Source organism: Vipera ursinii, assembly GCF_947247035.1.
Source record: "Vipera ursinii genome assembly, chromosome: 3".
In the NCBI taxonomy this organism is placed as follows: domain Eukaryota; kingdom Metazoa; phylum Chordata; class Lepidosauria; order Squamata; family Viperidae; genus Vipera; species Vipera ursinii.
This window is the reverse complement of record NC_139516.1, coordinates 86,643,713-86,715,801: the sequence shown is the minus strand read 5'-3', so window position 1 is coordinate 86,715,801 and position 72,089 is coordinate 86,643,713. Positions and strand designations below refer to the sequence as shown.

At 39.4% G+C, this 72,089-nt stretch overlaps 1 protein-coding gene across 1 annotated transcript; it reads left to right on the top strand.

The window, feature by feature from the left end:
* The first annotated feature begins 20,051 nt into the window (after positions 1-20,051).
* ABCD3 (ATP binding cassette subfamily D member 3) lies at positions 20,052-69,284 on the top strand. The gene is made up of 23 exons (XM_083359331.1): positions 20,052-20,223; positions 31,591-31,624; positions 33,270-33,368; positions 37,476-37,564; positions 40,179-40,248; positions 41,839-41,936; positions 44,714-44,837; positions 45,191-45,247; positions 46,180-46,322; positions 47,578-47,647; positions 49,510-49,579; positions 51,106-51,203; positions 51,340-51,431; positions 52,356-52,444; positions 52,533-52,605; positions 53,908-53,971; positions 55,642-55,719; positions 55,807-55,872; positions 55,957-56,046; positions 58,738-58,857; positions 61,029-61,133; positions 62,564-62,620; positions 67,246-69,284. The coding sequence occupies exons 1-23, from the start codon at positions 20,090-20,092 to the stop codon at positions 67,321-67,323; spliced, it is 1,998 nt and encodes a 665-aa protein (XP_083215457.1). The 5' UTR covers positions 20,052-20,089; the 3' UTR covers positions 67,324-69,284.
* Positions 69,285-72,089: the final 2,805 nt, after the last annotated feature.

Below are 72,089 nucleotides of genomic sequence, written 5' to 3'. Positions count from 1 at the left end.
TGGAATATGTTTAAAGGAAAATCAGTTATGATTAAGGCAGATTTTCCAGTGTGAATACCAAATAGTGTATTTTATATTCACATAAAATGGATTTGTGCCTTGGTTTTTATGATGTTGGGTTAGCTACCCAGAGTTGCTTCACAGTGAGATGGACAGCATATAAATCAAATAAGCAGACAAATAGACAAACAAATAAAAATCTTGCCTTATTAAGTTACTTATTTCTCTTGATTATTTCTTCTTGTTGCTGGCTACAGCATTCTGTGGTGTTATTTCCTGGGGTGGGGGTGTTTTTGTACACGTTGTTCAAAAGTGTTTTTTTTTTCTCATAAAAGAACTTCAGGTTTTCTTCTAATAAATTTTGATGATGGGCTGTGTGCCCTCACTTCTAGTGACTTCATGGATATATAACTGTACCACAATGAACTTTCCCCAATCTGGTCTTTCAAGTTTTTCACTGCCACTGTAATTGAGTCCATACATCTTGCTATTCATTAGTTGTCCTCGTTTTTCCTTCCCTTCCACCTTTCCCAATTTCATAGATTTCTCTAGAGAGCTACGTCTTTGCATAATGTGTCCAAAATACAGTATGTTGAGCCAGATAATTTGTGCCTTGGTTGGTATTGTAGATATTGAGTTAGACATTTGCAACATTAACATTCACTGTGGCTCAACGGATCATGTGATAATGCTTGACATGTGCATAATGCTTTTGCTTTGAAGTTATTATCTGCAATGCCAATTTGAGTCTTCCCTATCTGCAGCTCACTGTCTTCCAGTGAGCCAAAACCCGGGGCAAAATGTGAATAAAATAAAAACAAAGAACAAGATGAGAATAAAAACAAAGAACAAGATGAGAAGCCTTTAAAAGAGAGAGAGAGAACAAAACCAGAATTTTAGTCAGAAGTTTTCCTTATGACAGAGAAAATGAAAGCTTCTTTTATCATTCAGTCGCTGAAACCCTACCCATACTTAAAAGAACAGCCTAAGTAGAAATGTCTATTTCAGTTTTTCCACAGTGTCAATATTGCAAGATGAATCTATTGAAGAATATATAAATATGCTGATTTATCATTCTAATTTCGTTCAAGTTAAATAAGGACTAATGTATTTATTTTTTATTATTTTTATTTATTATATTTTTATACCGCCCTTCTCCCGAAGGACTCAGGGCGGTGTACAGGGCAATAAATACAAAAACAGGATACAAAAGTTAAAAGCGATTAAATAAATGCCCAAGGTTAAAACAATAATTAAGACGTATTAAAACCCCAACCCTAACCCATCAGACCAGGTCAGACTGCTCAAATAGATACGTTTTAAGATCACGCTGGAAGGACCGAAGGTCGGGGGCTGTCCAGAGCTCAACCGGCAAGCGGTTCCATAGGTCTGTAAAAAGACATTGCCATTTCACACAGATTTGGAATCTTTTGTTGTTGTTGTTGTTAAGGCATAGTATGGTCGAATTTGGTACACAATGCAGTTTGATGAGAAAATTTTATCTCAATACTCATTGTTTGTTTGGTACTCAATGCACAAGCTAAAACTTGTCAGTGTGTGTGTTGGCTGCGTTTTTTCCTCATGGGAAAAAACTGTTTGGTACTCATTGTTTTTGGTATTCGTTACGCCTCCCAGAACCAATTAACGGTAAGTACCAAAGTACCACTGTATTTATGAGGTAGAAAAAATTAATTCACGTCAAGTGAAAACACAGTGAAACACTGGGTGTTCTAATCACCCCACTATATAGCATGAAGGTCTGAGCCTCACACTTCTCAATCAATTTTCTGTTGCCCACAATATTACATAAGGTAAAGGTAAAGGTTCCGCCGCACATGTGTGCTAGTCGTTTCCGACTCTAGGGGCTGGTGCTCATCTCCGTTTCAAAGCTGAAGAGCCAGCGCTTGTCCGAGGACGTTTCCGTGGTCTTGTGGCCGACATGACTAGACGCCAAAGGGGCACGGAACGCTGTTACCTTCCCACCGTGGTGGTCCCTATTTTTCTACTTGCATTTTTACGTGCTTTCGAACTGCTAGGTTGGCAGAAGCTGGGATGAGTAACAGGCACTCACTCTGTTACGCAGCACTCGGGATTCGACCCGCCAAATTGCCGACCTTCTGATCGACAAGCTCAGCGTCCTAACCCACTGAGCCACCACGTCCCAATATTACATAGAGGAATGAAAAAGGCCTCCAGGACACAGGACTACCCCAAAACATGGCAAAATTATTGCTGCCCATTTTGCGGCTGTACAAATTATTAACACAGAGTGTATTGGCTTGCCTGAAGCCCAGGATAGAAAATATCTCGCTCCCTTGTATATACAACAGCAGAATGACTGTTGGAAGGGGACAGCAGTTTGCTGATCTCAGCCAGGCATAGCAAATTCTCCTTGGGGCTATAGGTAAGCACCAGAGTAACTGGAAGAGATGTACAGTAACATACATGACAGGAAGATTCCCAGGTTCACTGTGACTGCCAAGGCCAATGGCTTCAGACTGAGAAAGAAATATTGCTCCAAAGTCAGGCTGGGCAGGCTGAGGAACAGTTACAGTAATACTTCTAACCTCACATCAATGCATTGTCATGGCCAAACATGCTTTTCTACACCTTCCACCGACACCACCAATCCAACTGGCAGCATTCAAGACCTACTACTCCAGGCATCTGACCACACTGCCGTTGTTCCTTCACCCGTGCAGGTTATCTCAGGTGGACGGGAGGCCATAAATTGCAGAAGTGGCAGGATCCATGAGAACAGTGCAGGGGAACAACCTGGCCTTAGCTCTGTTAGGAGTAGGCGGTAGGAGTTACCTTCTCATGGAGTTCCAATGTTTCCACATTAGAGTGTGGTTCCAGCAGCTACTATTAGCTGCTCTCTATCAAGGAGTCCTCTTCCATATGACTTGCTCCGATGTCAACAACAACTGATAAAGGGAAATTTCCTGACATGGTAATTCCAGCAAATATTTAAGAATAATTCTCTATTAAATTCATGGCACAATTCAGGGAATATTTAAGTGCCAAGCACAGGCAGAAAAATCACTGTAGTATCAGCAATCTCAACAGATATTAATATGCTAGTGAAACAATGTCTGCTTTGTGTCCAGGGGGACATATCTTATCATGAATCACTGATACTATCAACTTGTTGAGGAATCCGGGCAAAAGATGGTGTTTAGACCCCTGGTTCTGAAGCCCATTCAGAAGCCTCAACCACTGCTGCTTAACAGAAGGATATATATATATATATATATATATATATATATATATATATATATATATGGATCCTTGGTTTTTCGGGTTTTTCCCCGCGTAGAATTAAAGGTGTAGGCGCAACGTTTCGACGGAATCCCATCCGTCATCATCAGGCTTCTGCTTCCTTCTTCTGGGAGAAGCATGTGGCTCTTGCTCTTTGTTCCTCTTTTTTAAACTGCCAGAGGGGGTGTGTTCTGTGGAGGTGTGCTCTGATTGGGTAGGGGACCAAGTGTGTTCTGATTGGGTGGGAGTGTGTTTTGAATGGTGGGTGTGTTCTGATTGGGTGGGGGTGTGTTCTGAGTGGATGGGCTGGTCTCAGCTGCCAGCTCCAGAACTGAGCTGGTGAGTTGTGCTGCTTTTGTTCGGCTTCGTGTTTGTGGTGGTGCCATGTTTTTATAGTGGGTGTCAGTTTGCTTATTGTGTGGTTTGGAGGGGTTTAAAGTGGCTGATGTTGCAGCTGTAGTTAGGTTTCTGTTTTGTGGTTGTGTGTCTTTATCGTTGTGGGTTCGGATTTGCTTTTTGAATGGTTGTGTGGTGGTGATGTCATGTGATGTTATCATGAGTTTGGGTCTGGTATCATTCTTGGTGGTTGGGCTTCGTCTGTCAATCAAGGCGGGTTTCCAAATGGCTGGTAGACGAGAGGTATCATCTCGTTTATTCATGCTGTGGGGGCGTTTTTCTATCTCAATGGCTTCTCTGATTATTCTGTTGTTAAAATGTTCAATTTTGGCGATAGTTTTGGTTTTTTTAAAATCAATTTCATGTCCCGTGGCTTCAAAGTGTTGGACCAGGGATGAAGTTTGTTCTCCCTTTCTGAGTGAGTTTTTGTGCTCTTCAATGCGTGCACTTATTCTTCTGTTGGTCTGTCCGATGTATGTGGTGGGGCAGGTGGTGCATGGGATTTCGTATACTCCTTGGTTTTCTAACCCAATTATGTCCTTGGGGTTTCTTAGGATGGTGGATATTTTTCTGTCTGTGTAGAATGCTGTTTTGATGTTGTGTTTTTGGAGGACCTTGCTGATTCTGTCTGTGGTCCCTTTTAAGTATGGGAGGAGGGCTTTGCCATTTTCTTGTTCTCTGTCTTGGGTTTTTGTGGGTGTCTCTCTTTGGATTAAGTTGGTAATCGTGTTTCTTTGGAATCCATTGGCTGTTAGTACATTAGTGAGAGTGTGTAGTTCGGTTTTTAGGTGTTGTTCGTCAGCTAGGTGTTTTGTTCTGGAGATGAGTGTCTTGGCTACGGAGTTGATCTGTGCTGGGTGGTGGTGTGAGAGTGCGTTCAGATAGCGGTTTGTGTGTGTTTTTTACCACCTGCCCCACCACATACATCGGACAGACCAACAGAAGAATAAGTGCACGCATTGAAGAGCACAAAAACTCACTCAGAAAGGGAGAACAAACTTCATCCCTGGTCCAACACTTTGAAGCCACGGGACATGAAATTGATTTTAAAAAAACCAAAACTATCGCCAAAATTGAACATTTTAACAACAGAATAATCAGAGAAGCCATTGAGATAGAAAAACGCCCCCACAGCATGAATAAACGAGATGATACCTCTCGTCTACCAGCCATTTGGAAACCCGCCTTGATTGACAGACGAAGCCCAACCACCAAGAATGATACCAGACCCAAACTCATGATAACATCACATGACATCACCACCACACAACCATTCAAAAAGCAAATCCGAACCCACAACGATAAAGACACACAACCACAAAACAGAAACCTAACTACAGCTGCAACATCAGCCACTTTAAACCCCTCCAAACCACACAATAAGCAAACTGACACCCACTATAAAAACATGGCACCACCACAAACACGAAGCCGAACAAAAGCAGCACAACTCACCAGCTCAGTTCTGGAGCTGGCAGCTGAGACCAGCCCATCCACTCAGAACACACCCCCACCCAATCAGAACACACCCACCATTCAAAACACACTCCCACCCAATCAGAACACACTTGGTCCCCTACCCAATCAGAGCACACCTCCACAGAACACACCCCCTCTGGCAGTTTAAAAAAGAGGAACAAAGAGCAAGAGCCACATGCTTCTCCCAGAAGAAGGAAGCAGAAGCCTGATGATGACGGATGGGATTCCGTCGAAACGTTGCGCCTACACCTTTAATTCTACGCGGGGAAAAACCCGAAAAACCAAGGATCCACATACAGGCACCCGCGAAAACCTCAGAAAACATATATATATATATATATATATATATATATATATATATATATATATATATATATATATATATATATGAGACTTAATGTTGTGAAAGGTACTTTTGTACAGTAGATAATCCTGTTTCTTTATCAACTGTAATGCAATTCTCTCTGAATTTGGGATCTTCCACAGATATATACGCATACTCAAACTTCAATCAATGTTGGATCTTATAATCTTGTGTTCCCTGCTCTTTGCTTGTCTGGGTGCAAGGTACCAGTTAGTCATTGTAAGTTGCATGTTTGGGTATTTACATTCGGATGCTTGGCAACTGATTCATATTTATGACGGTCACAGTGTCCCAGGGTCATGTGAAGTGACCAAAACCTGCTGCAACTACCCAGCAGAGGGGGGGGGAATAAAAACCAAACACCACCACCACCACCACACCCCCACTGCCAATCCTCAACAGAAATACAACAATGAAAACCTCGGACAGGAGGAAGAGCGCCACCAGGCGGGCTGGCAGGTGTCTTGCTTGGCTGTGGCTTGGGGGGCACTTTTTCAGTGCCATTGTAACTTCAAACAGTCACCAAGCGAACTGTTGTAAGTCGAGGACTACCTGTACTTCATCACTTTTTTCTTTTTTTTTTTTTTGCTCATCAAGTTTTTGACACCTTGCTAGGCGACTGGTGGTACTCGGATATTGCCATATCCTAAAAGTGGTACAATGGGTGAAAAGGTTGAAAAGCCCTGACCTAGAAAAACCATGATAGCACACAGAGAAAAGAAACAGTACACATATTACAATATTTAATGGTGACACTGTTCTAAACAGCAAATTAAATGTTGCCCATACTGATCTTTATCAATTAGTATTTTCTTTGTGTTGATAAACAGCCAATTCAAAGGCTGAAATTGAATATATATATATATATTCAATCCAAGATTTTAAATCCAGAGTAACTATTAACTTAAAGCGAAGACATATTCTTGGATATCCTCCAAGCCTCATGAATCCAGAGTTGTCCATATACTGCTAAGTTCCACATTTTCAGAACATTGTATCTTTAAAATTAATTCTCTGCAAAATCCTCTGCAACCAAACAATGGTTTGAATATATGCCATAATCAGATTATTCTAGTCCTGATCACGTGTATCAAAATGTCCTCAAGAATTAGGCTCAGAGGCACAGAAAACTTGTAATTAGAAAAGATGTGATTCTGAAGAACTTTAAATATATTATTTATGTTTCATAGAAATTAATCTGAACAACCAAAAATGCAGCTGGCTTTACCAAATATTGTCATTCCTCTTTAATGTTAAAAGAAGAGATTTTTCAATGTTGATGTTTCCACTCTCAGGTTATAAGCTGATGCCTTAACCTCGTCTTTTGCTTACTTGGAAAAAAAATTATCTGGTTCACATATTCCTTACTAATTTTGGGGGTCAAAGTGGAGGACCCCAGAAATGGGCAAAAGCTAGACAGAGCTGTACTGAAGATCTCAGAATGATCTTCAGAAAACAAGAATTTCCAACTCTAATTTGATTAGTAAACCACAACAAAATTATTTTTGCTATATGATTTTGAGATAAATTTGTCTGTAAAAGAACTCGATGTTGAAACCAAATTCCTTCATATGCCCAGCATAATCCCAGCCTCCTTTTCTTTAATTATAAGATTTTTTGTTTCCAGCTGGTTTCCAGTGAAGACTGAACAAAATCAGATCTGCTTGTTCCTGAAACCAAGCCCAATTCGGGCTTGGGAAGGGAGAGTCTTTAGAGGTGGTTATGCTGTGGGAAAAAGTTGAAAGTCATCCCACACTAATTGGAGATGTTGCAAGGTTGAATGCCCTGAATCCTATGCATAATAATTTCCATCAGTGAAAATTGAGTAACTGGGTGCTTGCCTTTCCATTAAGGATGGAGGCCCAGATTCTTTACAGCGATGGGAAATCTATGTGATGTTGCTCATGTTGCATTAAACTTTTGTGTATTGAGTGTATTTTTATAAAATGGTTACAGGATTAAAGAATATGGCACAGAATTATTATTTTTTTACATAGATTTCATGGGACTCCTTATTTGCAGAGACTTTGCCCTCCAGGGACACAGAAACTTTCATCCATGTCCTCAGACAGTTATCCTTTCTATGATGCACCAAGACTTGTTCTGATAGTCCCAAACAATTCAAAATAGCAATAGCACTTAGACTTATATACCGCTTCACAGTGCTTTATAGCCCTCTCTAAGCAGTTTACAGATTCAGCATTTTGCCCCCAACCATCTGTGTCCTCGTTTTACTGACCTTGGAAGGATGGATGGCTGAGTTCACTTTGAGCCGGTGAGAATCGAACCGCTGGCAGTTGGCAGAATTAGCCTGCAATACTGCATTCTAACCACTGCACCTCCACTGCTCTTAATAAGAAGGCCATACAGATAAAATTTATGTTCATTATTTTTAAAGGGATGCTAACTCCACAATCATATATCAGGTGACCAAATATCTTCCCCAACGTATACAACTGCAGAAAACTTTTGATTAATTTGTCTAATTCTTCTATTGTTTTTTCTCTTTCCCAATAATGTATTGTGGCATTAACCTACAGCAAGCTGGTCAAAGACCGTAATAAAGATATTTGATTTGATTTGATGTTTATGTACGTATGTATATGTGCGTATTTGTGTTTGTATTTGTGTGTGTGTGTGTGTGTGTGTACATAATAACAATAACAATAATAATGTTGGAAGGGACCTTGGAGTTCATTGAGTCCAACCCTCTGCTCAGGCAGGAAACCCTGTACCATTTCAGACAAATGGCTGTCCAGTCTCTCCTTAAAACATCCAGTGTTGGAGCATTCACAGCTTCTGGAGGGAGGTTGTTCCACTGATTAATTGTTCTGTCAGGAAATTTCTCCTTAGTTCTAGGTTGCTTCTCTCTATGGTTAGTTTTCATCTGTTGCTTCTTGTCCTGTCTTCAGGTGCTTTGGAGAACAGCTTGAGTCCCTCTTCTTTGTGGCAACCCCTGAGATATTGAAACACTGCTATCATGTCATTGTAAAGCGGTATTAACACTTCACGTGATCTTGATTCTACCCTCTATTAATGCAGCCTAGCACTGTGTTGGCTTTTTTGGTCGCTGCAGCTCATTGCTGCCTCATATTTAACTGATTGTCCATTAGGACTCCAAGATCCCTCTCAGTTACTGCTATTGAGCAAGTTACCACCTTGCAAGTTACCTGTGCATTTGTTTTTTCTTGTCTAAGTGTACTTTTTTCACCATTGAATTTCATTTTGTTAGGTAGCGCCCAATGTTCAAGTCTGTGAAGATCCTCCTGTACCTTAAGCCTATCTTCTGGAGTTTTGGCTATTCCTGCCAGCTTGGTGTCATCTGCAAATCTGATAAGTTCCCCTCTTTCCTCTCATCCTAATCATTGATGAAGATGTTGAAAAGCACCGGGCCCAGAACAGAGCCCTGGGGCACCCCACTACACAATTCCCTCCATGTAGTTGTACTTCCATTGAGGACCATACACTGAGTACGGCTGGTCAAGAACCCACCTGGTGGTGATGCTATCTTATCTATCTATCTTATCAAGTAGTAGGTTATGGTCTACTAATTTTGTCACCTGCTCAAAGAATGCAATAAGATTTGTCTGGCATGATCTCTTTTTGACAAACCCATGTTGGCTTTTGGTAATGACTTTGTTTGCCTTTAGATGTTCGCTGATTTTATTGCTTTGTGTGTGTTTGTGTGTGTGTGTGTGTGTGTGTAATATATACACACACATACTGTACATACAATTGAAGTTTTATAATACATTCTGAAATAAGAATGCAAATATATATGTAGTCTTCTAAGATCACCATTTGTAGGATGCCAATCTTCTCCATGTCCACTTTCTCCTCCATTTGTATAGGAAATTACAGTAAATTTAAGAATTGTGCTTACAATCCTTTAGAGCTATGCTATCTGCCTCCAGTGAGAGTATAGGAGTGGGATTCACGCTGAGAAAGCTCTAAGAATTTGTTTTCATTTCTTTTTTTATTTCCCCAGTCTGACTGGATGGTAGATTTGAGAGGAGTAAGCATTGTAGGATTGGAAGGTAGATTCATGATTGAAATCACTAAACTTTACAGGCAGAAATGTCAACTTATTGTATTTATTTTCAAGGCTGTTTTGCTCAACTGTTTAGCGTTAACTTTGCTCTCATTTTCTGTCTCTATCCTTTGGTAGATTAATAGAGTTACCTTTTTTATATATAAATATAGGTCTCCTGTAACCTGGCTGTCCATGTCCTTTATGGGAAACATTTATAAGCTTAGCCCTGGAAATAAGATGTTTCCTATTCAGCCCCATCTGGATTCTAGACAAAGGGACTGGGGATCTGACCACTCAAGAACAGGTGATGGCAGCATTATTACCTGCCCAGGTGGAATTATTTTATTTGGGGTAACAGCTACATACCCAGGCACCTCAGATCTAAAATAGGAGAGTGGATTTCTGAGGAAGGGATCTAAAATATTTATTTCAGAATCCAGAATACCAGTATAGTTTAAATAAATTATTTTGAAGAATATCTGAACATATGGGATCACCAAGCAGGTCGCTGATATAGATGTTCAGGTGATAGGCCTTCTTTAATATTAGATTATGGTGAGCATTCACTAAAGCAACCTTTCTTAAATGGTCCACAATAGGAAGATTGTTGTTGTTGTTGTTGTTAGCTGCGAAGTCGTGTCCGACCCATCGCGTCCCTATGGACAACATTCCTCCAGGCCTTTCTGTCCTCTACCATCTTCTGGAGTCCATTTAAGCTCACGCCTACTGCTTCAGTGACTCCATCCAGCCACCTCATTCTCTGTCGTCCCCTTCTTCTATTGCCCTCGATCTTTCCCAGCATTAGGCTCTTCTCCAGTGAGTCCTTCCTTCTCATTAGGTGGCCAAAGTATTTGAGTTTTAGCTTCAGGATCTGGCCTTCTAAAGAGCAGTCAGGATTGATCTCCTCTAGGACTGACCGGTTTGATCGCCTTGCAGTCCAAGGGACTCGCAGGAGTCTTCTCCAGCACCATAGTTCAAAGGCCTCAATTCTTTGGCGCTCAGCCTTTCTTATGGTCCAGCTTTCACTGCCATACATTGCAACTGGGAAGACCATAGCCTTGACTATACGCACTTTTGTTGACAGGGTGATCCTCTGTATATATGGCATAACTATCAAAAGTAAGAAATGAAAAATCCAGTTCCATCTTCATTGGAATATATTTATTCTTTTGTGCTTGTGAAGAAATTTAAACCCTGTTGACAAATAGTGAAACAGATGGAAGTTTTATAATCTATTATAGTCTTAAAGGGCACCTATATTCTTACAGGAACCACAGAAGGCTAGTTCTTATTCTATAGCTAATTCATTATCAAGCAAGAGAATAAAGGTAAATTGATGAGTGAAACTGTGTAGGAGACTGTGTATGCATTTATTTTGTAGTTTTCTATAGACTGTTGTTACTGTTGAAGGATACTTTTATAGTGAAACTGAGTTTCGTTAAAAGTCTTATTAGGGCTGCAATCCTATGTAGAACGTACATAGTACAGTACATTCAGTGAGAGCCGGTTTGATCTACTGGTTAAGATACCAAGTGGTTAAGGTGATTAAGTAATCTAGTGATTAAGTCATCAGCTTTGAAAACTGTGAATTTTAGTCCCCCCCCTCTCCCCGCTTCCTACTAGCATGACAACTGGCTGGGTGACCTGAGCAGTCACTTCACTCTCAGGACATAATGTCAAGTTTTGGTAAAAAGCCAGTTCTTCAATTACTATGGCAACCAAATGAATCAATATTTTGCTGATTAAAAAAAAAGCACACCTTGCACTTACAGGAAAACCTAGGAAGAAAAAAAACCTTGCACACTATGTTTAAAAAAGTGACACAGCTTACTTCTAAGTAGGCATATATAGATTTCACTTAATATGCTGTGTATATCATTTTTCAATAATTTCCACCACCACCCAGCAAATCATTAGATTATCTATCAACAGAATGATAGATATTGCAAAAACCCTAATATCTCACATTGTCATCTTGCTTTTTTTATTATTATTAAATTACACAAACCACTTAATGCAAAGAGAAAAAAAAACATTTCACCATCCGGGCTCTGATTCTGTGCAACTTGCAAATGAAACAGTAACAATAAAAGAGTAACTAAAATACAACTGTCCCCAAATCTAAACTATTGGTTACAACTTCCTTCTTCCTTGGATACTGAATTCTACTGAGTATTCTACGCTTCTTAGCCCATTACATGATGTCCTCAATTAATTTCTCTTCAACCAACACTTTGGTGGCCAAGTGACTCCTAATTTGAAACAAAGCCTGTATCTCCTGATAGTTTTTGCTTAGTATATTGCAAATTCAAGTTGTTATTGGATGTCATGAGCTTTCTTTTCCTTGGGAATAGTGCCAAAACACGTTTTTCTATCTGTGCAGCTCTAAAACCAGTTGTCTAACCAGATTACCTTACTGATTTTGACTTTTACAAACTTCTATATGTATTCCAGAATGTAAGTTACTAAAATATTCTACCACATTTGTTCTTTATATTATGCCATTCTCGTATGTGATTATCCCTTTGTCCTTTCTGTGATTTACAACTTTCTGTGATTTACAACTCAACCGCCAAACATCTACAGTTGTGTTCACATTTTCATATTGACTTGACTTCGACTTCTAATGTTTATTCCATCTTCTTTCCCGAGCTTTTGCCTTTTAAAAGTCTCAGCTCCATATAGTAGCTTATTCTCAATTCAAATAGCTAGTTTCAGCTCCCATAGCAGCTGAAATTACCTAAAGATTAAGAGGTACAAAAATGAATAAGGCATTCACATCTTTAGATATGAACTAATGAACAAAGAATGTAGAGAGGAAATAAATTAGTATTCAGAGAAATACTAATGGAGAATCCTAAATGAAAAGATAAAGAAAAGCAAATGTATTGAAATATCTTAATTTGAATCTGTGGTTTTCCTATGCAACACTACTGACCTTCTAAAGCAGGGGTGTCAAACTCACAATGTCACGTGATGTGTCGCAATGTATCGTGACTTTTTTTTGCCATTGCCAGCAATGGGGTGGACACGGTTTTGCCATGATGCATCCAGCCCGTGGGCTGGCAGTTTGACATCCCTGTTCTAAAGCAATACTATATGCTAATTAAGACCATAAAACTAATTATAGCAGAATCCTATGATGCAAAACACACCAAGATTAGTAGGAGCTTAAGCAATAAATGTAACTCACCAAGTTTTGAAATCTTGGAGCAAACATGTAGATTTCTTGCTAAACAAGAGTAACTACTTAATTCAATTACTAATTTTTCTAAACTAAAAAAATCTGTATGACAAATGAAATTCTTCCTATGCCCCAAACCTGTCTGATATACAAGCAGGATTTTGTAAAGGAAGAGGAACGTGTGATCAAATTGCCAATCTGTGTTGGATGATGGCAAAAGCAAAGGAATACCAAAAAGACCTCTACATGCGCTTCATTAACTACACAAAAGTCTTCGACTGTGTTGACCATGACAAGCTCTGAAAAATGCCTCAAAGAACTGGGAAATATCATCATAACATAACAGGCTCAAGATGGTTCAGAATTGGGTTCAGAAAAGGCACTCAGCAAGGTAGCATCCTGTCATCTATACAAGTCAACATGTACACAGAAATAGTTATGAGAAATGCAAATCTGGAGGGCTCTAGCACCGGGGTTAAAATCAGCAGTAGGAATATCAACAACCTCAGATATACAGATGATACAACTTTGCTCATGGAAAGCAAGGAAGATTTGCCATGGCTAATCCTGAGAGTGTCAGACACGGTGGCTCAGTGGGTTAGGACGCTGAGCTTGTCGATCAGAAGATCGACAGTTTGGCGGGTCGAATCCCGAGTGCCACGTAACAGAGTGAGCGCCTGTTACTCGTTCCAGCTTCTGCCAACCTAGCAGTTCGAAAGCACGTAAAAATGCAAGTAGAAAAATAGGGACCACTGCGGTGGGAAGGTAACAGCGTTCCGTGCACCTTTGGCGTCCAGTCATGCCGGCTACATGACCACAGAGACGTCCTCGGACAAGCGCTGGCTCTTTGGCTTTGAAACAGAGATGAGCACCGGCCCCTAGAGTTGGAAACGACTAGCACGCATGTGTGGGGGAACCTTTACCTTCACCTAATCCTGAGAGTTAAAGATGAACGTGAAAAATATGGACGGCACCTTAGCATCAAGAAGACAAAGATAATGATGACTGCAGAGAGCACACAAGTCAGAGTGCAGATCGACAATGAGACCTTTGAAACAGTAAAAGAATTCATCTTTCTGAGCTCTAAAATTGACCAAAGTGATGACTGCAGCCCTGAAATCAGAAGGCGGTATAGCACGTGGAAGAACTACAATGTCCAGAATGAATAACATCTGGAAGAGCAAATATATCAGGCTACCAACCAAATGCAGATTAGTCAACGCAATAATTTTTCCAATTGCTAACTTATGATTGCAAAACCTGGACTTTGAAAAAGGCAGATAGGTGAAGGGTGGATTCCTTTGAATTATGGTGCTAGAAATGACTATTACACATTCTATGAACTGCAAAAATCACAAAGAAGTCCTACCTAGACTGAATCTCATCAAAAAAATATTGCTCGAAGTCAAGATCTCCAAACAAAGGCTACATCATACTTTGGTCATATCATGTGAACTGACTCACTGGAAAAGTCAATCACTAGAAAGGATGACACCGGGATGACCATGGTAGATCTGAAGGAGGCAATGCGAGGTAGCGGGCATGAAGAGTGCTGATTCATTCATATGAGTTATTTGTCCAACTAGATGGTGGGCACCAACCAAAGCCAATTTCAAAATTGAAGTCAGGCCTATTTATTATTTGGACCAGAATCCACCAGAAATTCCAAGTAATGTAAACTAAACTAGGAAGTCAAAAAACCATGGAATAAAACAAGGCAAATCACTCCCATATTATAATCACTCCCAAGAAAACTAATCATTGATAGAACTGAAAGCTGTTACAACTTATAAGGTTCTTCTTAAATTCCATCTCATTAAAGGTAAAGGTAAAGGTTCCCCCGCACATGCGTGCTAGTCGTTTCCAACTCTAGGGGCCGGTGCTCATCTCCATTTCAAAGCCGAAGAGCCAGCGCTTGTCCGAGGATGTCTCCATGGTCATGTGGCCAGCATGACTAGATGCCAAAGGCGCACAGAACTCTGTTACCTTCCCACCGTAGTGGTCCCTATTTTTCTACTTGCATTTTTACATGCTTTCAAACTGCTAGGTTGGCAGAAGCTGGGACGAGTAACAGGCGCTCACTCTCATTACAGTTACAAATTATAGATGGAGGCCTTTAACATATTTTTTCTACCTTTACCCCTGACATATTTTGTTTAACATCCAGCTTTTAAAAGATTTTGAGAATCCGGAATGCTTGCTTACAACTTTGTGAAATTTTGGTCCTACATATTAAAAGTTCTAGCCTAATGTACTTTTGAATTGTTGGGGTTTTTTTGGGGGGAGGGGGAATTTTATTAATTAATTAAATTTATATGCCACCCATCTCACTGCTGAAGCCACTCTGGGCAGTTTTGTTTCAGATTATGGGTTCACTTGGCCACCAAAATGAAAGATGAAGAAGAACATATTGAGGACATCATGTAATGGGTGAAATAGTCCCTAACAGGGCAATAATTTTGAGTCACTTAGTTGAGAGGGACATTAATAAATAATGAAACAATTTTTAATCCAATGGGCTTTCTACAAAACGTATCCAAAATGCAAAACCCATGACTCCTGAGGGAATGAAATTTGGGAAAGTAAGTTGTGGCTTCTTCAATGCTACTGGCTGCTGCTTTATTTCTGAGCTGCCGTGGTCATGTGATCTTTATTTTCAATATTCTGTGATATTTTCCCAGCCAGTCTTGCGACCCCTCCCTCTGTTTCCCACCCAGCAGCAGTCATTTACCTGCTTGCTGGGAAAAGGAAGGGAAGGAGATTTCCAATGTTCTCTTCAGCTCCCTGCTCCACATGGAAATTCAATGGGGAAGACAGCAGGAAAGCAAAAATCACTCCTGATCCCATTGCTTTTTTGCCTATCCTTGGTCATGTTTCTCTGTTTAGGCAAAGAAATACTTTTGAAGCTTGTGTGTCTGTCTGTCAACTCAAAGCAGCAAACAAACTTATTACCCCTGCTTCCTACTTTCTTCACACCAAGAAGCCTATGAAGTAAGAGCTGAGAGAATGACTGGCCAAGAATGACAACAGCAAACTGTCTGTCTTAGTATAGGCAGTCTTCAACTTATAACTGTTTGCTTACTAACACTTCAAACTAACAATGTCCTCAGAAAGCGGGTATTATGGCCTGCAAAGCACTTTCTACAGTTGCGAAATGTTGCATCCCTGCCCGGTCATGTGATCACAATCTGAGTGCTTGGCAACCTGTTTGCATGTATGACTGGTTTCCAAGCCCCCACAATCATGTAAATGCCATTTGCAATTTTTTCCTGCCAGCTTGCCCAAAAACTCAATGGGAAAGCTGGTAGGAAAACCCCAAAGGTGCTTTTTCAAGAGGCAACTGGACTTTCTTGTTCTCATCCAAGAAGCTTCTTCAGCTCTGATTGGATGGTGGGAAATGGAAGGATTTATATTCCTTGCAGACAGCTGGTCATTTGCATTCTTTTAGAGAGTTGTTGAGGCCACTTGGAGGTTGCGGTTTAAACTGTGGTTTAAACCCAAGAATACACTAAGGCAGAAGCTTGTCCACCCCAAGGATAGAACAGCCGAACACAAACTAAGCAACGTGGTATATGCAGTACAATGCAGTGAGCCATGTGCAGATCTGTACATTGGGGAAACAAAACCACCACTTCATAAACGCATGGCACAACATAGGAGAACAAACCCATCAGGACAAGATTCAGCAGTCCATATGCATTTAAAACAGAGGGAAAGGAGAAGCATTTTAAACATGCGTGTGCGTGCACACATGTGCTTATGGAGCTGTGAGCATGTGCATGACACAGAGTGGCACTAGCGCCCAGGTGATACTCGCTAGCCCTAACCATTCTTGTGCAGACTATTTTTGTGTCCTGCATCGCGGTGTCGTCTTGTTTTTGCGCCCCATAGCACAGTCGTGGCCCGTTTTTCCCCTGCGGCCATGGTGCTAGCGCAAGTTTAAGTTTAAGTTTATTATATTTGTATACCGCCCTTCTCCCGAAGGACTCAGGGCGGTGAACAGGGCATATATAAAAATACAAATTACAAAAATTAAAAGAGAATCAAACACGAGCCCAAACTAAAAACAATAGAAAAATGTAAAAAATCCCCAATAAAAAACCCCAACGCATCCCCCATCAGGCCAGGCCGGCCTGTTCAAACAGGTAGGTCTTCAGGTCGCGTCGGAAGGAGCGAAGGTCAGGTGCCATCCGGAGCTCAACCGGCAGCTGATTCCATAAAGCCGGGGCGCCCACAGAGAAAGCCCCCCCCCTGGGGGCCACCAGCCGACATTCTCTGACCGGTGGCACCCTGAGGAGGCCCTTTCTGTGGGAATGCACAGGGCAGAGGGAAGTTGACGCCAGCAGCAGGTGGTCCCTGAGGTACTCCGGACTCATGCCATGTAGGGCTTTAAAAACCATTACCAAAACCTTGAACCTCACCCGGAAGACAACTGGCAGCCAATGCAGCTCGCGGAGCAAAGGTGTAACATGGGAGTACCGGGAGACTCCCAAGACAACTCTCGCGGCTGTATTCTGTACCAGCTGGAGCCTCCGAGTGGTCTTCAAGGGAAGCCCCATGTAGAGAGTGTTGCAGTAGTCCAGACGAGAGGTCACGAGTGCATGAGTGACTCTACACAGGGCATCCCGGTCTAGATAGGGCCGCAACTGGCGCACCAGGCGAACCTGGGCGAAAGCCCCCCTAGTCACAGCCACTATATGATCTTCCAAGTGGGGTGTGTGCGTGCACACATGCACGCACTGGCCAGCCTGTCCCATAGGTTGGGTGCCCCTGGTCTAAAAGACAAAGGCCACTTTTTTGAAGACAGCGAAGTCCACATTTTGGACAGATTTTGGTTTGAAAGAGGGGTCAAAGAGGTCAACTATGTCAAAACTGAACAACCTTCTCTCAACAGAGGGATACAACATCATTTATCAACAACACAGTCTTTCAGCTGTTCCAAGAAGGCTCCACACCCATTTGCACTAGTCAGGTGGCCTTGAGGACACAGATAAACCTCCAAGTAGCCTCAGCGACTCTCTAAAAGAATGCAAATGACCAGCTGTCTGCAAGGAATATAAATCCTTCCATTTCCCACAATCCAATCAGAGCTGAAGAAGCTTCTTGGAAGAGAAGCGAAACGTCTTCAAGGAAAAAAATAAGAAAGTCCAGTTGCCTCTTGAAAAAGCACCTTTGGGACAACTATGACCTAGATGACTAAGAATCTCTGTAGGCATCTGGCAGAGAAGGTTGCAAGCTGCTACCTCCTACTGAGAACTCTGTCTCAACTATGGGAGCTGGCTGAAAAAATTATGTGCTAAAACAGAGCTTCCCAACCTCCCCAAGGAGGAGCAGGGAAATGTGTGTGCATGCAGCCCTGCACGTGCATGCATAAATGGGCATCTGCATGATGGCACTAGCGTGTGCACATGCATAAGCAAGCAATACATACCTGTGACGTGTGCTGGCGCCCATGCGCATGCGGGCTGCTGGAGCCCATGTGCATGTGCAAAGAGGCCACTGGCACCCGTGTGCACGTGCAAATGGGCCGCTGGCGCCTGCATGCATGCGCAAATGAGGCTGCTAGCGCCTGTGCAGCAGTGCTACCGCGAGTGGGGGGGGTTCGCCAGCTATTCCCAGGGCCCGGTGGCCATAGGTTGGGAACCCCTGCGCTAAAATCAACACAGGTGCAATTTAAATCCTTCAGCACCAAACTCTTTTCTGCCAACCCACAGATAGGAGAGGGAGTTGAAATTCAAGTAGGATTTTTAACCCCTGAGTGGAGAGGCAACACAGTAAACTAAAGAGTGTAAAGTGCTTTAGAAGTGTGCAGGAGGCCAGACACAGGTTGTGCACTAGTGTCTGTCCCCACTCACTGGTTGTAAATCCTACTAGGATTTGGCAGGGTTCAGTTCCTGAGTGGAAAGACACTTACAGTACATACCACCTGCACCAGGCCTCCCAGGATCTCTTCCTCCTCCCCCCCCCGTCAGTACCCCATAGTTCTCACGTGGAGCTCTGTCCAGTTAATGACCTGCAAGATCACTTAGCAACTACCACTGGAAATGCAGTTGTTGAGCAAAGCAGTCACATGATCTCACTTAATAAGTGCTTCAGTCAACCACTGAGATTCTGGTGCTGTGATCATAAATCAAGAACTGCTGAAAAAACATTTAGACACATGAGGTACAAAGGTAAAATAGGACATCTAGAACCTCTATGTACATTTGGAAATGCACATGTAGGAACACACTGAAATGAAGGCAGTATTAAATGTGCAAGGTACTATGATTAACTGTAGAGAGCAATTTTTCTATTAAAATCTGCAAGGTCACAATTAGAAGTAATCTCATTGCCCCAAAAATCTCCGGGCAGAGAGGGTGAACAGCAAGTGGCTGCTTCCGGAGGTACAGGTAGTCCTCGACTTACAACAGTTCATTTCGTGACTGTTCAAATTTATAATGCCACCGAAAAAAGTGACTTATGATTATTTTTCACACTTAATGACCACTGCAGTATCCCTTTTTCAAACTTCTGACAAGCAAAGCCAACGGGGAAGCCAGATTCCCTTCACAACTGCAGTGATTCACTTAACAAACGCGGCAAGAAAAGTCGTAAAACTCACTTAGCAAATTTCTCACTTAGCAACATAAAGTCTTTACTCAGTCGCAACCCTAAGTCGAAGACTTACCTGTAGACTTGCTTTAACACCTACTCTTGAAACAAGAGGCCACCACAAGATAAGTCTCTTTGACTTTTAGGCTGAGCTTCCTTGCCAAGAAGCCAGAAGTGTATTACTATTGCTTCCCCCCCCCCCCGGGATGTTTTGAGGACTTCTCAGTGCAGCTTTGAACCCGGGGATTCCCTCCTTGCTCTTCCATTCCAATATAACCACCTTAATTTTCAGTCCACGCACGCTCGTGGGTATCTAAACTTAGTCAGAGGCAAACGCCTTTATTGTAGTGCAGCGTTTCCCAACCTTAGGAACTTGAAGATGCGTGGACTTCAACTCCCAGAATTCCCCAGCCAGCATAGCTGGCTGGGGAATTCTGGGAGTTGAAGTCCACGCATCTTCAAGTTCCTAAGGTTGGAAAACGCTGTTGTAGTGAATCCCCACCACCACACACACACACACACACACACACACACACGCTTTCCTTCGCCCGGCCTTGCTGTTTTTGGCGCTCTCTGCTGAGTCTGCCAAGGCTCGGGCCCGGCTGCCGGGTGAGGAGGAGCCAAGGCGGAGTTGCCAGAAAGAGGGCAAGGCCCGAGCCTCCTCTCTTGCCGGCAGACGCCACCTTTTTTTCCCGACGTCCCTCTTTGCGGCGAGCCCTCTCCTCCGGTCGGCAGCCGCTCGGCTTGCGCTCGCCGTCTTCGTCCTTGCTGCGCCGCCATGGCCTCCTACAGCAAGTTCCTCACCGCGCGCTACTCCACCGCGGCCGGCACCGCCGCTGCCGCCTGCGCCTTGGTCTGCCTGATCAACAAGCGGCGAAAAGCGGCCGCCGCCGCCGCTGCCGCCTTGCACGGGTCAGTGATGGGGTGGGGGGTGGGGTGTTTCGGGAGGGGTCCGGCTGGGGTCGGGGCTGCGATTGCGATACTGGGCGACGGGCTGGCTTCTCCAAGGTGGCCCGAAACTGGGAGGTCACTCGGAGTTGGGTGAGGTTGGGCTGGGATGAACGATCTTCCCCTTTGCTCCAGTTACCTAAAGGCCGATCCAAGCTCGGAAGGTGGAAGGGAAATCTGAAAGGGATTTCGTAATTGACAGAGGTCAACAAAAAGCCGCGCAGTTGAACTGCTTGATCCCTAGGGAACAGGTGGATGTTCGGCAGGTGTGGCTTTTATTTTTTTTTCCCAACGGGGAAGGCAAGTTACTTGTCTGATTTTGGAGATCTTCCTCTTCCTTCAACCCAACTCTTTCCTTCCAAACTCTTGATCTCGTCCTGCAACGCTTGGTGATCAGCCTTTGTGATCAGTTCTAGCTAGCTTGGCCAATGACGAGGGAGGACGAGAGAGCGTCCTCTCCTATTATTTCTTTCAGATATTTGAAATCCAGTTAATTGGAAAACATAAACAGTGGATGCAGTGTTTAGGAATGACTTCACTAATCTTGGAGGTACCTTCCAAGATTTGTATGGGTTTGTTTCCAAGTAACCAAGTGACCAAGTTTTAAAATAAATCAAAGCTATGATATACATCTTGGAATTATAGTGATTTGTTTGCTAAGTGATGCTGGTGTTTCCTCTGGATTTTGATTCCAGAATGCTCCTTTGTTAGGAGAAAGAAACTGTATTACTTTAAAAATGTATATTATGTTAATGTTACAAACATAATACTGTAGTTATCCTTCACTATATACTCAGTGGCTCTTATACAAAGGATCTAATTTACACAAACTGTGTGGGGTCACTGCAGATTATCATATATGAAACATGTATGTATAAACCCAGGGAGGAAAAAAAATCAGGTAAAAGTTGAGTCTTCTGAAGGGTAGTTAACAAATATCATTATTGTTAAGCTTATAAGATTCCCTGTTGAAACACTGCCATGTGGGTAAACCTATTATTGCTGGTATGCAGACTACTGTGCAAGTCCTAGGCCACGGGTGTCAAACTCAATTTTATTGAGGGCCGCATCAGCATTGCGGTTGCCCTCGGGGCCGGGTGGGTATGGCCAGGGTGGGCGTGGCCCACTGGGTTGGCGTGGCTAGAGTGTGTATGGCCTACTGGGTGGGCATGGCCAACTCTACATCATTCGCATCAAGGGTGCCTATGGGGTCCCGGGCAGGAGTGGGACAGATCTGAGGGTCTCTGGCAGAAGGAGGGTCTCTGGGCCAGGGCCAAGGCAGTGGGGGCCGTTCCCTCACTGTTTCCAGGATGGCTTCGCGGGCCACATGAAACCACTTTGCGGGCCGGATCCGGCCCCCGGGCCTTGTGTTTGACATGTCTGTCTTAGGCCATCATTAGATTTGATGTGGCAATTATATAATGACCACATATATTATATCTCAGTCTCCTTATTAGAACACAACCAGAAAATACAGGGAATTTGTATGCAGCATTCAAAAATAGGAAAAAGCAGAAAAAACAGCTCCTGTAGGCTAAAGGGTCAAGTATTTAGTGCAGGGGTCTTCAAACTTGGCCCTTTTATGACTTGTGGATTTCAATTCCCAGAATTCCTCAGCCAGGCATGCTGGCTGAGGAATTCTAGGAGTTGAAGTCCACAAGTCATAAAAGGGCCAAGTTTGAAGACCCCTGCTTTAGTGTGACCTCCCCTTACACTTGAGCAACAGCAGACACCTGGCTCCTGTAAACCTAAACAGAATGGAACCCTAACACATGTTGTATGAGTGTAATTCATTGGAACCTAGCTAATAAAGCCAATATTCAATCATATAATTCCTCCAAAATGCCAAAAATCACAGAATTTTACAGACATAAAATCATTCTTTTGCCTCAGCGAGGTCACTCTCAAAGGGAAATCAACAAGCTGGATATTCAAGATCTGCTGTTATTCAACACCAAAAAATAATTATGGACAGTCATTAAAACTGTGCTACAGCAACAAATCTAATGATGGGCTAAGATTTTTCATACTACTGTGTATCTTGCAAGTTTATAGCTGTGATAACTCAGGCTAAAGTTTAGGTAGTAAAAATTATTTTTTAAAGAAACTTAGTAAACCTGGCAGAAACACTTTCAGAGATTTACAGGCTAGTACTGCCCAGCATTAAAATAATTAGACAACAGTTAGTTTAGTTGTTTGTCTTTATACCAGCAAATTGAGTTTTAATATGAGTTGAACACATACATACACACAAAAAAAAAACAATTGTATGCTGCCAGTACTAAGGAAAGCAGTTTACCCAATTGATAAATTCAATAGCTACCTTATTTTCAATGTGTCCTTAGACCTTGATCATGATTTTATTTTCCTGACATTCTATTTAATTGTTAAATGATGTATCATACTCCTTTGATTTGGTGACAAATTTTGTGTATTTTATAAATTACCTGACAAGCAGATCATACCTATATACATACTAATGCATTTTGCCTTTATTGAGATGCAACCTATTTTAGTTAATTTATTTAGAATATTAATAGAGCTGTCCATTTTAAACCCAAACTCTGGGTGTCTTTCAACTGAAAAAATAAAGCAATAGATGCAACAATAAAAACAAAATAAACAATTAAATAAAAACCCAGGCGCAACAAGTACACTTTCCTGATGCAACTTCTAACATTCTCTTCCCACTCTAACCTCACCCTATCCCAAACCTAGAGGGAAATGCCAGGTTTCACCACTTTCCTGTGGGTGGTGGGCCTGTCAGATCTCTGTTCCATAAGGTGGTGCTGGCAGTGGAGAAGGCACACTTCCCAGGATCTATAAGATGGCAGTGTTTGAAAGGGACTGGGACTGTGCCCAGGCTTTGGTGCAATGAGCAGATACTATCAGAGAGAGGCAGTACCGTGGATGACCAGGCCATGTAGGATTTTAAAGGTGATAATCAGCAACTTAATTGCACCCAGAAAGAAACTGGGAGCCAATATAGTTCATGCAACAGGGATGTAATATGGATCAATGTACAGGTGCTCAGCCCTGTGCATGCAGCTGCCCTTTGGATTAGGTAGTGCCATGTAGGATTCATTGCAGTAATCCAAAGGGAAGTGACCAAGGTGGGAGTAATCATGAAGTTCAGGAAAGGGCATAACTGGTACACAAGACAGCTTTGTGAAAAATTCCCCTAGCTACATCTGTCACTTATTATTTTTATAGACATAATATGATATCCAGTGATTCTCCAGTCACACAGTAAACTCTATTTCTCTTTTTTTAAATACTATCTCTTCAGCATCTCAAATCTTCTCTGGTGAATTTTATTAGAATGAATATTCAAAAAAATGTAATTTATGGAAATCCCTATTAAATTAAATGACCTTTGGGTTCCCAGTCAAGATCCAGGCAATTCATGTTAAATGATTTAGTTAGTGAACTTTACTTGGTTAAAATGAATTTATCATCCTTAACGATCAAAATAAGTCTAGTAAAGTAAGCAAAGTATGTATGTATATCAGATGGGTAAGTGGTGAAGAATAGGATTGTTAGATTTCTACTGGGGGTATCATTACTGTTTTATTTGTATTGTGTCAGCATTGTGATAAATAAAGTGCACCACATTGGACTGATACGATCTCATCTTAAATGGAATAACCCTTGAAATATATACAAGCAATTTTAATTAAAATTACATTTGTGAAATTATTAGTTTTCTGCATAGAGAAATAAATAAATGAAATTTGCTATCCATCAATAGATTTGTGAACACATATGTTTGGAAATGTTTTGATATAAATGTTTTAATTTGGTAAATGATATATACTTTTATCCAAATGGGAACTGCACAGTGCAGCATAGTTCAAATATTAGCTTTGATATTAACATATTATCCCAAGTACTATAGAAGGTTTTACACTCACATAATATAAAATAGCATTTGGCAACCACAATTACTTAATTGTGTAGGTGACAGGATTATGTTGCAAGGACATAACTTTTGTTCTACTGAGATGAATGATACTTGATTATTCAACTGAAGAAATAGTTGTGTCATAGTATCTCCTTTCCAAAGGTAGTAGGATGCTAAATGAAAATTAAGGAAAAACTATCTACAGGATAATAGTGTTTAGAATAGTAGTAGAGAAACTTCATTGATTCAAATGTTACTGAATTAAGTTCCTGTCAGCAAGTTTTAAAGGTAAAGGTTCCCCCGCACATGCGTGCTAGTCATTTCCGACTCTAGGGGCCGGTGCTCATCTCCGTTTCAAAGTTTTAGAAGATCGTTAATTCGCTCATTACAGATGTAGAGAGTATCTGCTTGAATTCTTCAGTGCTGCTTTTTGAAGGATTCTTAAACACATTGCCACCAAGAAAAGATATATTAACTATACCTGTGATGAAATTCAGTCAAAGGGAAATAATATTCCGTTGCAAGGAAATTGATTGAAGCCAAACATAAATGTTCCCTTAAGTCAAGATTATTTCCATATCTACAGCAGTATTATCCAGAATCTGGAATCATTCAAGTTTTATTCTTTTGATAGTTTCTCCCAAGTGAATATAATGGGACATGACTAAGGAAGAACACATAGAATTCTACTGGTTTGCTACAGTAGCTTTACTACTGTTGTATAAAAGCATGAGGATGAATTTTGCAGTAAAATAGTAAAAATAAGGAAGATAATTTATTTATGTTAAGACACCTGAAGCAACATTTAGTCTGACTATTGTAACATAGAACATGTCCTTCACAGCAAGTCAGTATGTTACTTTTGATTCTTTGGAATTTTGATTCCTACCGATAATTAACAGAAAATAATTGTGGAAAACCAGACACATTATACAGTATTTTCATTAATGTACAAATGAGAGGTACAAAAAAGGCAAAAGGCAAAAATGAATTTGGTCGGTATAGATATATTTGCAGAATGTCACTTTGTCAAGTCTTAGGATTATGAGTGGTTTTCAGACTTCCTTTGCAGCCATGTGGATTGAAAAGAGTTAATGCAAAGGACAGGTGTGTTGGAACTTTAGCAATAGTTATTAGGAAAAAGGGAAAGCTTTAGCAGAAGAATTCCAGTAAGTTCTCCACTTTGAAATAAGAAAACTATATATAGGTGGCAAAATCCTGGTCCACTTTCTCATCCTCTTTTCCTTCAAAGGGGAAAAGGAGGCTTGCCTTTTTGAAGGGATGACTGCATCTGTTGATTCTTTTTGTAATTGTTTGTTAGGCTTCTTATCAGTGTGAGAAATTATTCTCACAGCTTTATCCTTTCAACACAGTGAAAGCAAATGCAGTTCCCCACTGGCAAAGAAGGGATCTGTTCTGATCTTGTGTGATATTTGAGCAGAATCTGGAAAAAGCAGAGTAGGTAACGAAGGAGTTTCTTGGGTTTGTCAATTAATCATTGATATTCCAAGACCTAGCTGGGTGGAGAGAAAGAGCAGTGATAGCAGAAAAAGTAGTCTGACAGGATATTTTAAGTCTTAGCTTCTTATGAAATCAAAACTCTGAAGGGGCTGTGAGAAGATCATAGCCTTCAGACTGCCATCTGAAGAGTTAGTTTAGAATCATTTCTTCATCACAGAGAATAATGAGAATTGATGTGACTTCTTAGCTCTAGTTCTCCTGTCTTCCAGTGCTTTCACTGTTTATGGTATCATTTAGGAATATCTACTTATAGAAATTATTTATTCTGACCCATGTCTAGGTGGAAGGTTTTATTATTAAACTCTTAAATGAAATCTTGACTTTCTTATGATGTGTCCAAGGTCCTGGGATGGATCATACAATGTAGTTTTTAGTTTTAAAAAAGTGGCGGGTATAATAGCAATTTTATTAGTGTTAGCTTATATTTCCTTGCTATGTCTTTTTTAACGATTGGTTTGAATAACAGTAGAATTGCTTGATACTCATTTGGTAATAATTTACTTGTCCAATTCTAAACTTCATCATTTAGTCAATAAGTAGATTTAAAGGGATGAATTGTGCCAAAGGTAACATAAGCAGGTTAGGAAATACATAGACTCAAGATCTGAACTACAGGTGGTCCTCAACTTACGACCACAATTGAGCGCCAAATTTTTGTTGCTAAGTGAGACAGTTGCTAAGTGAATTTTGCCCCATTTTACGATATTTCTTGCCACAGTTGTTAAGTGAATCACTGCAGTTGTTCAGTTAATAACATGGTTGTTAAGTGAATCTGGCTTCCCCATTGGCTTTGCTTGTCCGAAGGACGCAAAAGGGGGATCATATGACCCGGGACACTGTAGCCGTCATAAATATGAACCAGAAGCATCTAAATTTTAATCATGTGAGCAGGTGGATGCTGCAACGATCCTAAGTGTGAAAAACGGTCCTAAGTCACTTTCTTCAGTGATGTTATATCTTCGAACGGTCACTAAATAAATTGTTGTAAGTCGAGGACTATCTGTAGTATCTGTCCCACACATACCTATGCTAACATTTCACGTTCGCATTTAAATGAAAGAAAAGAACAATTGAAATGGCAAACATCATATTATGAGCATTTGTGAGTTTATTGCATGTAAGACTCTGGTACCCAGCTTCAAAAAAAAAGAAGCATTATTTTGGGATTTTGCTTTTGGAAAGCACCATAAAGACTTGGAGGAGAACCCTTAAGTTGCTACACCTGGACTGAAGAACAATAAAGCAAGAATACGTCACCATTATTCTTGGCCAACAGTTGCATATTGCCTTGAAATAGATTGCCAGAAAGTTGTACTGCAATAGTTGAAGGCTAGGAAGAGAACTAAATTTGACTTCACTTAAACATTAAGTTTACTACAATTAATTTGACTATTCCCTATACATGTAATAGATATGAGAACGTTTGAAGGAGCTCTGGGGGATGGACCAAAGGAGTTTGAGGCCACACGCAGCCAGAGATGCCAGGTCCTGCACTTGTGTGATGGAGGAATTCCTCCTATTTGCAACTAAAAGGCACATTATTGGTTACATCACAAGGAAAACAAAGATCAAAAGTTAATAAAATGTAACATTTAACGTACAGGTAGTTCTCGACTTATGGCCACAATTGAGTCCAAAATTTCCATAGAATAGAATAGAATAGAATAGAATAGAATAGAATAGAATAGAATAGAATAGAATAGAATAGAATAGAATAGAATAGAATAGAATAGAATAGAATAGAATAATAACTTTACTGTCACATTGAATGTACCCTAATTGGCATACATTAAAATGAAATTTCGTTGCATTCAGCTGTCAAAGGATCACCACCCTTTGTTAAGCAAGACAGTTGTTAAGTGAGTTGTGTTCCATTTTATGACCTTTTTGCCATGGTTGTTAAGCAAATCATTGAAGTTGTTCAGTGAATTATGTGATTGTTAAGTGAATCTGGATTTTCCCTTTGACTTTGCTTGTCCAAGCTCCCTAAGAAAGTTGCAGATGACAATCCTAGGACCTGGGATGCTGCAACCATCATAAATCCATGCTGGTTGCCAAGCACCCAGAGTTTGATCACATGACTGTAGGGATGCTGCAAAGGTCATAAGTATGAAAACTGGTCATAAATCACTTTTTTTCAATGTCGTAGCTTTGAACAGTCATTAAATGAATGATTGTAAGTCGAGGATTACCTGTATTGGATTTCAGCTTGGTGTTTGCTGAATGATGTTAAAGTGATGAGGCATGTTAAAGTTATGAAGGTTTAATTAATTGATATTGTTATCTACAATTTTGCTTTGCATTTAGGTAATGGATTTATTTTAATTCTGTCTGTCCTTTCAAACAGATATTGGACGTGAACTAATCAAATATGGGAGCAAATACGTCTTCAGAAAAATTAATAATAGTTGATCAGAGCTCAACATGTGGGTGTCAGGAAATCAGCTAGTCTGATATTGCACAGTTTTGGAAACACATCAAGAAACTTCTTATACTAAATACAAAACTGTCTTTGTAGATATAACCTATGAAGAATGGTGAAAAATCTAAATAACAAAGCATTCATTTTAGTTGGTTTTTTCCTGTTGCTAATAATTTCTTAACTTCATTTTGGTTGTATTTGAAATATATAAGAAACATAATTCCTGATTAGCCATCATTTTGTTATTGTACAGGTATTTCTGATAGCCCACTAGCTTTATAGAGGTTCCTTGTGTTATATGTGTGCACTTTTTGTAACTGTATCATCTTCTTCTGATGTCTTCTTTTTTTAAAATTAGTTTTCTTCATTTATAACAGATATGTCAAACTCGCCACATCGCGTGACGTATCGGAGCTTTTCCCCCATTGCCGGCAATGGGGTGGGTGTGGTTCCCTCGTGACGTGTCCGGCCCGCGGGCTGGCAATTTGACACCCCTGATTTATAACACAAAATGTGAAAACACAAAAGCAAATAGTAGGGGACAGCAGTAGAAAAGGGGAAAACAAAGAATTTTTAACTGAGGTTTTTAGTTAAGGGATAATTTAATCTGTTTTAATTGTTTTTTAACTTTTGTATTTTGTACTGTTTGATTTTAAATACCCTGTAAACCGCCCTGAGTCCTTCGGGAAAGGGCGGTATATAAATTAAATTAAATTAAATTAAATTTTTAAAAAAGTGTGAAGAAAGGGAGGGGAAGAAACAAAAGGCATTGACTTCCGACTCTGTTGCAGCAAAATCAGACATTAAAATCAACTTTTCACATCAACTTTTCACATTTCTATAATAGTATGCACTAGCCATTTCTGTATCGGCACATCAGTCTAATAGGTAAAACCCAAAACCATGATATCATTTTTTTTCCACCTCAGGCACAAAGTCCAGAAGCGGTTTCCAAGCAAAAACAAAATTACCAAATGTTCTTTTCTTTTATCAGCACAGTCAATTTGGCCACCTCTGCTGATTCAGTTTTTGTAACCATTATGTCCATGGTAGGAATTGAGACATCCTTCCACTTTTGTGTGTAGAGCAATCTTGCTGCCGTCACCATATATAAAATCAGAGTTCCAATTTTTTGTTTCCGGTTATCTTTCCATTAGGCCCAGAAGGAAAGTTTGTGGTTTAATCTTTATGTTCAGTTTAAGACTTTTCTCCATTAGTGTAGGAATCCTACTCCAATATTTCTTTGCCTTATCACATGTTTACCATAAATGATAAAAAGTCCCTTTACATTTACATTTCCAACATTCATTTGAAATACCTTCCTCTGAGGTCTTCTGATGTAGAGACAACTTAAAATAAGCCACGGGTACAATGCTAATTTCTGCTCCCATCAGCCTCCTCCATAAGCAAAGATTCCTTTTATGCAATGTATTGCATAAACATCATCTTATCTCTTTGACATACTGGTTCTTATTTTTGTCATTAAAATCCTGCTGTATTCTTTTAGCTATTATACTTGTTTGGTAAGATAAACATTAAGCCATATAAGCTATATAGACACTTCTGATAACTTTTTAGGTAGTGCAGCAAAGAAGTGAAGGCAGAGGCACGCAAGTGTGATAGATCGGGGTCCCCAACTCTCCGGTCCATGGACCGGTCCCGGTTCACTGGGCCGTGCAAATAAGCAAAGCCCCATCTGCGGGATACAGACAGCACATGAAACCGCGCCCTCCTCGATCTGCAGAAAAACCTCTCTCCATGGAACTGGTCCCTGGTGCCCAAAAGGCCTCTGTGATAGATGATATAGAAATTTGATAGCAGACAGACAGACAGACAGATGTTAGAATAGCTTCCTTTATACAGGTAGTCCTCAACTTACAACATTTCATTTAGTGACCATTCAAAGTTGCAACGGCACTGAAAAAAGTGACTTTTTTTACAGTTACACCCTTCGCAGCACACCCATGATCACAAGATCAAAATTCAGATGCTTAGCAACTGGTTCATATTTATGACGGTTGCGGTATCCCAAGATCATGTGATCCCCTTTTGTGACCTTCTAACAAGCAAAGTCAATGGGGAAGCCAGATTCACTTAACCACCAGGTTACTAACTAATCAACTACAATGATTCATTTAACAATGGTGACAAGAAAGGTCGTAAAATGGGGCACAACTCACTTAACGAATGTCTCACTTAACAACAGAAATTTTGGGCTCCGTTGTGGTCGTGAGTTGAGGACTACCTGTAATCTAGAAGCAGAGATATTTGTATACATTGGTATAGAGTTTTGGTTAATTTACATTTTTCCACTAGAGTATTTCTCCACTACACGTTGGGTTTATTTGCTTTTGTTTCTACTAAATATTTGTGTTCTAGAAGTAATAAAAAACCTGGTTGGTCCCCCAGCTTTAGAGTTAAGATAGTCTCTTTAAGCTGAATGGAGTTGCAGAAAAATGGGCTTATTTCTTTGGGCAGTTGTTTTATGTTTGTTTGTTCATTTTTTTAATGGGATTGTTATTCTAACTCTGTGCAGCCTCACAAAATTATTTAGAGTGGGCAGCCTAGAATTATAATAAATAAATAACCATTAAGTCTATATTTGAATGAAATAGAGTAAATACATACAGTATTTGAATGAAATAGAGTAAATAAATACATAAAAGACTGTCAGTTTATATATATATAAAAATATTGTAAATTGCTTTGTATTTTATCATTGTAATATCTACATTTTTCATACTTATATTTTCTAGAAGTGGCCCACCTAATATTCTGATTGCATCTTGATATCTTAAAAAATACTTTGCTTTTTAGAATACGGTCCCAGATATTATTGAATTACAAGTTCTAGGAACTCTCCATTGCCATGCAGGTGACACTACCAAAAATTATAGCTTGGCGGTATTTGAAGGGTTACAGGTTCTCCATTCTAGTTTTGGAGGAAAATATCTTCAATTAATTCACATAAATGATATTAAAATATGTTGACTTACTCTTATTAAAGTCAGTTATAGACTGATACCCTCATCCAGTGAAAATTACAGAGAATCTCTGTGGAAATGGATCTATTTTTATGCATTGGTTTTATCAGCTAGATGTATCTGGGTTATTACTACCTTTCTTTGTAATTTGAAACTATGTAATTCTGTTTTTATTTTTCTCAAATAACATTGGGAAATATCTGGTTTCTGGCTGAGATGCTTTATCGTTTAAATTATATAAGAATAGTAATCATATTGAAGATTATAAAATCAGGAGAAACTAAAACAAAATTAGCTAATATTAATTTAACTCTAAAAATATCCAATGGCGTGTGTATGTCTGTGTGTGTGTGTGTGTGTGTGTGTGTGTGTGTGTGTGTGTGTGTGTGTTGTGTCTTGGTTTTAAATTTTTAAAGAAACAACTTCAATAATGTGTTCTGTTTATTTTGTAAAGAACTTTGTAAGAAACAATAAAAGTAAAATAAATGTATTATTTACAGAAAGAAAAATGGAAAAAATTTATCCAGCAGTGAGGTAAGTTTTACTTATAGTTACCCTATCAAATCTAGATCAGATGATTGCTGAAATTCCATGAAATTATGTTGTGTGTAGAAATATGCTAAATACATTAAAGAAGAGGTTAGAAGAATGTTTGAGCTATATTTTCTCTTATATAGTGGGAAAATAGAATATCTATTTAAGTGATTTATATTGTATAATTCTATATATGGAATTTCACTGACTGCAGTAATAAATAAAATAAAATATTATGACATAGTAGCACTAAGTCATTATATGTAGCTTCATTTAGAAACTGAAATAATTATAATACATTAATTTTTATTTTTATAATATAGATAAACTTCCACAAAAATCAAATTTTACAGTGGCTGCACTGTAAATCACACTTCTTTTAATATTGGCTAATACAGAAATAAAATACCTATCCATAGTCCTTTCAGGGAATTGATTAAAAAAATGGAGTAATAAATACTAGATTTGCTGTGTGGCAGAAGTAGAACATTATATTATTTAATAATTCTACAGCTTTGATCTACTAGAATAAATTTGAAAAAAAGTTTATATCCACTAATCTTAGCAAAAGGAAAATGATAATCAGGCAGTTTATATTGGCCAATGTAAAATGTTTTAAAACAATGCAGCTTTTCTTTAAGATGGCATCTGTTTTGCAATATTTACATCATAGTGAACTCAATTGGTATTGCTTATGTGTGTAGGCTGCTTTAATAAGTACGTTTCTTAAAGTGTTTTATAACAGTTTTCCTTTTGTGACCAAAATATATCAAAGTTAAAATATTTTCTTTAAATCTAAACTACGTACATTTCAGTTCTTAAGAACTGGTCATACATGTTTGGATGAATGAGAAGTAGATACTTAATGGGGACATGGAAAACATTTGAAAGAGGTGCTTTTCAAAGGAGTTGAATCTCTTTTTGAAGGATTAAAGCAGCTGCATTTTCTGCAAAGCTTGTGTGACAATTTAGAGGGCTGTGTTTATTTATCTGGGCCTGAATCTAATGGCTGTGCTGGCGTGTAGACAGACAAGGGACAGCCTTTGAAACAGCCACATGAGCCTGGCATAAGAGGTGACTGCTTTAAAGAGAGCCTTCATTCATACTTTGTGAAACGCCTCTTTAAAACACTCTATTTACCTATTTATTCTATACTAGTTTAAAATATCCTGCCAAATTGTAAGCTATTTCACATGTACTGCTAAAAGACATAAGTTCATGTTTTTATTACTGAATACAATCCAGGCTAAAGAGAGCGGTTTTTGTCTTTTTGATTTTCACTTGGAAATAACAAAAAAAATTGCCTGCAATAATAACCCAATTTGCTGTGGGAAGTGGAAAGGCAGGCATATACTAACTTCATCTCCCAGTTTAGTTTTTTTGGTATATTCTTGCTTTCTAGATTTATAACCTACCCATTTGATTCATTGAAGAATAAGCATTGATAAAATAAAGATATATCATGAATATAATGAAGAAAATGGCAAGCCCTGCTTCTTTTGCAAAGCAAAAGCATAAGTATTCTTTATTTGATAAATCTAGGATTCGGAGAGTAATTCGCATTAAATTGTTTAGCTTTGTTGAAATAATTAAGATGCGCTTGTTTTGATGAGACCATTTCCTCCTGTAATCTTTTAATATGCAGAAAGAAGGCAAAAAAGAACGAGCTGTAGTAGATAGAGTATTTCTTGCAAGAATTTGTCAAATTCTGAAAATTATGGTCCCCAGGACATTTTGTAAAGAGGTAAGTTGAAAATAAAGAATACTCAGTGTAATATTTTTGTTATGAAATCCTACTAGCTTGTTGTCTTTCAGAATGCCAATTCAACATGAAGGCTGTTCATTTCAGTTGTTTGAAGACTGAAAATTTAGGAATTTGCAGTTGCCGTTTATGTCCAACTGGCTCCTGAATATTTTTATGGTTGCCCGTGTTAAACCTATAATTACTAATGTAGTATTTGGTGGATGATTATTCTTATTAACTTGACTTAGTTAAACATTGTAATTTGATTGCTGTAGATCAGGGGTGTCAAACTCAATTTCATTGAGGGCCGCATCAGCATTGCGGTTGCCCTCAGGGGGCCGGGTGGGTATGGCCAAGGTGGGCGTGGCCTAGTGGGTGGGTGTGGCCAGCTCTACATCGTTCGCATCAAGGCTGCCTATGGGGGCCTGGGCAGGAGTGGGACAGATCTGAGGGTCTCTGGCAGAAGGAGGGTCTCTGGGCCAGGGCCAAGGCAGTGGGGGCCGTTCCCTCACTGTTTCCAGGATGGCTTCGCGGGCCACATGAAACCACTTTGCGGGCCGGATCCGGCCCCCGGGCCTTGTGTTTGACATGTCTGCTGTAGATGTTCTTAAATGAATCCAAAGCAGCAAGTCTGTTAAAGATACAAATTAGGTCTTAAAGCTGGACTCTTTTTCCTGTTTCTTACAAACACAAATAGTGTTAGAAGTGATTGTAGTCTTGCAGGTGTTGTTCGTCTCAGCACTGTATGCTATATTAATACGCTGCATTAAATTTCTGCAAGTCAGCCATCTGAAAGACATGGTTAAAGTATAACAATCATGTTAGGACTAGAAGTCAGCTTGCCCTGAAAAAAATTATGCACGCAAATAAACTTCGCACACACACACACACACACATACACAAAGTGTGCAATTTCTTCAAAGGTCCAGGTTGTTTTTTCTACCTTGATTATTCAGATATGAACTGAAAACTAATCTAAACTGAAGATAATACAGTATTTAACATGACTGTACTGGTAGTAACAGGAGTTTTCTAATATATAACAGCTACAAGAATTTTGGACTGTTTCTTTGCGTTTATACTGAAAAGAAATGAAACAAGATGAGAATTTCTTAGAAATGGAGAAAGAAATGATTATTTACCTGAATTTTATAAGAGTACATATAAAAAGAGGCTAAGCTTGACTATAGTCCTGATTCCTTTTTTAAAATAACTTCATTAGACTTTTCAAATAAAAAGATAAAAGCTAACAAAAACTAATAATTAAGATAGAGAAAAAAGTAAAGAATTAAAAAAGATAAAAGTACAGAAAGATAAAGAAACCACTTCTGAATTTCTTTTACAATAGATATAAGGATAAATTGGTAAACTGTTAGCCTAAACTTATATCAAACTTTTTCCCCATTATCTACTATTTTTATAACATCAAACCCATATCTCATAATTTCATTTTTTTCTGTTTCTGAAAAAAGTCCAGAAGGAGCTTCTACTCAGCATTAAAATTAATCAGTGTCTTCTCTCTAACCAAAGCTGTCAGTTTCATCAACTAAGCCAACTCTATCAACTTCGCCATCTATTCTGCCATTGTAGGTACAATAATGTCAAATATTTCCATTGTTGTCCATATAAAAATCTCACTGCTGTTATCATATATTGAAACAAAATTTTACGAGTTTCTCTAACTGTCCATCAGTCCCAAAAGAAAAATCTCTGGTTTCAATTGTATATTAACCTTTAAAATTTTCTAAATTAATATGTATACTTGAATCCATTTTTTAAGTTTGTTTACATGTTCATCAAGCATAATAAAAAAGCCCTCTCTTGTTGTAGATACTTCCAAAGATGTACCTTTAAACATTTTAGAGAATCTTTCCAGTGACAAATTTATTTATTTATTTATTTAATTAGATTTCTATACCGCCCTATTCCCGAAGGACTCAGGGCAGTTTACAGGGCAGCATAAAATACAATATAAAAGATAATATAAAATTAAAATAAATTAAATTAATTAAGCCCAACAATTAAAACAATATTTAAAAAGCTAAAACCCCTTCAGTCCAGGCCTGATAAATCGAAAAGCCAGATTTTCAGGTCCCGGCGAAATGAACGCAGATCAGGGGCAGTCCGGAGTTCCACAGGTAAAGCATTCCAAAGGGCAGGCGCGCCCACAGAGAATGCCCTCCCTCTGGGGATCACCCGCCGGCACTCCCTAACCGGCGGCACCCTAAGGAGGGCCTCTCTATGGGAGCGCACAGGACGATGGGAAGTTGATGCTGGCAGCAGGTGCTCCCTAAGATAATCTGGACCCATACCATGTAGGGCTTTATAGGTCATCACCAGCACCTTGAATCTCACCCGGAGGGCAACTGGAAGCCAATGCAGCTCGTGGAGAAGAGGCGTTACACGGGAGTATCAGGAGACTCCCATCACAACTCGCGCGGCTGCATTCTGCACCAGCTGAAGCCTCCGAGTGGTCCTCAAGGGCAGCCCCATGTAGAGAGCGTTGCAGTAGTCTAACCGAGAGGTCACGAGCGCATGAGTGACTGTGCGTAGGGCATCTGGGTCCAGGTAGGGCCGCATTACTGTGTCATCTTTAAGGATTATAACACAATGTGAATTTCAGTCGCTCCACCTACGTATTCTCCCATTATTTCATTTGCATATTATATTAAAGTTTCTAGCTCATTTTATTATACTTATATCATGTTCTGCATTTGTTTATCTTCTGTTTCAAATTTCACTAAAAGTTTATATGTTTTAGCAATAACATATTCGTTATTTAAATCATAATTCTATTTCAGTCTTACCATGTTCAAAGCCAAAAGTCCATTTATCTGCATTGAATCTTGCTTTTAATTATACACAGGAATCTATTGTCTTTTGTTTTCAATAACCTTTGTCTCTCAGTGTAATCCACTCTTTGATCCAAACTAAATAACAAGCTATAAAATGCAATTTCAAATCCGGTAAACCTAAGCTGTCTTTTCTTAAGTAATACCATGTACTTGATTTGTTTAATTACATACCTGCCACATAAATTTAGATATGTGTTTGTTTAAATGGTACATCAGCTATCAGTACAGGTATTGTATGAAACAAAAACATAACATTCTAGGTAGAATATCCACCTTAATCACAGAAATTCTTCCCAATAATGACGGTTGTAGTTCTTTTTTTAACATATCGTTTTTAACTTCATTCCATATCTTAACATAATTATTTTGAAACAACATACAACTCATATTTATCAAATTAACTACCCAGATAGTTTACCTTTTTCTCAATTTTGAAACTTATATTGTTGATCAGTTCTGTATTATTTTGTATTTTCATATTTTTGTTAACATATTTGCCTTCTATTTATTAAACTTAAAGCCAACTAATTTATCAAATTCTTTTAATTTTCTCATTAGATTCAACCCTCCTTAAAGGATCTTCTAAAACCAACACCAAATCATCTGCAAAAGTTTCTTTTTTTCATTTTTATGCCCTTTATCCTCTTATCTTTGCCTTATAAATCCTTATCTTTGCCTTATAAAATAAATCCCTGCATCTCTACTACACAGGTAGTCCTCAATTTAATGACCATTCAACAGCACCGAAAAAAGGGACTTATGACCAGTTCTTGCACTTATGACTCTTGCAGGATCCCTGCACTCATGTGATCACAATCCAGGCACTTAAAAACTCAGTCACATTTAGGATCCGATTGTCATGTAATTTCCATTTGCAATCTTCCTAGCTGGCTTCCAACAAGCAAAGTCAGTGGGGGAGTTGGTAGGGGGTGGCAAATCATGGTCATGTGATGTGTTGCTCAACTGCTCCTGATTCACTTAACGACCATGGTAAAAAGTTGTAAAATCAGATTCAGTCTCATCATGTCTCACTTAATAACCACCCTGCTTAACGGTGATTTGTTTTTCTTCTGGTCCTTATTTTGGTCGTAATTCAAGGACTGTGTGTACTTCACATTTGGAGCAGATTAGCTTTATTTTAAAGTTTAATTTGTACTGATTCATTATGGTTGGAAAAAATCTGTATGCTTTCTGTGCAAAGCTCCCAAAATTAATCCAATTCTAAATATGGTTTCTATCTTTCTTATAATAGACAGGTTATTTGATACTTATTGCCTTTATGTTGGTACTTCGCACATACTGTGACATCTGGATGATTCATAATGGAACAGTTATTGAGAGGTAAGGATCATTTATATATTCCAAACCAATTTCCTACCGTTATTCTTCTATTTTATAGCAGAAGCTAATATTGCTATTTTTAGAAACACATTTTGCATACAAATAAATGTCATTTGACCTAAATGAGTAAATATAAAGGCTTAATCCAAGTACAATACAAAATATTTCTTTCTAAGACAACATGCCATGTTAACCCATAGGCTCTCTTCCACCCCATTCATCTCTCTAGAAGCTGCCTGGAGAAGAATCTTCCACTTTTAAACTAACCAGTTTGGCTCATAGAAAAGCAAAAGCCATAGTTTAAGGGTTAGCCTTGCTCAACTGGTGCACAAATCATAGTTTAAACAACTGCCTTCAACTGGTATCATCAGATATGTTGGGATTTCTCTCTCAGAATTCCCTAGTGGCATGAAATTTCAACATACTTGAGTGTGTCAGTGAACCGCATATGCGTACTAGTTTATTTTATAGAAGGTAATACATGATTCTTTATTTTTGTGTTGCATACAGTATAATACAATGCAGTATTGTGGGCGCAAATTATCTAAACGGTGTTTTAAAAATAACGAATACGCTTGGCTATCAAGAGTTTTGCTCTAAGCATCAAGACTTGATTTTAAACAAAGCTTACAGAGAGAAAATTTATTGTAAGCTTTCCATTTTTGACATTCATGCAGTAATCCCATATTCTATGCAACCTAACAGATAGCTATTCTTTTTACCCTTCATATTTTGACGTCTATTGAGGAATGTTGTTAATTATATTTCTGTAGCAGTAATTATCTATTAGGGTTAGGGTTAGCGCGGGTTGTGATGGGGGTTTCCCGATACTCCCATGTAACACCTCTGTTCCGCGAGCTGCATTGGCTTCCGGTTGCCCTCCGGGTGAGATTCAAGTTGCTGGTGATGACCTATAAAGCCCTAAATGGCTTGGGTCCGGGATATCTGAGGGAACACCTGCTGCCGGCATCAAGCTCCCTTCGTCCTGTGCGCTCCCACAGGGAGGGTCTTCTCAGGGTACCGCCGGTAAAAGATTGCCAGCGGATAACACCCAGGGGGAGGGCCTTCTCTGTGGGTGCACCTGCCCTTTGGAACCAGCTGCCCGTAGAACCTAGGACTGCCCCTGACCTTCGCTCATTCCGCCGGGACCTGAAGACTTGGCTCTTTGAGCTTTCTGGCCTGGACTGAGAGTATTAATTGGGATTTTAATTGGGGTTTTATATTTATTCAAGGTCTAAATGTAATTATTTTAACTGTTCTTAATTTTTGTAATTGTTGTATTGTTATTTTAAAAACCTTGTGAACCGCCCTGAGTCCTACGGCCGAAGGGCGGTATATAAGTAATAAAGAAGATAAAGATATTACTTTTGTTCAGTAAAGGTATCTAATGATTACTCTGCCAAGTCAGAAATAAAAATGTTAAATTCTGTACATTTTTTTTCTTTCAGTGCAATCGTAAGCAGGGATTTGTCGCTATTCAAGAGTTTCTTTCTTAAATTTGTAGTTTCCATTCCACTGGTAAAGAGACATAAATATTAGCATGCATCTACAATGTTTATGCTCATAACTGATGCATAAATGAAACAATTGCTTTTTTCCCCCAGTGGGTTGTGACTTAAAAGAGATTTAGCTCGAATAATATCAGCTAAATTGTCTACTTTATAGTCTTTCTAAAGCTTTATTAATTGCTTCAAAATTTGTATTCTTACAAATTGTACAGTATGGTGCTGGTGACTTTCACAGTTGTTTTCTGCTACTCCCAAGACAACCACTTAGTAAGCTAAAGTAAACAGCCTCAATTGCCACCACCACCACCTTGAATCTTGTTCTAGATTGGTCTTAATCCAGTTCCCAGGCCATATATTAGGTGTGCAGTTCCCAGCTTTGGCCATGCTGGCTGAGAATTCTGGAACTTGAGGATGAGCACACTAAAAAATATCACTGATCTTTGGATGATCATAGTGTAATTCCTTCCTGCTATGATTCTAAACCATTAGTATTATTTTTTTCTATTGGATTCTTCGCCTTCCTGCATATAATTTTTTAATCCTTGTCCTACTCTTGTTTTTTCCTCACTCTATATATTTCTATATTGGCTTTTATTAAATTCAAATCCTTTACTGCCATTTATAGTGGCATGCCATGCTTTCTCCTGTAGAAGACCTAACATGTCCCATGTCCTGATGCCAGCAGAAATGGAGAAAATACATATCTTAGTGACATCAGGATAAAAGCGTAGGTTAACTAGGCATTATGGAGGCATGGAACTTAACAATAGGCTTGTTTGGTGATAGCTTTCTTTGTCAAGTGTGGTGTCTTCAAGGAGATGGGCAAAGGTATGTGGAAGTTTAAAACCCACCATCACTTGTATAATTGCTTCCATTAGTGCAAGGGCAGAAAGGGAGGTGATGGCTTTCACTGATTCAGCTGTCGCTTGGTTCACAGGTTTGGGGAACACATCTGAATGTTGATAGGGTGTAAACAGAGTCTTGCTGCTTCTTTTGTTGACCTTTTCTTGTGTTCGTTTTCCTACCGCTTTCCACTTGTCCTTGTGGAAACATCGTGGGATGGGTCTTGCTTCTGCCACTAATCTTGTGCATGTGGTGGTTTGCAGTGCTATCATTGGCCGCAGTAGAAAAGATTTCAAGAGGTACTTGTTCAACTTCATCGCTACCATGCCTGCTGTAAGTGGTGCTTTTTTGTTGTTGACCTCTTTGGGGTAAAATGAATAAGTATTCAGTCAGAACTTTTTATTTGGCCACTTTGTACTCCCATGAAATTTATTACCGGGAAGAAGTTTATGGGTTTGTGGCATTTCATTTTTTCCTACTTTAATTGTGTGCTCACTACATTGTAGTGACTTCCAGAAGTCAGGACTACCATATTATCAAGTGAAGGTAGTATGGTGGAAACTGTCATCCAGACTTTTTGCAGTGCTCCAAATTGGTTATCCTTGACCTTAATTTGAAAGATTTATTTAATGCCCCTCCAACTACAATGAAATGGGAGGAGTAAAATATTCTATATCCAGAGTATAACAGCATAGAGAAAGTTTGTATTTAATAGTGCAAAAAAATATATATGTACTTAAAAAGTTGATAAACTGCTTCTTCCATTTTGGTTTTGAATTAAAGTGCATGTATGTATGTATATATACCGGTATATCCTCAGACTGGATTTGGCATTTTTGTCTGCCTATCGAGTTCTTCTCAAGGACCTGGGATAGGCAGATAATAGAGAAAATAATAGCAGAACCAAAATCAGTGGTGGGATTCAAATATGTGAAGAACTGTGGATGCCGCTTCCGGAAATCCATTCTGGGCCTGGGCAACAAAAAATTAGCTACCTGTCCTGCCGAAGTGGTGTGAACTGGCTGAATCCCACCACTGACCAAAATGTAAGATAAAAATGGAACACGACAGTTAAATGGAATTGAAGCAGTTTTACCAGCCCCTATGCATTCTGGGAAATAATGTGAAGGGGGATAGTGCCTGTCTTAATTCCAAGGGAAAACCATTTCACAAGGCCAGAGAAGTAGGACCCCGTGACCTCCATTCCCCTTACTTATAAAAGTGGGGTATATGCAGAAGCTTCTTCCAGGGAGAACATGCCAAATGGGTCAGTTCAGGTTGGGAAAAGCCTTACTGTTGATAGTTGAGACCTGTGTAGTAAAATATTAACACATTACAGCTTGTTTTGTATGTGTGTAGAAAAACCAGCAGAACAAGTACTAACATAGAAGGTGGCGGGGGGGGGGAATGAAAATCTTTCAAAATCGAAGAATGAATTAGAAGATCTTGTTTCTCTTTGTAGGACAAAATCCTCTCCACAGCTGCTGCTTTTTTTTCTTTTGTGGTATCAAAATATGTGGTCCTTACACATAGAAGATTGTTCACCAACAAACACGCTGTAATTTATATAATCCCCAGTATATTGTAATATTGTGCTATGAAAAGCTGTCACCATCTGATAAAACAGTTCACAGAGTAGCAAGTACTATTACATTTCAAGCTTCCTCTTGGTGCTTTATATTTCTTCATGAGGTTTTTTTTTTAAAAAAAAAAACAATTACAGCACAATCTTGTACAAGTTTAGATTGCATTTAATTTATTTGGGCGTGTTTCCCAAATAAACATTGATCGGATTGCAGATGAATTCTCTGTGGGTTATAATCTTAAACTGGATTTTAGTTTGCCATCTATTGGGATCTAAAATGGTGGTGGGTTTGAAGCACACTAGATTTTGCATTCTCATTGCTATGTTCTTATTTATAGATTTCCCTAGTGAATAACTTCTTGAAATACGGACTAAATGAACTTAAGTTGTGTTTCCGTGTCCGACTTACCAAGTATCTGTATGACCAGTACCTACAGTAAGTGATTTTTTTTCATTTTTAACATTAAAATTAAATCAACTCTAATCCTTTAAAGTTAATATAAATTGTAATGTATAATATGATGTATAAGGAGGCTCTGGTTCACCCCTTCTTTGCTTCATCCCACCTGCCTGGACAATTTTCGTCCAATTTCCCATTTTCTCTTCTTAGGGAAGGTGGTAAAAAAGATGGTTGTTTGGCAGCTTTAGAGAATCCTGGATGAAACAGATTGCCTGGACCACTTTCAGTCAGGATTCAGGCCCAGTTATGGGGCAGAAACAGCATTTGTGGATGATCTCTGGCAAGAGTGGGATTGTTGTTGTTGTTAGCAAAGTTGTGTCTGACCTATCGCGACCCCATGGACAACATTCCTCCAGGCCTTCCTGTCCTCTACCATCTTCTGGAGTCCATTTAAGCTCACGCCTACTGCTTCAGTGACTCCATCCAGCCACCTCATTCTCTGTCGTCTCATTCTTCTCTTGCCCTCAACCTTTCCCAGCATTAGGCTCTTCTCCAGTGAGTCCTTCCTTCTCATTAGGTGGCCAAAGTATTTGAGTTTTAGGTTCAGGATCTGGCCTTCTAAGGAGCCTTGGTGGAGCAGTGGGCTAATGCCTCCTTAAGTAACACCAGCTGCCTGCAATTAGTGCAGGTTCGCGTCCCACCAGGCTCAAGGTTGACTCAGCCTTCCATCCTTCCGAGGTAGGTAAAATGAGGACCCAGATTGTTGGGGGCAATTAAGCTGACTTTGTAATAATGCCGCTTGGGGGACCCCAAAAGCCCTAATAAGCAGGCATATACATAGAATGAAGGCTACTGCTAAGCTTGTAAGCCGCCCTGAGTCTTCGGAGAAGGGCAGGATATAAATGGGATTAAAGAGCAGTTAGGGTTGATCTCCTCTAGGACTGACCGGTTTGATCGCCTTGCAGTCCAAGGGACTCGCAGGAGTCTTCTCCAGCACCATAGTTCAAAGGCTTCAATTCTTTGGCACTCAGCCTTTCTTATGGTCCAACTTTCACAGCCATACATTGCAACTGGGAAGACCATAGCCTTGACTATACGCACTTTTGTTGACAGGGTGATGTCTCTGCTTTTTAGTGTACTGTCTAGATTTGCCATGGCTTTCCTCCCCAGGAGCAAGTGTCTTTTAATTTCTTGGCTGTGGTCCCCAGCTGCGGTGATCTTGGAGCCCAGGAAAATAAAATCTGTCACTACCTCCATTTCTTTCCCATCTATTTGCCAGGAATTGAGAGGGCCAGATGCCATGACCTTGGTTTTCTTAATGTTAATTTTCAAGCCAACTTTTGCACTCTCCTTCTTCACCCGCAACAAGAGGCTCTTTAGTTCCTCTTCACTTTCTGCCATTAGAGTGGTATCATCTGCAAGAGTGGGATAGGGGTAGTGTAATTATCCTTGGTCTCTCAGCAGCTTTCAATACTATCAACCATGATATCTTTTTGGGTTGGCTATGGGATCTGGTGCTGGGGAGCAGAGTCTTGTGCTTTATCCAAGACCAGTCCCAGTCATTGTTGACAGGGAGTGAGAGATCCAGCCCTCAGCCTGTGGCAGGCTGCAGGGTTTGTTACTCTTACCTCTCCTTTTTAACATCTACATGAAGCCACCCAGTGAGATCATTCATCACTGTGGGTTCAGGTATCGTTGGTACCTTGAGGTATCTACATCTCCACTCCTGGTGAACAGAGTGATGCTGTTTCTGCCTTTGCATGGTGCCTGGAGGCTTTTGAGGGCTGGATGAAGGACAACAGACTTTGAATGAACCCTGACAAGATCAAATGACTTTGGGAGTGTGGCGCTTCAAGATCTGGGTCTTTGACATTTTTAGTTAATGGGGTGGCACTATCCCATACAGACCTGGTTCGCAACTTGGGGGTTCTTCTGGATTCACGACTCCTGCTCAAAGAGCAGGTGGTAGTCACGGCTAGGGCAGCCTTTGCACAACTTTGGGTTATGTGCCAATTGCAGCCTTTCCGGGTTCAGGAGTCCCTGCACTCAGTCATTCAAGTCCTGGTCATTTTATATTGGGTCTACTACAGTGTGCTGTACATGGGCCTATCCTTGAAGAACACCACAGCTGGTGCAGAGTGTGGCAGCACGGGCAGGCTTTAGGGTCCCTAGAGTGGCCCATATCACACTGCTGCTCCGTGAACTATCCTGCCTACCAATTTGCTTCCGGGTGCAATTCAAAGAGTTGGTTATCATCTTTAAAGCCCTGCATAGCATGAGTCCCAGTCACCTGAGGGACTGTCTCATTCCAATGGGACAAGCCTGCCCTGTCCACACTGGCACAGGGGCCATATTTCAGATCCAGAAAATCAAGGAATTTCAGCTGGTGGGTTCAGGAAAAGAGTCTTCTCTGCCGTGGTTCCTGTCCTTTGGAACATCTTGCCTTCTAGTGTGAGATTTGTTCCCACCCTCTTCATCTCCATAAGAGTCTGAAGACCTGGCTCTCCAGTTGGCTTGGGGCCCCAACGAGAGGTGGTTGATGGACCAGTAGCAGATTTCACCTCACCCCTGAAGATCCTGTCCTCTTCCTCCCCATCTTTTTTTACCGTAATTTTAATTATAATCTATGTTCTATTATACACGCATACGTGTATATGTATGTATATGTACAGTTTTACTTCTTTTAACCTTGTAAACGGCCTAGAATTGCCTTGCAGCGAGAGGTCCAGCAACAAATTTAATAAATAAATATAAATATAGTTAGTCATTCAGTAAAACTGCTGTATTATATTACTGATTTCCTGACATTTTAGGAGTTACACATTCTACAAAATGGGCAATTTGGACAACAGAATAGGCAATCCTGATCAGCTACTTACACAAGATGTTGAAAAATTTTGTAACAGTGTAGTGGACCTATATTCAAACCTCAGCAAGGTAAGTGTGAAGAAAAAAAGTGACTATGTTGTCATCTGCATGCTTATTTACATAGGAGCAATTTAAATATTTGTTCTCATCATGAAACTGAAAAACTGCTGAATTAAAGATTTGTTCTTGCATTTAAATAACTGTTGAACAGTAGAGAAAGCAAAAATTCCTGAGAAACTGATTTATATGGTAGGATTTTTTTTAAAATACAGATTTTTAGTTTTTAAAATTGAACCAGAATGTTCACAGAACCTTTGAGAGACATTTTAGCTGTGTTTATTTAAAAGTGTCCTTTTAAATAAAAATTCATATTGCATGCTTTCTCCCACAACGAATATTTACAATTAAATCTTATTTTGCAGCCATTTTTGGATATTGTTCTATACATCTTCAAACTAACAAGTGCAATAGGAGCACAGGTAAAATTGTATTTTTATTTATGCACTTTGAATATGAACTATATGTTCTCCAATATGAGAAATGAATTATTGAGAATTTTCTATAATGTAATATTGAGAAGTCTTTGGAACTTAAAATGACAAAAAATTAGAAATTTTCAACCATTTTATTATAATCTGTCAAATGTGTGCTATATACTCTATAAACAAATGATAAATATAGTGTGGGATATTCGTTTAACAATGTTTGATGGTGTGGTATGTAGAAAGATAAGATCATTTTGGACTTTTAAGAATTTTACATAAAATTCTTCTAGAGAGCCAGTGTGGTTAGGACCAGACTAGAAACCTGGAGAATGTGAATTTGAGTTTCAACGTTAGGCATGAAAATCAGCTGGGTGATCTTGGCTAGTCAATCTCTCTGAGTTCTAGGAAGTAGATAATGGCAAACTATTACTGAAAACTTGCCAAGAAAACTTCAGGGACTTATCCAGGCAGTCACTAGGAATCAACACTGATTCAAACACATACATGTATGACTGCACCCTTGCACACATGTTTTGTAATAGAAGCTGTTGTATTCATAAGCCACTATAAAACGTTAAGAGTCATTGTATCATAATCTTTCAGAAAAAGTTTTTATCATAGGTCAGCCCTTGACTTCTACAATACCATACCCATATTTACTCAGAAGCCAATTTTATTATATTTGGAGCCTGCTGCCATTTATTAAAAAAAATTAAATGTTATTTAATTTCAGAATTGGCAGGTCTTACTTTAAGGTTGATTACATTTTTCTGCAGTTGGAAGTAACTTCTAACCTGTAGTCGGATGATACTTGTTACCAGCCTCTGCAGAAATGGATTTCTAGAAGCACCCTTTTTGAAAAAGAAAATATTGTTAATAGGTTTATTCTGGAAGTTGTGTCTTATTTTATTCTTTGATATTTCCAGGGCCCTGCTTCCATGATGGCCTACTTGATTTTTTCAGGCTTTTTCCTTACACGCTTAAGAAGACCTATTGGTAAGATGACTATTGCAGAACAAAAATATGAAGGCGAGTATCGATACGTCAATTCACGGCTCATTACAAACAGGTATGAGATGGTTACAAGAAAAACTAGTGTTCATTAGGCCAAATATTATAGGCTAAATCAAGTCCTTTATGTTGCTATTTATTTAAAAAAACTTAAAATGTTTCATGTTAAACCTCTCTATATTGGTTGGTAAAGAATGGAAACATAATTTTCATCTGAAATACATATGTTTGTTTTAGTGTAATTTAATTTGTTGTAGGAAACACATCCTAAGACAGTTGGCTGCTTAACTAAAAAAAACTTCTTAAAATACCCATTTTATTTTTTTGAAAAATGAAGTTAATACAGTGGTGGGAGCCTTGGTGGAGCAGTGGGCTAATGCCTCCTTAAGTAACACCAGCTGCCTGCAATTAGTGCAGGTTCGCATCCCACCAGGCTCAAGGTTGACTCAGCCTTCCATCCTTCCGAGGTAGGTGAAATGAGGACCCAGATTGTTGGGGGCAATTAAGCTGACTTTGTAATAATGCCGCTTGGGTGTGTGTGTGTGAAAGCCCTAATAAGCAGGCATATACATAGAATGAAGGCTACTGCTAAGCTTGTAAGCCGCCCTGAGTCTTCGGAGAAGGGCGGGATATAAATGGAATTAAAATAAAATAAAATAAAATAAAATAAATTCAGATATGTGAACAACCGGTTCTCTCTGTGGATGCCACTTCCGGAAGTCCATTCTGGGCCTGGGCAACAAAAAAATTAGCTACCAGTTCTGCCAAAATGGTGCCAGCTGGCTGAATCCCATCACTGAGTTAATAGTGATATGTTGTGAACTTAATGTGAACTTAATGTTAATGGAACTTAATGTGAACTTTACTGCTAAAGCAGTGAAAAGCAGGAATTGAACTGGTAATTCTATTAGAGTATGGCTGTAACTAAGGATTTAAGAATGCATGCATTGTGGGTTATGTTGCTTGGTTATTTAAACAAGAAGTTTGCTAATTTTGATGTTGCAGCAAACTTTCACTAGTTGCAAAATCATGTTTTAGTCATTCCATGGTCTGGTCCAGACGTGTGGGAAATCGAGAATTATGAAATGCTGAAACAGCTGATGTGATTTTGTGCTGCAGGGCAGAATTAACACATGTGTAGCAAGCAGGGAAAGAGATCAGGGAGCATTTAAAATTGTGACTTCCAGCCTGTTGTCTGAAATGGCAGGTGCCATTACACTTTTATCACCTGTAGACAACCCCACCTCATTCTCCTGCGTAACTTGATCTTGCTTGCAGATCTGTGCTGATCAGCCTTTTTTTTTTCCCTACAGTGAAGAAATTGCATTTTATAATGGGAACCAAAGGGAGAAACAGACGATTCACAAAGCTTTTCACAAACTGGTAAGTTAGCATCAAACTGTTCGGTAATGTAAATAAGCCATAACATTTGGCACAGTAATGCTAAAGACTGTGAAAAGCTTCTAGGCTAGAGGGACATCTGCATGAGACAACCACTTAATGAAAATAAAAGCAATAGATGAAAGAAACTATATTTTTTCTGAAAGCAATGCTTAAGGACTATGTGTACTGCCAATGATATACTGTAGTTAAAAAGGAGGGACGCGGTGGCTCAGTGGGTTAGGACGCTGAGCTTGTCGATCAGATGGTCGGCAGTTTGGCGGGTCGAATCCCGAGTGCCGCGTAACAGAGTGAGCGCCTGTTACTCGTCCCAGCTTCTGCCAACCTAGCAGTTCGAAAGCACGTAAAAATGCAAGTAGAAAAATAGGGACCACCACGGTGGGAAGGTAACAGCGTTCCGTGCGCCTTTGGCGTCTAGTCATGCCGGCCACATGACCACGGAGACGTCCTCGGATAAGCGCTGGCTCTTCGGCTTTGAAACGGAGATGAGCACCGGCCCCTAGAGTCGGAAACGACTAGCACACATGTGCAGGGGAATCTTTACCTTTTAGTTAAAAAGGAGGGGGCACAGTAGCATATTGACCTTTTCTATAAATTGGCCCTCTAAATGCTTTAGTGATAGTAAGCATTTTGTCCCCTTCAGTTTGATTGTATTCAGTCTCCAAAAATCTTGCCAAACTTGCTTACCATCTTCTTCAGACTTTATCTTTCATTTTTCCTTAAAGTTTGACTTAAAACTGCCTTTAGACCTAGTGGCTTTTGAGCCAATGTGCTTTGTTAATCCTAGATGTGGGTACTTTTTTAAAAAAAATGTATTTGACTTTTAAAAGTACCATTTACAAATTTGTTTGAGTTTTACAAGTACCATTTACAAGTACCATTTTTTCCCCAATGGTTAGCTCACTTTTTTAGTTTCCCATATTGCATTATACTGTAAATATAAATTCACTTTTTTAGTTGTGAGGTTTGAAGCCCTAACTGAGAGGCAAAAGCAAATCTTATTGTTAAAGCTTAATCAGTTTAATGTATGAAGTTTAAAAGGCAGAAAACTATTTCACATTGTAGACTTTTGCCTCTGAAAATTTTTTATCACAATTCAAGTTTAATTTCTAATGTGCCACAGGTTTCCTTGATGGATGTGATATTTCAAGGGCTTTACTTGTCTTTATCTGTTTGCATATTTTATTCTTGGGAGTCATCAACATAATGCATCCACGTATTGGATGAGTAATTATTTTTTGAAGACATGCATTTATATTTCTGAATTGCTCTGCATTTTCTATGCCCCTTTTAACTGATCCTTGTTCTCTTTGACTATATTGTGTTCAGTACACACACATACACACACTAACAGAAACACAGAGGGTTTTTTCCTGGTCCTAATTTCCTGGTTATTCTGTAAGAAAGATTTTTTTCCTCATCCACAGCATTTTTCACCAACATTCCCTCAAGTATCTTTTCATCGATTTCTCATAATGCCACACATTTTTGTGGTACATTGTAGCATATCTTTTCACTCTTTCCCAAACAATTTTCTCATTCTTTTTTCCTTTTATAACCCTTATAAGTTTTTTTTTAAAAAATATGGTTTATAAAAGATAGTACCTTTTAAAAAAAAACACACAAAAAATGAGATTGCTAAAAAGTGGCCTGCTACGTACGCATTTTCAACTCTTGGACAAGAATTTCCCTCCTGTATATTGTAGAATTCAACTTTTTTCTTTTTTTGTTTCCCAATAAAATAAATATGCCTTAATAAAGACTGAGACACAAAGTTATTTTTAATCCACAATTTTAAGTATCATATAAAATGTATTGACATAACTTTTTTTTTATTGCCCTAGGTAGAGCACCTGCACAATTTTATTTTGTTCCGGTTTACAATGGGCTTTGTAGATACCATTGTTGCTAAATGTAAGTGTTCAGTCCTTCCTTCCTTCCTTCCTTCCTTCCTTCCTTCCTTCCTTCCTTCCTTCCTTCCTTCCTTTTTCTTTTGTCTCTCTCTCTCTCTTTGTTTCTCTCTCTCTGTCTCTCTCTCCTGTTTTAGAACTTAATAGCACTTTCCACAAAACAGTCATTTTAGCATGTAAAATTCCATAGTCCCGGTGTCCACTTCCTGACTTTTAAATAGTAGCCTCTCCCTTCTGATTCCTATACCTTTTAAGAGGTTTCCCCAGTCTTCAGGAGAAGAAAAAGGAACTATCTTATAGTGCAGAGTTTCATTCACATTTTGTTGATCCTAAACCATTATTTAACTTGTCAATTAACGAGATCACCATTCCAGCCAGTATTCATTGTCCTGAACCTGTCCTGTTGTCTTTCCTTCCCTCTTCCTCCTTGCAGGGCAAAAAGATTGGAGAGGAAGGGATTACAAAAGACTAAGAGGCACACAGTGAGTAGTACACATTGAAAGCAATACACTGGTGCCAGGAGCCATGGTGCGCTACGCAAACTGTCCTGTCTATTCACCATTGTGTGCTTGCTTACTCTCTTCTAATTCTTTCCTCACCAATCTCTCTGCCAAAGAGACAAACCAAGCTATTTCCATAGGCAGTTTTTCCTGTGCCTTTACCCATCCTTCTCCAAGAGAAAAATATTGCAATAGAGTAAGCAGGTACACAATGGGAAATACACTGAACTATTTGCATAGCATGCTCATGTCTGCTGGTACCTGAATATTGCTTTTAATATGTATAACACACACTGTGCCTGCTTACAGTAGTCCTCGCTTTACGACAAACTAAAAAAAATTACGACCAAGTTACAACTGCCGCACATATACCCCCACAGTCACATGATCACACTTCAGGCACTTGGCAGCTATCTTGCATTTAAGGCCAGTTGCAGTCTCCTAGGATCAGGTGACCACAATTTGTGACATTTTTTGCCGTTTTCCAGCAGAAAATGTCAAAAACCACCCATTGGATATACTGGATTCGCTTAACCTCATGGTTCGCTTAATGACCATGTCATTTGCTTAATAACTGTGGTGGCTTACTTTACGATCATTGTAAAACGGTTCTAAGATTGAGTCAGATTACATGGGGACCTGCTTAAATGACCGCAATGATTTATGACCAAAATTCTAGGCCCAGTTGTGATCATTAAGCAAGGTCCCCTATACTGTCTTGCAATCCTTCCCTTTCCAATGAATATAAATACAAATATTAATTCCTTTTTATTATACCAATCCTGGAGTGAGCATCCCCAAGGCCTGGGGAATGGTTAGAAGGCAAAAATCTCAGTTGTGGACATACGATTTCCCACTTAGCTGGTTGCTGGTTCCTAATTGTGGTTACTAAACAAGGACTACCTGTATTAAATTGAAAAGAATAAAACAGTGTTTCATGAAACTGCTGTTTGAATGTTGATCAATCCATATTTAAAATAATGATATGGCATTAGAAATACTTTTTCTTCTTCTTCTTCAAATTTTATAGACCTTGCAACCGTAGTTGGCTATTTGGTGGTTAGCCGTCCATTTCTAAACTTGTCTCATCCTCGTCATCAGAATAGTACCCATGCTGAACTTTTAGAGGTGAGTAATATATTTGCTGCAGCAGCTATAATAAATGCCCCACATCATTTTGTTGTGAGTTACACTGTGACAATAAAGATATCCTATTCTATTGCTTGTTCATTTTTTGAGCAAACCTATATTTCATTGTTTTAAGGATTACTACCAAAGTGGAAGAATGTTACTGAGAATGTCTCAAGCCCTTGGCAGAATAGTTCTAGCTGGTCGTGAAATGACTCGATTGGCTGGGTAAGTGTCAGGTACAAGCAACTAGAGCCATCCCTCAATAGCTGAAGTAAACAATTTTATTGACTTCTGCCTGTGTTACAAGAATCTCCCCAGACTGCTTACCTTCCTCAGGAACAACCAGGTAAGGCTTTATGGTTCTTGAGGGAGATCCATAAAGAACTTAGAGTGCAAGAACTCTAAGCTAGACCTTTGCTTGACTCCTGCCTCCAGCCTGGCTGGCATTTGCCCAACGATAAGATTAACCAATAAGGGACCCGGTGGCTCAGTGGGTTAGGACGCTGAGCTTGTCGATCAGAAGATCGGCAGTTTGGCGGGTCGAATCCAGAGTGCCGCGTAACAGAGTGAGCGCCTGTTACTTGTCCCAGCTTCTGCCAACCTAGCAGTTCGAAAGCACGTAAAAATGCAAGTAGAAAAATAGGGACCACTACAGTGGGAAGGTAACAGCATTCCGTGCACCTTTGGCGTCTAGTCATGCCGGCCACATGACCACAGAGACGTCCTCAGACAAGCGCTGGCCCTTTGGCTTTGAAATGGAGATGAGCACCGGCCCCCTAGAGTTGGAAACAACTAGCACACATGTGTGGGGGAAACTTTACCTTACCTTACCTTAAGATTAACCTATTAGTGTAATTCTATTTTCATTCATAAAATAAAATTATTTTAATCTTCCTTGTTAGCCACAAATCTGTATTAATTATGAGATCGTTGTGATGGTTATGAAATATAAAACATGAAGTGTATTAACAAAGCTTGGAGCATCATTTACAGATAAAAGTACCTTTCTAAATAATTGCAATAGGCACTCGTCATATGTATTATTTTGCTTTCCATTTTAAACTGTTGGTTTAATGTATTTTTGATGAAAATTCAGTTTTGAAAAAAAAATCTTGAAGTTTGTCAGTTTAATAGATTTATAACCTTTAGCTTCACAGCTCGAATTACGGAATTAATGCAAGTTCTGAAGGACCTAAACAAAGGGAAATATCAACGAACCATGCTAGCCCAAGACAAAGGTAACTATGATGGCCTGATGTTGATTAAGGAATCAGTACAAAAACTCATAATAACCTTGCTATTGATTACTTCTTTTTTTAATTTAAGAATTAGACTTAAAAGAAACTACCCCGTTGATTCCTGGAACAGGACAGATTGTCATAACAGATAACATTATCAAGTAGGTAAAATCCCTCATTTCTTATTAGGGTATCCATTAACCTTTTTCATTTCTATACACCCATCCATGCTATCTAAATTTTGTTTATAATTTTTTATAATTTATTGTGTATCTCTGCACATGCCTTTTACCCACAAGAGTAAAATGTACAAAAAGCAACTGTGAGACCATGTCTACAATTGCTTCCTGGCGATGCCAGTTTTCTTTCTTCCCCCACCCCCAATTGTGGTCTTCTGAATGCAGAAAACCTAATTGTGTAGGCCTGCGTATGGATGTGCTTCCTGAGATCTTGGAGTTTGTGTCATCTGCAGAATTACATTTGAAATGTTTAATGAATGAACATCACAAGTTACAACTGGTTCGGTTGGCAGAGTTGTCTAGCAACCTGACTTGATTGATTTAAGACAGCAGTTTTATACTGATCAACATTTTATTCCAACTCTCAACAACTATTGCCATCTTTTGCATCTGCAGGATGCTTTGTGGGACAGAGTCGCATTAAAGTAAATATACAAAACAGGCCTTATAAAATAACAGTCTGAAAGTTATTGAACCGTTGCTGTTCATACATCTCCAAACTTTCAAAAGGAAACGTTCAACATCAACACATTTCCACCCTTAGGTTCTCTTCCATGTACAGGTAGTCCTTGAGTTATGATGGCAGTTGGAACTGGAATTTTCACCACTAAACAATTGCTTAGCATTAGCAATCCTGGCACTCCCAATTTGCATCCCAATGCAAATCAGTCCTGACTTGGTCTTTCCCAGTCCCAATCCTTGGTTCCTCCAACGTAAGAGACTGCCTCCACTTGAGCTCCCTCCAACTGCCTATTCCCCACCCCCCCATCCCTGTCCTTTTGGCCCCCCTGCACTTTTTAGGGGGGCAAGCAGTCCAGGAACCACACAGCTTAGAGACTGCTTGCCACATTGCAGCTCAGGAATGTCTTGGCTTGCCACAGCTCTGGGGCTGCAAGGAGTCCTAATCCCAGCACAAAGCTGCAGCTGCCCCGGAAGTTAAAACCAGCACAAAGGTGAAGCCCCAGCCATCTCAAGAAATTAAGGCTGCCCCAACACAAACTGCCCTTGTTGCAGCGCTGAGGCCCCTGCCATCCTGCATTCTGCTGCACTTGTGCTTAATTTTGTGGTATGGCTTCGTTGCAGGCAGCTTGAAAATGTTACTCTCTTAACAGTAATTTACTACTAAATTTAGGCGACAGTTTACTAATTACATTATTAATTGCCCCTTTGTGTAATGGTAATATCTTTAGTAATTAATGGCGGTTGTGTCTATTTTCCTTGAAGATTTGATCACGTTCCATTGGCAACACCAAATGGCGATATGTTGATTAAAGATCTCAACTTTGAGGTACCCTGCAACATTCACAATTTTATCTTGAAATAATTCTCTGGATGAGAGTAAAAATCTGCTTTGTTCCTCTTTCCCATCCCAAAAGAGTGACTTTGGGAGATTATTTCAGAACAAAGTGATCTACGATAGTGAGGGAGATTGGCTGGAAAGTGAGAAACTGCCCAAAATTAGTGGAGGTGTTTTGGTCAGTGAAATCTACCCAAATTTGAGTAATGTCGTCTTCTCAGTAAAGAACCCTTCCACAGACAGCCAAGAATGTTTTCTAAATTTGGGGGAAAGTGCCAAGTGGCAGGAAAAGGAAAGATTTCTATATGAGAGACTAACCCAGGTAGACTGTAAGTAGTTTCCCCCATCTTCTGTATGCATCGTGCCGGCGTCAACTTCCCTCCGCCCTGTGCGTTCCCACAGAGAGGGCCTCCTCAGGGTGTCTCCGGTCAGAGAATGTTGGCTGGTGGCCCCCAGGGGGAGGGCCTTCTCTGTGGGCGCTCCGGCTCTATGGAAACAACTGCCGGTTGAGTTCCGGATGGCACCGGACCTTCGCTCCTTACGGCGCGGTCTGAAGACCCATTTATTTGAACAAGCTGGCCTGGCCTGATGGGGGACGTTAGGGTTTTTAATTGGTTTTTATATTGTTACTGTTTTTTATCTGGGCAATTGTTTAATTCTCTTTTAATTTTTGTATTTTCTATTTATATATGCCCTGTTCACCGCCCTGAGTCCTTCGGAAGAAGGGCGGTATACAAATTTAATAAAATACAAATACAAATATTTGCAGAAACCTCTTCCTATTCCTGGTGATAAATCATGCTGCGCACATGGAAATCGGAAGAAATTTGATGAACAGATTGCTGTTCTCCATGGACCTAGTCACTGATCATACACTAGTATAGGAATTTTAAACAATACATTAATCAGGCTGTTGTTTCCATTAGGTAGTAATAATATACACCAGAATATCCATTCCATAACTTCTTTTTTTTTAATAGCTCCAAGATTGTCTTACTAGGGTTTTAGTGCAGCCTGTTCTGTCCTATCCAGTTTCTTGTAGCTTCCAGAGAAAGGAAAAGGACCTCCACAGTTGATGGAGTCCAATTCAAACTTGGGTGGCAGTATGAAATCTGTATCATCAGCACCCCAAGTCATTTTAGGACATTTCCCAGTGTCTTCATATAAATATTAAAAGAGTAGGAGAGAGAGGACCAATCTCTGTGGCATTCCACAAGTAAGTAGCCAGAGGAATGGCCTTTAAGGTAGACCAGATCAGAAATCACTCTGCAGGAAGACCAGAACTATACTTGATTGAGACAGGCTGCAGTGACAGAATCTTGCATTTTATTTTCATAAAATAGTCTAGTTCAGATTATTTTAAAAACTTGTAAATTCAACTGAACGTTTTAGTACTAAAAAAAAAAAGGTCTGCCCCGTTGTGAACCGAAATTTGCACGTAGGTTTTTAACGTCCTTTTACCAAATTTTATAAACACCTCAAGGTTTGAATACTTTTGGAGTGCTGATGTTTAAAAGAATATCTAGAAAAATATTTGCCAAATCAAATATATATTCCCAAGTTAATGAAGCGAACCTCATGCATTATGAAGGCAATTCATATGCTTTAGCTTTTAGAGTTTGAGAAACTTTAAATATGTTCTGTCTTGATTTGTATTCTAGGTGCAGTCTGGTGCAAACGTTCTTATTTGTGGCCCAAATGGATGTGGAAAGAGTTCTCTCTTCCGTGTCCTTGGTGAAGTAAGTAAAGGCTGAAGTAAACTTGATTGTAAGGGGAAAAAATGACGTTACATTTCTATTCTAATAAATTGTGTTTGCTTATTGCAGTTGTGGCCTTTGTTTGGTGGCTGTCTAACTAAACCTGAGAGAGGAAAGTTGTTTTATGTTCCTCAGGTAAATCAAGCCTCTGAGACTGTTGACATTTCTTCTCTCTGACAAATGTCCCAATTTTCTAATTCCTTATCATTTTAATTTCAGAGACCATATATGACACTTGGGACGTTGAGAGACCAAGTAATTTATCCAGACACCATAGAAGATCAAAAAAAGAAAGGCATCTCCGACCAGGTGAAATGCATTATTATCCCTACGTTTTACTTATTTGAATCTCCCCTTTATTATTTCTACAAAAAAACTCAAGGCAGCTAACATATCCAACACACTTTCCTTCTCCTACTTTCCCCTCAACAACAACCCTGTGAGGTGGGTTGGGCTGAGGGAGAGTGACTGACCCAAAGTCACCCAGCCAGCTTTCATGGCTAAGGTGGGTCCTAGCACTCACCGATTCCTGCTTTGTAGCCTGGCTCTTATCTATTTTTAAAGATTGTATTTACTGTAGATATATAGTAAAAATAAATAAAAATTAAAAAAAACAGAAATCACTGTAAATTTTAAAAGCATGTAATAATTTGAAATGCCAGTGATTTAAACAAGTTTTGACTCAGTATTCATATATGTATATTCCCTTTAAACAAGTATTGTCTCAGAATTTATATATACGAGGGTGAAGGTTCGTTCTTCGAGCTTGTGGGTTACTTTCTGAATGTTTTGTCACCAGGCTAGGTAACATCTTCAGCAGAGTTTATTAGGGTTGTGAGGGGGTCCTCTAAACTCTGCTTAGGATGTTACCTAGCCTGGTAATGAAACATTCAGAAACCAATCCACAAGCTCGGAGAACGAACAACCGTCACCCTCATCCTACACCCGAGCTACAGCTATTCGCCACTATTTGTATGTATGTAGGTTACATCATTTTCAAGTGAATCTTATTTAGTTGAAACCAGTGGTGGGATTCAGCCGGTTCGCACTACTTTGGCAGAACCGGTAGCTAATTTTTTGTTGCCCAGGCCCAGAATGGACTTCCGGAAGCGGCATCCACACAGAGAACCGGTTGTTCACATATTTGAATCCCACCACTGGTTGAAACCACAACCAACTTGTTCAAGCTGTGATGATGTAATTTCAGAATGGTAACTCTAGTTATGCGAAACTGTGAGTTTTGATCTGGACAATATCCCAGACGACACAAACCACTTCCAATCTAGGAAGATTAAGAAATAGATAAGCCATACTTGGTGCATTCCAAGAAATGTGTATATATGCAAAATCTCTATGGATGGATATTCTTGTATTTATTACAACATTAATGGGAGCAGAGAGCAGAAGGGAAATTTAGAAATGTTTCTACACATTTTAATTTTATTTCTCTGAGAAAAATAAAATACTTTAAAAAATAAATATGTATCTATTATAGATAACCATGCCAAAAGAATAAAGTTTCTGGATAGAGTATTCTTTCCTTGGGTTTCAGATTTGCTATTATAGTGGTATCTATGTTTCAGGTATTCCAAAGGTTGATTCTTGTTTTTTTTTTAAAAAAAATAACATTAATTACAAAATTGCTCATGCAAGCCTTAATCTGCTCAATTAGAATTTTGATTTAGTATAGAAGTAGAATCATAAAAGCTAATTTTCTGAATTTATTGTAGACACTGCCACTTGGCAGGTAGGAAAATGTGCTAGCATGTGACCATCCTGAAGTTATAGGACAGAAAAATCAGGTGCATAGCTCCCGGTCTGCTCATACCGTTATAGGGTATGAATATAATAAAGAAGAGATGCATCAATTCATCAGTACAGTACAATTCATCAGAAATTATCCTTCTGCTTTAACTGCTGCTAAGCTTTCAAGATTGGTCGAATTTTATAACTGTACACATGGATTACCAGGTCCCAGAACTCTGGTACCTATATGGAAAAAGATAATATTGATTGCATCTGAATTCTGCATTGATGCTTCGCTGAGTTAGATGCCAGGTTCTGTAGCGATGCCATTGTGATTTCTGGCTTGAATCACAGAGAAAAGGGAGAAAAGACTATAGTTCTGGTGAAAGAGAGCACATGCTTACTTTAGGTTGTCTATTTTAATGGAAGGGAAGGTCAGCTGGTGCAGAATGCGGCCACGCGGGTGCTTATGGGAATTTCTCGATACTCCCATGTTACACCACTCCTGCGCGAGCTGCATTGGCTTCCAGTTGCCCACCGGATGCGATTCAAGGTGCTGGTAATTACCTTTAAAGCCCTACATGGCTTAGGCCTGGGGTACTTGCGAGACCACCTGCTGCCATTGTCAACCTCCCAATGCCCGGTTCGCTCCCACAGAGTTGGCCTCCTCAGGGTTCTGTCGGCTAAGCAATACCGGCTGGTGACCCCCAGGGGGAGAGCCTTCTCTGTGGGCATGCTGACCCTCTGGAATGAGTTGCCTCCGGAGCTGCGGATGGCCCCTGACCTTCAGTCCTTCCGCCATGACCTGAAGACATGGATGTTCCAACAATCGGGCCTGGACTGACTATAGTTTTAAGTTTGGTTTTATTGGGTTAATTGTTATGTATTTATTACATTTATGGTTTAATTCTTTTTTAAAATTTTGTATTTTATGTTTTTTAACTTTTTATTGTTGTGAGCCACCCTGAGTCCTTAGGGAGAAGGGCGGCATATAAAGTTAATACATTCAATTCAATTCAATTCAGTCAACTATATGTTAGGCTGCATAACATTGATCGTGTACATTAGTACCACTTAAAGTACATAATCTAGCTCAGTTAATACTGTTGCTTGGTACAATTATCTGACAATATGTTTTGAACTAAACCAATCTAAATTGTCAGGGAGGGGGAGTATCAGATAAATTAACAGGCAGATACTAGCAAATGTATCTGCAAGCTGTTAAGCAATATCCATTTACTGTTTTGGTTGCAGGTGTTAAAGGAATATTTAGATAACGTCCAGCTGGGTCAGATCTTGGATCGTGAAGGAGGCTGGGATAGTATTCAAGACTGGATGGATGTTCTCAGTGGAGGAGAGAAACAGAGAATGGCGGTAGGTTGTCCTCATGGTGTCCCTTAACACTTTGTGCGTTTTCCAGCACTTGTTTTGATTGACATTTTGAAATAAATTCAGCAAAAGGGTAGTCTAATACTACTACTATTATTAATTACTTTTATAGACCACCAAATCCCTAGGTCCCAACAAACATCTACTACTAGTGCAACCATGATTGCCTCAATTCCTAAGTGTAAAGGTAAAGGTTCCCCCGCACATGCGTGCTAGTCGTTTCCAACTCTAGGGGCCGGTGCTCATCTCTATTTCAAAGCCGAAGAGCCAGCACTTGTCCGAGGACATCTCCGTGGTCATGTGGCCGGCATGACTAGACGCCAAAGGCGCACAGAACGCTGTTACCTTCCCACCGTAGTGGTCCCTATTTTTCTACTTGCATTTTTACATGCTTTTGAAGGTTGGCAGAAGCTGGGATGAGTAACAGGTGCTCACTCTGTTACGTGGCACTCAGGATTTGACCCACCAAACTGCCGATCTTCTGATCGACAAGCTCAGCGTCCTAACCCACTGACCCACCGCATCCCTTCCTAAGTGTAGAGTCCTTCAATAATTCATTTCTTTTAGGATGCTCCATCATTGATGCCATATCACTGTTTCAATAACCTTCCCCCAAAAGGGGAGGTTGAAAACTGGGTAATAGTCATCCAATACCTCTGGATCCAGAAAGAACTATTGGAGGAAGTGTGTCACAGCATCCCTCAAGGTTGTCATTAGCATCCCATCCTTCAGTGAGGCATTAATAATCGCCTAGGTCCAGATCCAGAAATTACCTGTTCCTTAGCTGCCCCAAGGAGCTAGGAAGGGCAAAGATTAAAACTGTAGATGTTTGAGGAGATCTTAGCATCCTATCCACTTTGTTGGAGGTTGCAAGCCGGAAAGAATTAAAGTAAAATGATGCCTCGGTCATTGTCCTGGACCCTACTATAGGGAGTCCTCGATTTACGACCACAGTTGAGCCCGAAATGTTTGTTGCTAAGCGAGACATTTGTTAATTGAATTTTGCCCCATTTTACAAACTTGCTCGCCACCGTTGTTAAGTGAATCACTGCAGTTGTTAGGTTAGTTAAGTTAGTAATCTGGCTTCCGCATGGACTCTGCTCGTCAGAAGGTTGCAAAAGGTTATCCCAAGACCCTGGGAGACATTGCAACCATCATAAATTGCCAAGCATCTGAATTTTGATCACATGACCATGGGGATGCTGCAGTGGTCATAAGTGTGAAAAACAGTCATAAGTCACTTTTTTCAGTGCCCTTGTAACTTTGAACAGTCACTAAACGAACTGTTTTTTTTTAATTGAAAAGTTTTACAATACATTTTTAAATACAACCCCCCCTCCCCCTCCCCTCTCCCCAACCCCCCCAACCCTCGCCTCCCCTCCCCCCTCCCCGACTTCCCAGAGCAAAATACAGGGTATAAAAATACAAACAAACATAATCTAAAATATGCAAACAACTATAATATATTAACTTCTATCACACTTTAACTCTTAATAAAATGACTACAAGCTAGTTATACATTATATCCGCTACTTATTCAAATGCTAAATGAAACTTTTTAGTCCCTCTAGACGAACTGTTGTAAGTCGAGGACTACTTATACCTGTTGGTTAACAATTTAATACAGTATTACATAGGAACAAAATGTGTTACAATGTCTGTTTTTGTCAATAAGCTTTAAAAAAAATAGTTCGCTACTTACAGTCCAGAATCTGCTTAATTCCAGTTCAGAATATTTGTTCTTCTAATCTAGAATTAGCAGCAGTTCTCGGTCATAGATAAGCCTCCCATTAACTTTTAAGAGATCAGAAATTTAGTAAAATAATTTCACATAATTCTGTGTGATGGCAACAGAATGAAATTTTTGCATCTACTTCAAGAAAAAAAAGAGCTGTACCATGTTTTGCTTTTATTTTAATGTTTACTAAAGGACTGCATACAAATAATGTGACTGGACAATATGAGTGTAGTGGAATTAATGGACATTTGTGTAGTAATGTTGTGATTTGAACATTTCTCCATATAATGTGACTTATATTTTATGATTAACTGCAAAATATCTTAGGTTTTTTTTGTTTTTTAAAAAAAATCAGTTTAATGTTCTTCGTATGTATGGATTATATGATAATCCTTTATCATTTCTTTTTTCATTGCAGATGGCTAGATTGTTTTACCATAAACCCCAGTTTGCAATTCTGGATGAATGTACCAGTGCTGTTAGTGTTGATGTGGAGGGATACATCTACAGCCATTGTCGGAAAGTATGTTTTTCTGTGGTTAATTTTGCATTGCTAGGTTCAGATCTAACTTTAAAGCCATGTAAAAAAAGAAGGGAATATGACTACAGTACTATAGTCACTCTAGGCCAAGAGGCCTAGAGTTATTAAACTGAATATATTTTAAAGACGACAAAATAAAACAGCAGAGAGAAAAATGACAGTCTGCTTTGGCAAATTTTTATTACACATTTTCTGTAGAATATAATTTAAGTCTGTCCCTCTCTTCCTGAAGTCTCTCCAACTTGAAGGTAATTTCTCTGAATTAAGAGGATGAGAGTGATTTAGTTCACTGATTAATAGTCATTGTTTTGCAAAAAAAGGGGGGAGATAGTGGCTGAGCCAAAAAAAGGGGGGTGGGGTGGGATTTGATAGAATTAAATCTGCAGTTTCAGTCAAAAAAGTTGTTCTTGGACCAGGGCTAGGCCACTATGACATCTTTATGACATGTGGACTTCAACTCCCAGAATTCCTGAGTCCGCTGTACAGGTTGTAACGTTGTCATAGTTACCCACCCCTGTCCTGGATAGTGGATGGAGGAATATAAAGAGATAATAGGGCTGACTGGGTATTTTATGCCTGCCTGCCTTCCTTCCTTCCTTCCTTCCTTCCTTCCTTCCTTCCTTCCTTCCTTCCTTCCTTCCTTCCTTCCAGTTTATTTATTGAATTTATATGCTGCCTCATCTCACAGTCGAAACTGAGTTAGAGCTGGTCCTGCCCTAAATAGCTGTTTTGTCTTTGTTAGGACCAAAGCAAATAAGAATTGTGCAGCTGCCGAAGCTGGAATTGACTATTCATGCACATATTTTCCCATTCGGGTTTCTTCTTTGTCTTGGAATAAAAGTTTTAAAAATGGCTAAAATCTATTTGTGATGACGTAATTATGAAGCCATTTCTGAAAATTGGCCTTCAGTTCTGGTGAATTCAATGAAGAAGATTTATACCTCTTTTATCTCTTTAGGGTTTAATTTCGGAAGGCTTAAAGTAAAGATGACATGCGAGATACAGCCTCATTTTTTAATCCAAGGGCGGAATGGGAGGACAGGATTAGGAGAAGGGAGTGAATGTTTCCCATGTAGATTCCCTGTTCCAAATCACCCCACTCCAAGCTGCTGTTACTTCTTGTAGGGAAAATGTACAAGTATCACGATGCCACTGTGAGTTGCAAAAGAGAATTATGCAACATAAAATTAAACAGAGCAAAAAGTTTCATCCCAGTGCTATAATTCTGATCTAAGTGGTCCCTCCTCCAGTAGCTGCTTTCAGAAAAAAGGAATACTTTGGAAAATTGGATTATTTTTCTCTAGATCATATACGGATTGGCTTTTTTTATTGTTTTGTGTGCCTCAGTGCAGATAGATGTTTAGCAATCTTAAAGCTTATTATAACCCTTAAACTGTGTTTTGGCATTTCAGGTTGGCATCACTCTCTTCACTGTTTCTCACAGAAAATCACTTTGGAAGCACCATGACGTAAGGCTTATTTTATTTAACTGTTTGTTTTTCCCCCCTAACGCATAAAATCCATTATGCATTATCAATGCCTGCTAAGGGAATAAGACTGGCTTCGTATATTATTGCTGGATAGGTTGAAAACAATAACGTAGGATGTCTTATGATCTGAATTAAGGGGACAAATCAAACAGAAAACATGTTCTTTAAATATTCTGGTCTCAGAGCATAAAGTTTTAAGCCTAGGATTTAGCCTGAACGCATTATAACTCTTTTAATAAGTATGGGAATTCCCCAGGTTATACATCTCCCCCTTATGAGCCACTTCTAGATGATCATGATGATGATGATGATGATGATGATGATGATGATGATAAAGTTGGAAGGGGTGTTGGATGTCATCTAGTCCATCCCCCTGCTCAGACAAATGGCTGTACATCTTAAAAACTTCCAGTGTTGGAGCATTCATAGCTTCTTGAGGCAGGTTGTTCCATTGATTAATTGTTCTAACTGTCAGGAAGTTTCTCCTTAGTTCTAGGTTGCTTCTTTCTTTGGTTAGTTTCCATCCGTTGCTTCTTGTCCTGCCTTTGGGCGCTTTGGAGAATAGCTTGACTCCCTCTTCTTTGTGGCAACCCCTTGAGATATTAGAACACTGCTATCATGTCACCCCTCACCCTTCTCTTCATTAAACTAGACATACCCAATTCCAGCAACCGTTCCTTATATGTTTTAGCCTCCAGTCCCCTGATGATCTTTGTTGCTCTTCTCTGTACTCTTTCAAGAGTCTCGTTATCTGAGTGAGCTGCCTGCAGGAATCAAAATGACAGACAGCTGACTGGGAAATTGATCTGACTCAAAAAAGAGAAAAGCAGGCAGGGAGTCCTACTAGTGTCTTTCTGATATATGTGTAGCTGTGAGTGTTGCTGTCGGGAGGCCTCTGCAGCGTCTCTCTTTCTCATGTGGCGTCTCTCTCTCTTTCTCTCTAGTGACTATGGGTTTTGTAGGCAGGGAGGCCCCAGACGTATCTCCCTTGCACCTGCCCGTAACTGGCAAGGAGAGCCCCACCACTGCAGACTGGGAGGCTCTGACTGAGGAGCAGCACAGCACTTCCTGTTGCCCCAGCCGCTGCGTTTCCAAGGCCCCATCCTTGGCTCCCGCTTTGTAGGCCTCCCCGTTTTCACATGTGTATGTAATCCCTGCTGCCTCTCCAGTTTCTTTGCATGCTCTAGTCCAGGGGTAGGCAACTTTGGCTCTTTTATGACTCGTGGATTTTAGCATAGCTAGCTCAGGAATTCTGGGAGTTGAAGTCCACGAGTCATAAAAGAGCCAAGGTTGCCTACCCCTGCTCTAGTCATAGTAAGACAAACATTTGATTAAATAATCTGTTACAGTTTAGATACTAATTTGGCTTAAGGACAGACTTAGAAATGGAACTCGTTCTTAACCTGGGGACTTAACCCGATTGGACCCCTACCAATCGGGTTTCAGGCCCGGGTACAGCACGGAGACGGCATTGGTCGCTCTGGTGAATGATCTCTGGAGGGCTCGGGACAGGGGATATTCCTCTGTCCTAGTCCTATTAGACCTCTCGGCGGCTTTCGATACCATCGACCATGGTATCTTGCTGCGGCGTCTCAGGGGATTGGGAGTGGGAGGCACAGTTCTTCGGTGGTTTTCCTCCTATCTCCTGGGACGTTCGCAGTCGGTGTTGGCAGGGGGGCAGAGATCGGCCCCTAGGTCTCTCGTTTGTGGAGTTCCTCAGGGGTCGGTTCTCTCGCCTCTCCTGTTCAACATCTACATGAAACCGCTGGGTGAGATCATTCGTGGTTTTGGAGTTGGGTATCATCAATATGCCGATGATACCCAACTTTTCTTTTCGACCCCAAACCACCCCAGTGATGCCCTCGCTGTGATGTCCCGTTGCCTGGAGGCGGTTCGGGTCTGGATGGGGAGGAACAGACTTCAGCTCAACCCTGACAAGACTGAGTGGCTGTGCATTCCGGCATCCCGGGACATTCAAAATGTTCCATCTCTTTCTATGGGGGGTGAGCTCTTACCCCCCGTGGATAGGGCTCGCAACTTGGGAGTCCTTCTAGATTCACGGCTTACCCTAGAAGATCATGTAGTGGCCATGACTAGGGGGGCTTTTGCCCAGGTTCGCCTGGTGCGCCAGTTGCGGCCCTATCTGGACCGGGATGCCCTGTGCACGGTCACTCATGCGCTCGTGACCTCTCGCCTTGACTACTGTAATGCTCTCTACATGGGGCTTCCCTTGAAGACCACTCGGAGGCTCCAACTGGTACAGAATGCGGCCGCGAGAGTTGTCTTGGGAGTTTCCCGGTACTCCCATGTTACACCTTTGCTCCGCGAGCTGCATTGGTTACCAGTTGTCTTCCGGGTGAGGTTCAAGGTCTTGGTTATGATCTTTAAGTCCCTACATGGCATGGGTCCGGGGTACCTCGGGGACCACCTGCTGCCTGCTTCAATTCCCCTCCGCCCTGTGCATTCCCACAGAGAGGGCCTCCTCAGGGTGCCTCCGGTCAGGGAATGCCGACTGGCGGCCCCCAGGGGGAGAGCCTTCTCTGTGGGTGCCCCGGCTTTGTGGAACCAACTGCCGGTGGAGCTCCGGACGGCATCGGACCTCCGAACTTTCCGTCGTGGTCTGAAGACCCATTTGTTTGAATTGGCCGGTCTGGCCTGATGGGGGAGCTGGGTTTTCAATTGTCATTTTAGATTGCATTATTGTTTTTTTAATTGGGCACTGATTTAATCTTTGTTTTAACTTTTGTATAGTACTGTATTTTTATTTATATGCCCTGTGAACCGCCCTGAGTCCCCAGGGAGAAGGGCGGTATATAAATTAAATAAAACGTAAAACGTAAACGTAAACTTGCTGTACTGTCTGTATTCTACTGCATCAAGGATCCAGTTGCAGCATATCAAATGAACAGTCCTTCATCGTGGTTAAGTCATATAGGTTCTGCAGCCGCTTATAACCCCATTTAGAATCTTCTAGAACTTACGTAATTGGTAGAACCATCTGTCCGCATTTCTCGCAAGGAGCTACTTTTCCATAACCAACAACAGGGAAACCCAGTTAGTTGGTACAGGAATGATACTGAACAAGCTGTCATGTATATTCATCAACCTGTGTGTTTCACATTCCTTGTGAAAGCTGGCAATTCCATATCTGATTGGGATGGCTGTCAGGGAGGAAATAGCATTCCTAATTGCTCGCTTCAAATCCGGAGAGCAGCACTGCCAAAGAACCAGCTTTGGCAGCAAAATCAGCTAATCATCGGCAGAAGAGAAAAACCCTCTTACCGTTCAGCAGCCATCTTGGGGGAAGTCTGCTCGGCAATTGCATTATTTTTAAAATGAATTTACATATATCGCTTGATTTTAGATATTTTTATTACAATATGTATTTTGGTTTTTCTTGGGTTTTTCTCTTGAATTTTCCTTTGTAAAGCAAAGTTGTAAACATAATTTTTTTTTACCTTTATGAAGCTCTTTTAGATTTAGTTCTTTTTCATGATTTTCCTTTATTTCCCCAAGAAAAGAGGGTCACAGAACTTATCAGCAACCCTTTAAACAGATTAATATTTACGTTGGCCTGAATGTTCACTGGAACGTCTGACATCAGTTGTTTCTGCCTGTCTCATAAGAACCAATAGAGTTAGCGTGCTTCAGATCTCTTGTTAAACAATATCATCTTAGGGGATCCAGTAGACGTAGTTTTCTTTGTCACTACACCTACTCTTTGGAATAGTTTCCTCTTGAGGACTGTTTAAAATTGTGATCTTGCTCTCCTTAGGAGAACCTTAAAGATCTGGCTGTTCCTACAGACACTGTGGTGGGACATTGTATGAATCAGCATTTTGAAATCTGAGACTGTAGGGTTTAGTTCTTGTGAGTTTTTTACCTCAGTGCAGCTCTTTTTTATGATTTTTTTAAAAAAATGTTCCGTATTCTTTTTAACTCTGTGTGAGTTGCCCAGTGTCATCACCAAGTGGGCAGCCTTAGAAATTGATACTGTAGGTAAACAGAAAATTTCACTAAATGTTTTCCCCTTGTTTTTGACTGTTAAGAGCCAGAGGTTTGCTTAGATTTTCAGTTATATTTTTTTTCCCTAAAGAAATTCAGTCATGACCATACTGTCATTGAAATTTTATACTGTACTCCACTGAATCATGTACATTTAGCTCAAGGATAATTAAAGAAGATTGCTGGTTTTTCTGTATTAATATTGCACATCGTGATTTTCCTCATAAATATAATTAAAACAGTTAAGAGAGGGCACTTTTGCCATTAGTTTGTTGTAGCTAAGGTTTTTTTTAATATATAAATCACTTCTTTTAATGCCCATTCTTTAATCACCATTTGAAGAATACAGGATTATTATTTAACAGTTTGTGAGTTTCAGTAATAAGAAGCATTGAATTCATTTTTGAAAGACAAGGCTTAGGCCACTAGTTTAATTATTTTGGCCACCAGATGGTGATCAAATATCCACATTTTACTGAGCTCTTTTTCCCAGGGAAGATGTCTGAATATGAATTCCTAGATGATCCTTATCTAAACAGATGCATACTTTTCACTCTGGAATATCCAAATTTGCTGACTCTGTTTTCTTTCCCCCCAAGTTTTATCTTCACATGGATGGAAGAGGAAACTATGAGTTCAAGAAAATTACTGACGAAACAGTTGAGTTTGGTTCGTAACCTCCAACCCTGCCATCAACAGCCATGACTGTTAACAATACTGGACTTGGAGAAAGCACATTATGATGTAACAAAGCGACTTGACTTACTCTTTAAATTGATTACTAGGAATACGATAACAAGGTGTCAGTGCATTTATTATGTAGAATATTACTAATTTGTGTTCATGTTGGTTTAATTATTAATATGTTCTAAGAATGTTCTTATTCTTGTGTTTTTTTAAAAAAAATCTGCCTAAATTAAATTGGGCTTAAATCACTGAAATGTTGATTCATCTTGGGATGTAAACTGTCTGAAGTCAACTAATTTGACTTCTGTTTGACCATACTTCCTCTGGGGAAGGCCCTTATTAAAATTAGATTCACTACCTCTTCTGAACCCATTACAATAGACATTAATTTCTATGTCACATCCTAATATATCAGTTCATTATATGTACTCTTTTCACGATAGGATATTACTGCAACATTTTACAGGGCAGTTGGCCTTTGTGTTAGCCATGGCTATGGAGACAGTCTCCTTGCAGGAATATGCTGCATAGATGGGTCAAAGGACCTTTAGAATTTCTTTGCAAAGAGATAAACTCAATCCAACTGGTCACTATCCTTCAATCCTATCTTTCCATTTTTTTTCCTACTCAGCACAAATAAAATAACAATATTCCATTTGGCCTTTATATTCCAATTTCAGAAGGACAAATAAGATGAATGAGAATGGGGAAAAATTAAAGAAGAAAGAAAATAATTCCCAAATCCTTGTTATGGAATAAAGATCATGGACATTCTCACTTGTAATTTGTAGAATGTAATGTGCAAATTCTAAATGAAATGCCATACATATCTGCCACAAGGATTTGGATTTTTCGGAGAAGATATTTGCTTACTGCACATTTTTGTACCTGGCATGTAGGTCTATGATATGTGGGTGTGTTTTTTTTGTTTGCTTAAAAAAAAAAGAATGTAAAGTATGTAATGCCAGAGACACAGCAGTTCAGAGTCACCAAGAAACAGTTCAGAATCTTTTAGAACTATTTTATAGTTATTACTTGAAAAATTGTTTGGCTTTCTGTCAATTACTTTTATAAAAATAATACAACTGCTTAAATATAAATAAGCACTTTTGAAACAGATTATGTGGTAATACTTGCATATGATGATTATAAATTATTGTCCAGATTTATTGACATAGATGGGACCGGAAGATGTGAGCTGGTTAGTCTGGCTATGTAACTGATTACCATTCTTACAAGAATTCTTCAAAAAATGCTATATGACATGATTTTATTTCTATAATATAATATCCATATGCACTTAATATGATGGCAAGCACTACATGCAAAATAAATGTGGTTGGTGTTTTTCTCCCCTTTGCTTAAAATCAGCATTTGTTCTTAATGATTAGTCAATCATTAATTATCCCTCTTTCACAGGAAATCTGGAATTTGTCAAACTTCCAAATAGGTCATCAGATTTGATATTGTTCCAAAAAGTCTGTGTTTCTAAATGCCATTGTTTTCATGTGTGCTGGGTAAATGGGTGGAGAGTTGGGTTAGGATAAATTATCTGAGAGAGGCAAAAATAAATGTTAAATAACTATCTTCTGTTTAAATGTTAATTAATTAGTTTTAATTTAAATGTTAAATAACTAATGTGTTGCCATGTCATCTTTAATGAAGAATTGCCTTTTTATAATTACTTCAATTTTTTTTTCTCCCTGAAAGCTGATATTGGTAGTATTAGTTGATAGGAGTTTGCAGACAATGCATCAGAACATATCATAAACTGAAACAAGCATTCCAAGCAGCGTGATTATGATATCAAACCTTTTCCATATATGATCTTTTTCTTTTCTTTTTCTTTGTGCGGCTATTCTACTGAGACCAGCTTTCTCAAGAAATTCCTAAGAAAAACTGCTATTGTTAAAATACATATGTATCCTTTTACAGGAAATGTGGGCTAAAAGCGAGAAATAGTAAAAAAAAATGGCATGTGTGTTTTTCTTACTAACTGGAAAGCATATAGCATTTTTTGTTGAAAATCCAGGATTGCTTAATAGCAGTATTTTTCATAGAGTCAGAAATTTCATTTCTTGTGGAATAGAGTTAATTGTTTGCTCTTCAATCTACCTTCATCCCCGACAACCCTAAAATCTTCTCTGAATCTAAAAGAAGATTTTGAGGGAGATAATCTGTTGGGTAGAACTCCACATTCTGTGAAGAAAAAGCATTTCTACTTATGGAAACTCCCCATTGAATTTTACCCATCAGGCACAGTTTTTTTAAAATGTTATCTCTCAGAGCTGATTAACTTCAGTAACTATTAATCAGTGATACAGCAGATTGATTTTCTTCAGTGGTACATGAGACCCTTACAGGAAATGGTGATTTTAGATGACCTTCCTTAAACTCAAGTTTCATAACTTTTATTCAGAGAGCATCGATAATCAACTTGCCCCATGAGAAAAACTAGTATGAAGGTAAAAGTAACCGGAGCTGGGCTCAAGGGGAGAAAAATTGTTAAGATTATGCTTTTCATCTATAACGGTTAAAGGTTATGAAAAATGTTCCACAGATCAGCCATGATGGTCTTGTCATGTTCATATGTTTTGATTAATACTGTTAACAATTTATTAAACTGGAAATGTTGGTATGATGTAAAAGTCAGCAAGAATGAAGCATCACCATACTTCATACCATGTTTAGCTTGGTAGTCTTTTGTACTGTAGTTGATCGCAAGAGACTCTCGTTTCAGTGGGAAATAATTGCAGTAATTTGTTATTTTATAGCTTGTAAAGTCAATTAGAAGGAAAGGCATATGTACGATTTTTCTATATAAGTGCCTCTGGATAATAAAATTGACACATATAACTACTTAGTATTGGCTTTCTTTTTAATTTGTGTCAGTGAAAAGTTTTTACAACTGTACAATAGTTTTTTACAAAGTTTTATTAGTTTATAATATACAATACAATGGAAATACAAAAGCAAATAGCGGAAAAGATGGTGAAGGGAAAGGGGAGTAGAAAAGTGAGGTAAGGGAGAAAAAAAGGGGAAAAAGGCATTGATTTCCGATTTTCTTTGGTACGATAACCTCAGCTTTTTACTTTTACAAAATATTATTTATTTATTTAATCCCATTTATATCCCGCCCTTCTCCGAAGACTCAGGGCGGCTTACAATCTAAGAAGCACAAATCAATGTGCTTAGGAATAGCCTTCATTCTATGTATATGCCTGCTTATTAGGGCTTTCACACACACACCCCAAGCGGCATTATTACAAAGTCAGCTTAATTGCCCCCAACAATCTGGGTCCTCATTTTACCTACCTCGGAAGGATGGAAGGCTGAGTCAACCTTGAGCCTGGTGGGACTCGAACCTGCACTAATTGCAGGCAGCTGGTGTTACTTAAGGAGGCATTAGCCCACTGCTCCACCAAGGCTCAGTCAAAATTCTTAACAGAATGATAGATCAGTGTTTCCCAACCTTGGCCACTTGAAGATGTGTGGACTTCAACTCCCAGAATTCCCCACTCAGCATAGCTGACTAGGGTATTCTGGGAGTTGAAGTCCACACATCTTCAAGTGACCAAGGTTGGGAAACACTGTGATAGATGATTCATTTTTTTTCCACCTCAAGCACAAAATCTAGAAGCAGTTCCCACGTGGCAATAAAAGTATTCATATTTTTTCTTTAATCACTACAGTCCGTTTAGCCGTCTCTGCTTGCTCCATCAGTTTTTGTAGCCATTCCTCCGTTGTAGGAATCAATGTAGTCTTCCGTTTCTGAGCGTAGAGTAATCTTGCTGCTGTCAACATATATAACATTAAAGTTCCATATTTTTTTTCCAGGTCTTTGTCCATAAGCCCCAAAAGAAAAGCCTCTGGTTTTCTTTCTATATTTATTTTACTGGTTTTCTTTCTATCTTTATTTTAAGAATTTTCTGTATTAACATATGAATCCTACTCCAATATTTTTGTTGCTTTATCACACGTCCATCATAAGTGGTAAAAAAAATCCCCTCTTTACATTTCCAACATTCATTTGAAATACCTTTATACATTTTTGATAACTTGTCTGGTGTTAAGTATCAACAGTACATTATCTTATAATTTTTTTCTTTTAGATTATAATTTTAGTGCAAATGTTAATCCTTTATTCTGCATATTTTCCCACTGTTCAAGCATTATATCCAAAATTCCTTGCCCACTGAATCATACAATGTTTTACTTATTCATTTTCCAGATTTAAATTCAATAGCATTTTGTAAACTTTAACAATAATATGCTCATCACCACCTCACAATAGGTTTTCCAATTCATTTTTAGCAGAATTAAAGCCATGATTCTTTTTATCTAACTTGAATCTTTCTTTCAATTGCATATATGTAAACCAATGGCAGACATGACCTTATTCTAGCTGCTCCTTAGATTTCAGGGTAGGGTCACCCAAAGTGAAAGATATTATTTTACTTAATAATACCAAATTGGCCTCATTGCCATCTCTTTTCTAAAAAAGGCCAATTGTGGGGAAACCCAAAGTGGCACCTCCATAGAGAACCTGGTTTTATATTTATTCCAAACTCTCAAAATGGCACACCTGGTAAAAAGATTATTAAAATCAACATCAACTTTAACTTTAAAGGTAAAAGGTAAAGGTTCCTCTGAACATGCGTGCTAGTCGTTTCCAACTCTAGGGGCCGGTGCTCATCTCCGTTTCAAAGCCGAAGAGCCAGCGCTTGTCCAAGGACCTTTCCATGGTCCTGTGGCC

Bases quoted from the DNA above. Each gene is read 5' to 3' on its own strand.
- ABCD3 (XM_083359331.1), top strand. From the start codon at position 20,090: ATGGCCTCCTACAGCAAGTTCCTCACCGCGCGCTACTCCACCGCGGCC. The intron at 45,248-46,179 runs GTAAAATTGTAT...TGATATTTCCAG, and splicing joins CAAGTGCAATAGGAGCACAG to GGCCCTGCTTCCATGATGGC. The intron at 58,858-61,028 runs GTAGGTTGTCCT...TTTTCATTGCAG, and splicing joins GAGAGAAACAGAGAATGGCG to ATGGCTAGATTGTTTTACCA.